The sequence below is a fragment of the Ruditapes philippinarum genome, unplaced genomic scaffold (genome assembly GCF_026571515.1).
Source record: "Ruditapes philippinarum isolate M1 unplaced genomic scaffold, ASM2657151v2 ctg5151_1_1_1_1, whole genome shotgun sequence".
In the NCBI taxonomy this organism is placed as follows: domain Eukaryota; kingdom Metazoa; phylum Mollusca; class Bivalvia; order Venerida; family Veneridae; genus Ruditapes; species Ruditapes philippinarum.
This window is the reverse complement of record NW_026864561.1, coordinates 1-70387: the sequence shown is the minus strand read 5'-3', so window position 1 is coordinate 70387 and position 70387 is coordinate 1. Positions and strand designations below refer to the sequence as shown.

Genomic DNA, 70387 nt, shown 5'->3' with positions numbered 1-70387 from the left:
AAAGATGTTTTTTTAAATTTTGATAAACCCCAAAATTTTTTTGAGTCATCATGTAGGACAACATCGTCCTCCTAATGATAATCGTGCAAATGAATTCTAAATATTCAATATGGTAAGTGTTAACTTATATATACCATTATCCAAAGTAATGAGAAAGATATGTTCAAGCAGGGTGCTTATCTGTGTTTTCTGTCTGGAAAGTTCTTTGATGTCAGTACACTGAGGTATAGTACTTTCTGTCGGCACTGAAGTTATTATACCTAAAACAGAATAATTTCAATTCAGGAATATGAATTGTTTTAACAAGTTTGACTACAGAATCATCAGTCACTTTCATTAAGTAATTACCCATGAAAATAATGGGCATAATGATTCGAAATCCATTTTTTAAGTTTTTCGATATGTATTATATCTTAAACTTAACAAACACAGCAACTTTAAGGCCAGAAAATAGGCATAACTATACCAAATTGAATTTTAAGACTATATGGATACAGGCATTGAAAGAGAACTATTCTGAATAAAAATTTAATATCTTTTTTTTTAAGTAACTTCTCTGATAAATCAACACATGTATATGATTCAAACAGTTTCAAATTTACCATTTTCTTGTTTTGCGATTTGTTTATTAGCAATAAAAAGTTGTGCTTGGTCAATACTTGGAAATAATGCTGCAAATGGATTATTTGCAATATCCTCCTTCTCTGCCATGTCTTTTACACCTGAAATAATAGGTGTAAATAACACGAATAAATTTAATATTTAAGAAATAATATCAGTCTGAGCGGTGTTTATCGGCTATTTCACACCGGTATGGAGTTTTGATGCGTAGAAATTCACTTGTAAGGTAAACAAGAGGGCCATGATGGCCCTGAGGTCGCTCACCTGTATATAGGCCCCCCCAAACCCCCCTCCCCCAACGTTGCAGAGCCAATTTAACCCCAGGGCTTTTATTTGCACAAACTTGGTAGACACCCATAAGAAGATGTTTCATGCTAAACATCTAAGCTCTAGCTCATTGGGCTTTTTAAAAGAAGATTTTTTTTAAGTTTTTACTATACACATATAGTTAAAAGCAATGACACCCCTGGGGCCGGGCCAGTTTTGACCCCAGGGCTTTTATTTGAACAAACTTTGTAGACACTTACTAGAAGATGTTTCATGCTTAATATCTAAACTCTAGCTATTTGGGTTTTTTTCAAAGAAGATTGTAAGTTTTTGCTATACACATATAAAGAAAATGATGACCCCCGGGGCGGGGCCAATTTTGACCCCAGGTCTTTTATTTGAACAAACTTTGTAGACACTCACTAAAACATGTTTGATGCTAAATATCTTAGCCATAGCTCTTTGAGTTCTTTAAAAGAAGATTTTTTAAGTTTTTACTATATGCATATAGGGAAAACCAATAACCCCCGGGGCGGGGCCAATTTTGACCCCAGGGCTTTTATTTGAACAAACTTGGTAGACACTTATTAGAACATGTTTCATGCTAAATATCTTAGCTCTAACTCTTTTGGTTCTTTAAAAAAAGATTTTTTAAGATTTTACTATATGCATATAGGGAAAATCAATGACCCCCTGGGGCGGGGCCAATTTTGACCCCAGGGCTTTTATTTGAACAAACTTGGTAGACACCTATTAGAACATGTTTGATGCTCAATATCTTAGCCATAGCTCTTTGAGTTCTTTAAAAGAAGATTTTTTAAGTTTTTACTATATCAGGCTGTCCAGCACCTTCTGACAAAAAATTAGGGCAAATTTTAGGGCAATTTTTACGAAATTTTAGGGCTAAAATTTAGGAATTTTAGGGTAAATAAAAGAAATTTTAGGGCTCAAATTTGGAATTTTATACAAACTTATGACCTCAAAAGACCATGGTAGGGGCTCATTTATTATTTTGCATATTTGACACAAAAGTAACTCACAAATAATACTCTAGTTCGGTTATAGCAAAGGTGTTACCAGTGTTCCATAGTCACCAGTGAATAAATTGATTCACTGGCCAACTGCCTTTAAAAAGAGCTGAAAAACTACATTAAAACATAACTAGAATGAAAACATTTTCAATGTTATAAGAATCCAGGAACAACCAATATGCAATTAGTTAAGCTATGATTAGCCAATAAAAATGTAACTTCCTTGGAAATTTTTTATCACAATTTTAAACAGGTGACTATTTTGATATAGTCAAAGTGGTACAATTTTCATTGTTCCATTTAAAACAGTTTCTTATATTTTTCTGATAACATCTGACAATTAATCAAGTTAAAATAATTAGTAAAGATATAATAAGCCGATAATATATGGAAGGGGAAGTTATGCTTTAAATTTATTTTAGCTATAAATGCATTTCTTATCAACATTTTAAGGTTGGTACATTTTCAACAAGTCTTGATCTTTCTTAAAAAACAATAAAAATGATATGACCCACTAGAGTCATTCCCAGGCATATTTAAACTTAAATTCAAACAGCAGGATATACACATATGAAGAATTTGTTCAAGATAAATCAGGCTACTAAAATTGTAGAAAATTTCACTGTTCAAGATAAATCAGGCTACTAAAAATTGTAGAAAATTTCACAACCGTGTCAGTTTTTTTAATGATTTTTAACAGTTTTTTTTCCAGATTTTTAAAAAACTTACACTATATGTTATTACATATGTTCAGTACATGTTAATGTGTACAAAAAGGGCAGCTGAAGGTGTCACTTCTTAGTACGCTAATTGGGTAGCAAAATGGTTAAAGCATTCAATCATTACTGCCAGTTTACCTTACCCATTTTATAATTAGCAAATATGGAAACTTGTCTAGATCTGCCAGCTGGTATCACTTACAAAAGATCTGTTCTACAGTCATCACTTGAAAATAACTTGATTACAAATTAAGATTTTATTAATAAGGACCCCTGCATGCAGTCTGATGAAATTTAGTGGTACATCGTGTAAATAGTTGCTTTAAATACACCTAAGACTGAGGTAAATGGTAAAACTCTATAGCCAATAAAAATGTAACTTCCTTGGAAATTTTTTATCACAATTTTAAACAAGTGACTATTTTGATATAGTCAAAGTGGTACAATTTTCATTGTTCCATTTAAAACAAACAGTTTCTTATTATTTTTCTGATAACATCTGACAATTAATCAAGTATGGCATTTCTGCAGGAGTTGAAGTAAATGCAACACGTGACTTATGCAATTTAGTCAGACATGATATCAACTCCACTGACTGTGTTTGAATTTAGGTTGTGATTGAAACATGGTTGTTTCTGGATATGTTTATCACAAAAGATAAAAAAAATAGGAATTTAAGTGAAAAAATAGGGCATTTTTAGGAATTCCCTTTGAATTTTTCATTTTTTTAGGAATTTTAGCCAAACTGAAAAAAATTAGGATTTTTTAGGAATTTTAGGGACGCTGGACAGCCTGCTATATGCATATAGGGAAAATCAATGACCCCCCGGGGCGGGGCCAATTTTGACCCCGGGGCTTTTATTTGAACAAACTTGGTAGACATCCATTAGAACATGTTTCATGCTAAATATCTTAGCTCTAGCTCTTTGGGTTCTTTAAAAGAAGATTTTTTAAGTTTTTACTATATGCATATAGGGAAAATCAATGACCCCCCGGGGCGGGGCCAATTTTGACCCCAGGGCTTTTATTTGAACAAACTTGGTAGACACTCACTAGAAGATGTTTCATGCCAAATATCTAAGCTCTAGCTCTTATGGTTTTTTAAAAGAAGATATTTAAAGTTTTTTCTTTTGGTTGCCATGGCAACCAGAGTTCTGCATGGAATTAAATTCTTTGAACAATTTTTAAAGGTGACCACCAAAGGAACATTCCTGTGAAGTTTGGATGAAATTGGCTTAGTGGTTTATGAGGAGATGTCATTTAAAGTAAAAGTTTACGGACGGACGACGGACGGACGGACGGACGCCGGACGAAAAGCGATCACAAAAGCTCACCCTGTCACTTTGTGACAGGTGAGCTAAAAAAAGGTTTAAAAGAGTGATACAAGATTTAAACTGACAAAAAAGGCGGGTCATGTATGAGACATGTTCAATTTTGCTTATAGCCTTATCTAACATAGACCCAGGCTAGGCAACAACATCTGACAGCAAGAATCATTATTAGTAGTAGTCATCTAGTTTATTATTTGAAAGCATTTACTGATTTAGGGAATAGGGATTTCCAGCTGATCTTGTCACCGGTTTGAGATAGTCTTGGATGAACACACTAAGAACATGGTAACTAATGTAATATATACATGAATAAGATGATAATTTGGTATCTGCCGCAGTCAAACTACATGTATCCTCAGTCGCACACCTCAGAAATAACAATTTTGATACAATCAGGTGTAAAAACAAACCAGTGCTGAAGATTAAAGTAGGAAAAATGATATGAATGCGATGTCCTCACCATGACAGTCATTTCAGTAGACAGGACTTAAGTACAATAAAAACACTGGTATCAAAATGTAACCTTACTGTATCCAACGTTTAAGCAGAAGGAACCGTAAAGTCTGAACAGGGCGGCTCATATTTTACAGTTTAATCTTATGGAAGCAGGTCTGATACTGGTAGAGATACAATAAGTTTAAAGATCATAAGTGTAGGTATTCGGTATCATATGGTGGCTGATTTGTGCCATTCGTGTTTTCGCCCCGCGCTCCCGCCATTTTAATTTGTTAATTCTCGACTTTTCACTTGGCGGGGTCGGGGGACGAAAACAAGCTAATTAACAGGGGTGTGGGGCGAAGTTTTATTTCATTAAACTTCGCCCCGCGCCCCTGCCGTTTTATTTCTTAATTCTTGCTCCGCGCCCTCGTGGGGCGAAGTTTTATTTGTCAAACTTCGCCGCGCACCGCTAATTAGCGTGTTTTCGCTCCGCGACCCCGCAATTTAAACTTGTTAATTCTCGACTTTTTGCTTGGCGGGGTCGGGGGGCGTAAACACAACTGGCACAAATCAGCCACCATAGTTTCACGACCATTTTTTATTATTTTTTATTGATTACTTATTCTGTCTGTTTGATATAAAAAAAACAAGAATTATCAAAGAAAATACCCCAAGAAAACAAACCATGAATCAGTCTGAATTGGTTGTGAAAATTGCATGTAGAAATCTACTGCTCAATTACTGAATTAATTCGATCCGTGGCATTAATATCGGTATGTTCATGACAGCTAACATAATGCATAAGAAACTATCGTAATAATCACTGATAATAGAAAGTCAAATATTTACCTTGTTTCACTTTCAAAAACACGTCACTGATAATTAACTAATTCTAGCGAAACATACAAAACAATTCCAAATGAATTACGGACATTTCGGACCACGGACGTTTCGGACCAGACACTTCGGGCCAGGTCATTTCGGACCAGATTTTGGTAAAATAAATATATTAACGCTTCAAACCCAAAAAATACAAAATTGATACAGAAATTCTTGCCGGAATTTTATAAAATGCCATTTTAGCGTGATTGGAGTTCATAAGATCATTTTAATATTTTTGTCATTAATTTGCCTGAGTACAATGGGCAGCACGAAATACCCAAATATCCACAAATACACCCAAATATACCTAAATATTGCCTTAATATACCCAAATATTGCCTAAATACACCCAAATATTGCCCAATTATACTAAAAATAAATGTTTTATACTAAAAAAGTGCTGTTTTAATATACTCTTTCACTAAGATATAATCAAACATACCCAAATATATACATTTTCCTAGCATTGTGTTTTGAACCAAAATACGTACAGTACTGTATATGTACTCCATTAAATATTATTTTTTTAAATAAAATGGACACTTGTATATGATGTGAAATTTCAACAAAAATTACACCTTAAAAATGTAAGTGTAGACAACAGATATCATATCTTGATTTAAAACTGAAAGTACATTCATAAAGAACCTACTGTATACTGTATATTAGTAGATAAGCAAATGTCACAACTTTATTTTCTTACAACATCTTAACTGCCCATTTCAACGGAATGAATGAAAGTTATTACAGGCTAAGTCATATTATTTTATAAATATTTATTTATTTCTCATTATAAGCTATATTTTATACAAACAAAAATAAATGTTGCTATAATGTTGCTATGGGTGTATTTGGGTATATTTGGGTATTTCGTGTTTAATATCGTAAATAGCGTAAAATAATCTGTAGCAGGGTGCATGGTAATATAGAACTTAAAATGTGGAAAAAAAACAACAGAATTTAACTTGATGGTAAAAGAACGTATGAATCCAGAATTCCTTTAGATCAGGGTCTTTCAAATAGAACCAATTATAACAAACAATACAAAATACTGAAATAAAGCCTTGCAATGGTACCAAAAGATGGACCAATTTTTGGATTAAGTTCAATATTTGGATCAACTGTATCACATGTATATAATATATGTTCAAATCCACTTCGATTAATAATGTAATGTATGTGAATATCAACAGAGAATTTTGTGTTTTGATCCTGGTCATAAGTCTCATGAATACGTGGCCCGATTTTCTGGACTGCCGTCTGCTATTTAAAGTATATATTAAAAGTAAGATGCTTGAAATGTCTGAAAGTTTCAATTCATGACATATGCCACAGGTACATGCAAGTTATATATAAATATTGGTTTGATCTTGATACCATGTCCTGATAAGACCTTGCAGGCATTATATCAAGCAATTTTCACAGTCATTCCACGACACGGTCGTCAGATTTGACCTCAGAACCACAACTGTCACAGGAAAATTTATCGAATATTATAGACAGTAAATTGACTATTTATTTTAGAAATTTAAGAGGGATTTGCTGTCTTAGAATTGGACGTTTGTCAACAAGGATTCCATATGAAGACATGTTTGATGGCGACATAGTTTTTGGCGTGATAAAAGGCCTTGGATATAACCTTATGTTCCGTTCGTCCTAATGAAACTATCTGAAACTCTTCCAATGATAACTTAGCTTGAATGGAATTATGGAACAGAAGGGATTCTAAAATGCCGCAAACATTTTAATCAAAAGATATGCGATGAAGGTCAATTTAAGATATGTGTGAACATTTTTGACAAAGATATGTTACCTGTAACATCTACGCATTTAATTTATTGATAGGTGAATAAAAGTTTCTCTAGAACTCTACATTCAATTATGCACATACAGTGTTTTCTGACTTCTTGGTAGTGATCAGATTCAGTTTAAAGTCAAGTGTGCTATGAAGTTAAGATCTTTCTTGCTTATCAACAGATCCTTATTGACCGAAAATTTGCGATTATGATCAAACTTCAAACCATCTAAAGCAGATGATATAATTGATTGAGAGTATGTTATTATTAAGACTTTAAAATATATATCTACTTTTACATTTTATTTCAAAGTTAATCATCATTTACTAGTCTGGTGGCATTTGTTGTTTTGACGAAGAACTCACAATCAGATCACCACCACACCATTATTATAAATCATTGACAGGTTTTCTTTCACTGTAGATAAATCTTATAGTGGAATTTTGAAAGGGGATCAGCTTTATCCAAGTTTAAAGATATCTATACGTTTTCCTGGCTGTTGTCTTTGTGCTATGAATGCATGATCACAGCTTTTATTCTAATCCGATTTTGTAGTTTTACACGAATGCTATGACTTGTACGTACCTTTACAAACATATTCACTTTCCGTCTCAAACCGCAGTCAGGTCATTTATACTGGGTCACCAATGGGGTTTAACTGCTGGGTGTTAGAGATCATTAATTGAATGTGCTATAGGTTTAGATATTCTATCACAGTGTCAATATTTTTTTCATTTTGAATCATATGTTTAATTGTAAATACATGCATCAACATGAGTTCATATAAAAATGTATTACAACATATAACACTGAAAAATAATTATATTAATTTTTCAATTCGTCTTAATGACTTTATCAAACTTATAAATAATCTATTCACAAATCAAATAACAATTAGCACTTAATAAAATCCAATGTGAACGGCAACCATTGTATTACAATTCTTGTTTACGTTTCGTTTATTTACAGATTAGTTTGCATTTATACAATCACAAGAGTTTCGTCTAAGTGTTTCAAATGATTGTTTTATTAGCGTAGCCAATTTTAGACTAAAACCAAAACAAATGTGATGGAGAATGTTTGATAGCAGTTTGATTTAAATAATTTCAGAAATTAACAATAAAAATTGCGGATTGGTCTTAATTGTGGGTGGTCTTATAAATAGGTAGGGTCTTTTATTAGCTGTAAAATAGCAAACCATTCCTTTGGATTATGGGATTATGTACTATCACCATCAGAGGGATATAGTATTTTGGTAATATCAGACTGTATCAATGCATTTTACCCTCCTGTGGGTCCGTAATTAGAAAAATGCAACAAATTAACCACTTGTGCGTTTTAAACTTGGTTCTTGCATGGTCTATGCCAAAGAAATATTTATTAACATTTAATATTGCTCATTTACAAGCAAAATTACATGTTGAAATATATCTGTTGCTGCTTCTTGTGTACATGTTAATAAATTTTGCAATGTAGTTTGTGAAAGCAAAATTATTTTCTATATAATAAAATTTAAGATAAATGTCGGATCTTTCTGTGTATCATATCAGATCAAGTATCCGCAGATGTTTCTTTATGATAGAATGATCATAAAATACTATCATTATCTGAATCTGCTGCTTAGAAATTTACACAAAACATAACAGTATGTTCAGACTTTAAACAATGATATATGATAAACAAAAATGCCCACATTCTCACTTATCTGAGTCACATTGTCATAAAGCAGAAGCATTATTTGTCGTTATGGCTAGATAGCCTATATGTCAAGAGACCCTGCAACTGTAGAATTAACAGATATCCATATTTTTGAGATATTACTGGAACATGACAAAAAGGACATCGTTTCTCATGAATTTTACAAAATAAACAAATAACAATAATTATAAAACGTCTGTTCATAAACCGCAAAAATATTATGTTTGTGGCACAAATGAATTTAAAGTATCTTTGTAATTATTTTGGCCTTGAACTTGAGTTAATATTTCATGAATTTTGTGAGTCAGTATAATTGTTTCATCGCTAGATACATGAATTTTGATTCATAGATATTTGACTGGTGATTAAGAACAAGCGAGCAAAATAGAGAAAATTTAAATTAAAATACATATATAAATGCATACTTGAGTCAAAAAGTTTCTGTTTTTTACATTATAGAATAATAAATGTATTTACATTTATTCGATCTCTTACTAAAGGCTACTACATGTACTAGGGAAAATTCAATATTCTCATCCTCACCAATTTTTACTTTTGAAAACTCTTTTGTTGGCATTATCTTCAAAAGGCTTACAAGTAAAACAATTGCTTGAAAATCATATGGAATCAAATGGAATTGTCACACAACAAAGTGTTAAGCGTATGATTAAAATCTTTTGCTAGAGTGCTAGATTCTGGCATTTGATATGTTGCAATATGTTGCAAGATAGACAGTACATTTACATATGTATAAATAAATCAACGCAAACTATGGATATACAGTCAGTGAAACATGTGAGGTGATATATTATTTTATTTTTAAAATCTCATTTTTTTTCTCTAAATATTTATTTTTATGTTATGGATATTTCTATTTGAAATCGTAATTAGTAAGCTTTGATAACAGTTATAGGTTCATAGAAATGAACTTGGAACTTACACTTTTGTCATATTATGAACTGAATTAATGCCAAAAGAACCGTTTAGATTATTATAATATAATATATATTTAAAACTGTCACTATTAAATAAATCTTAAATTAATGTTTTCTCTGTCTGCCCACTGACAGGTCTATTTTGTCACGGGTTTTACATGACCGAATCAGGAAAATGCAATAGGTGATTTCAAATTATTTCAATTTGATCTAGTAATAGCTCGTTTCGACCGAATAACTTTAAGGGACAACCTGACAGCATTACATCTATGTGAAGTTGAAGTCTTTGGATACACTAAGTCGACATTTTTAACAGTGAGAATTCATTTGTTTCTTATCAGTAAAATAGATCATAAAGTATTTTCATATAGTATTCTTTATCAACGTCAAAAGTATGTCTCCTATTTTTATCTAAGAGTTGCATTTTAATGTTAAGAATCTTACATCATTCAATGTCGCAGTTTCATCAGGGACGCTTATAAATTATTCATATCGATCACTGGTTTCATACATGACATATACGTTATTGACAAGAAACGACTCACAGTTTTAGACTTGAGTTATTTAGTGATTGAAGCGTATACGTTTCGTTGTAATTGTACGAAAAATTTAATTCATTAAGAGGTCCCAATAATAGATGAATATAAGATAAGATTTACGCGTATTGAAGATCCTGTAACTCTTTTTTATGTTTTTTTTATCATAAATACACGTATTATGCTCAAATGAAGATTTATCAATATTGTAAGTTCCAGAAAAGCATTATTTGAAAAGATATTATCGAATTTACATTTTTATGTTAATAAAGGGAGGTAATTAAAATTTATTTTCTATAAAAGCTTAGTTAAATTTTTCAATAAGAAGTGAATGCATATATTTCAATGATTACATATAATGTGAACAAATATTTGTAATGTGAATTTTATATATTCTTTGATGTTTGAAAATTGCTTTAGAAGCATGATTATATACATATATAAAATTTCACTTAATTAAGCGTGGTAACAACCTAAATTACAGCACGGATTTATATTATATTGTAATATAAATCCGTGATTACAGCATACAGGATCTTCAAAATCTCGCTCTGCAAATAGATCTAATTTACATTGAAACAATAATTTAAACCTTTCTAAATATATATATATATAAGAGACTAAAATGTGCTCATCTATTGCAACATTAAAACATTTACACGGCCCACAATGAAATGTCATTTAAAATCTATCGAATTTCATATAGATCTAGGCCTAATGATGAAATAATTAGATATCAATTTTGATTCCGTTGTTGTACAGAATAATGCACGGTTTGAGTTTGAATACGCATGGATATAATCACGAAGGCCGATAGGCCTGGTGAAAAATTACAAAATGTTTTGCATTATTGGTTTTTAAAAACAATATTTTTTACAAACAAAATTACAATGTATTGATTCATTGCATCCAGGATTGAGTAGAAATTTAGCTTATGCATTATTATATTACAATGTACAAAAAAAGTGAATATCTATTCTTTTCAAGCACGCTAAATTCTATAGAGAATTTAGTCTTACTTTTTAAGTAGAGCGTAAAAGTATTTTTTTGACGTCTTTGGTTACATGACTCATATGACGTGTTAGCATGGCTTTTTATGCCGTGCATATATCATTTAATAATGCCCTCGACTGTTTTGTTTACATATTAAGTTTATTATTAAAGGTGTAACCGCTTATTGTGCTCGATACCCTTATGGACCGTAAAAATGTGAAGGTCGAAATGTCTTGGGTCCGAAATGACTTGAAATCGGAGCTGGGTACCAATGAATACTCTTCTCAAAGGAGAATATATAAGGGCATCAACTTTGAAAACAAATTACTGGAGATGGATCATTTACCCGATTCTGGAAATCCATGGGCTAATCAAGATAAATCTCTAACGGCCTTAAAGAAAGCTCTTCTTCTCGGTGAAAAGACTGGCCATATTGCAAATGTTAGATTAAAATTTTACTTCTTTTGACATTATTTTCTTGACAAATTCAAGAACTGACTTGCTTGAAGTCCAAAAAATTCCACAGACACTTCCCAGCAAACACCTGACGTTGTTTCAACGTTGGATCTAAGTTGGATTTATGTCACGACGTCAAAATCCTAAATACAACGTTGAAACAACGTTGTATTTGCGACGTCGTATCAACGTGTTGGAATAACGTTGATACAACGTCGGATTTGAGTGTAATCCAACATAGTAGTCTTGATTGTGTTACTTCCCTTTGTTCTGATTTATAAACCCGATAGGTGGCTCTAATTTCAGGTCAATATATTAATTATTCGAATTTTGTTATTCATTTTTTTTACATCCATTGTATTTTTTTTTAAAAAATGTTGTTTTACTAGACCATAAAAAGGAACAATATTAGTATTTCAATTAAATAAATTAAAAAAAAATAATGGAAACTTGATGAATTTCAAAACGACGTCAGGTGTTTGCTGGGCTTCAACTAACTGAAGTTTACTGCCAGGTCCATCGACACAGAAGATATAATTCTTCATGATGATGGTCAATTTTAAACTTCAATGTCAATATAAATCTGCACACCTACCGTCAAAATCACCACATATTTTATTCCATTTGCAATATTTTCACATAATCCTTCTTCTTCTTCTTCCAATATACTGGCCACCTTCAACTAACTGAAGTTTACTGCCAGGTCCATCGACACAGAAGATATAATTCTTCATGATGATGGTCAATTTTAAACTTCAATGTCAATATAAACAACGCAACAGGCAAAATAAACATCAAGATTATCGCCGTTTTACTCCATTTACCAAATCTTTCGACAGATTCAAACATGGCTCCCCAACTTTGCCGTATGCAAATGCGCTGTGCTTTGAAGATGAGAACCAGTCAGTCAAGGCGGAGCCATTCAGTAATCTGTTGGTTTCCATAATTCAAAGCAGGGCGTATTTGTATACGGCAAAGCTGGGGAGCCTCGTTTGAATCTGTCGAAAGGTTTTGTAAATGTTGTAAAACGGCGATAATAAATCTTGATGTGTCTTAAAAAGACCCATAGCAAATAGTAAATACAAGTAGTAGTTTGACTTACACACAAAATACTACATGTAATTCATTATAATTATACTTATTGCCAAAAAGCAACAGATGAAAAAGATGGTTCTGATAATTGGCCATTCAGTAACTTTTTGGATACTTAAAAATGCACCAAAAAGTTTTGGAGAAATAAAAAAAACATTTCTTTAAGACATTATGGACCTTAAACAATACACGGAAATATTGAATTAAATGTCTTGTTATTTTCTTTGACAGAGGAGCGAGTATGAAGATGAAAGGTTAGATGAAGAAGCTCATGGTCAGCTCCCTTCAATCAAACTTATACAAGTGTTAAAAAAGATGAGCAAGGCAAAATCAGAGCTTAACAAGGTTAGATTTGGGTTTCAAACTTTTTGGGTGGCCACCTGATTTGTATAATTTCTTTGTTGTCCATTGCTTAGGAAATGGATATCAATTCTAAGTGCATTGTTGTAGAATAATGCAGGGTGTGGAGTTCAAAGCATAGAAATATAATCATGAAGGCCTATAGGCCTGAGTGATTTAAATTACAAAGCATCTGAACGAAATTAGAATGCACATTAGAAATAGGGATGCCTTAAAATTATCTTTTTTATTGCTCTAACAGATGGGGGATAAAACTGCATGCAGTGCTTTTTTTACTCTCATTGCAAATAAGACATTTTGGTCTAAAACTGTTAACTTCAAAGCATTCAAGATATTCTGTTTTTCAGTTACTACTAGACTTTTTAGTGTTTTAATCCTTACCATGCTATAAATCATAAATAGACTTCATGTTCATTTTTTTAGTGAGGACAAAACCATTCATCATTTTGAGAAAAAAATTCAAAATAAGAACATGAACTGACTGAATAGAGAATATTGTACACCAAGATCAGTTTATACAGATGTGCTGGCTGATCTTGGTCTGCACTGGCTGATTTTGGTATGCTGTGACTGTTCTTGGTCTGCACTGATTGATCTTGGTCTGTACTGATTGATCTTGGTTTACAGTGGCTGATCTTGGTTTGCATAGGCTGATCTTGGTTGGTACTGACTGATTGTGGTATGCACTGACTGATATTTGTTTGCACTGGTTGATCTTGGTCTGTACTGACTGATCTTGGTCTGTACTGATTGATCTTGGTCTGCACTGATTGATCTTGGTCTGTACTGATTGATCTTGGTCTTTACTGATTGATCTTGGTCTGCACTGACTGATCTTGGCCTGCACTGACTGATCTTGGTCTGCATAGATAAATCTTGGTCTGCACTCTGTACTGACTGATCTTGGTCTGCACTGATTGATCTTGGTCTGCTCTGATTGATCTTGGTCTTCACTAATTGAACTTGGTCTGTACTGATTGATTTTGGTCTGTACTGATGAATCTTGGTCTGCACTGACTGATCTTGGTCTGCACTGATTGATCTTGGTCTACAGTGGTTGATCTTGGTTTGCACTGATTGATCTTGGTCTGTACTGGCTGATCTTGGCCTGCACTGATTGATCTTGGCCTGCACTGACTGATCTATGTCTGCACTGATTGATCTTGGTCTGTACTGATTGATTTTGGTCGGTACTGATTGATTTTGGTCTGTACTGATGAATTTGGTCTGCACTGATGAATCTTGGTCTGTACTGATTGATTTTGGTCTGTACTGATTGATTTTGGTCTGTACTGACTGATCTTGTTCTGCACTGATTGATCTTGGTTTGTACTGATTGATCTTGGTTTACAGTGGCTGATCTTGGTCTGTACTGGCTGATCTTGGTCTGCTCTGACAGATCTTGGTTTGCACAGGCTAATCTTTGTTGGTACTGTCTGATCTTGGTATGCACTGACTGATCTTTGTTTGCACTGGTTGATCTTGGTCTGAACTGACTGATCTTGGTCTACAGTGTCTGATCTTTGTCTGTACTGATTGATTTTGGTCTGTACTGATGAATCTTGGTCTGTACTGATTGATTTTGGTCTGTACTGATTGATTTTGGTCTGTACTGACTGATCTTGTTCTGCACTGATTGATCTTGGTCTGTACTGATTGATTTTGGTCTGTACTGACTGATCTTGTTCTGCACTGATTGATCTTGGTCTGTACTGATTGATCTTGGTTTACAGTGGCTGATCTTGGTTTGCACTGGCTGATCTTGGTCTGTACTGATGAATCTTGGTCTGCACTGACTGATCTTGGTCTGCACTGACAGATCTTGGTCTGTACTGACAGATCTTGGTTTGCACAGGCTGATCTTTGTCTACAGTGGCTGATCTTGGTTTGCACTGGTTGATCTTGGTCTGTACTGGCTGATCTTGGTCTGCTCTGACAGATCTTGGTTTGCACAGGCTGATCTTTGTTGGTACTGTCTGATCTTGGTATGCACTGACTGATCTTTGTTTGCACTGTTTGGTCTGCACTGACTGATCTTGGTCTACAGTGTCTGATCTTGGTATGCACTGACTGATCTTGGTCTGCACTGACTGATCACTGATCTTGGTCTGCACTGATTGATTTTGGTCTATTCTGATGAATCTTGGTCTGCACGGATTGATCTTCATTCTTGGTCTACAGTGGTTGATCTTGGTTTGCACTGGTTAATCTTGGTCTTGACTGACTGATCTTGGTCTACACTGGTTGATCTTGGTTTGCACTGGCTTATCTTGGTCTGTACTGACTGATCTTGGTCTGCGCTGGTTGATCTTGGTCTACAGTGGCTTATCTTGGTCTGTACTGACTGATCTTGGTCTGCACTGACTGATCACTGATCTTGGTCTGCACTGATTGATTTTGGTCTGTACTGATGAATCTTGGTCTGCACTGATTGATCTTCATTCTTGGTCTACAGTGGTTGATCTTGGTTTGCACTGGTTAATCTTGGTCTTGACTGACTGATCTTGGTCTACGCTGGTTGATCTTGGTTTCAACTGGCTTATCTTGGTCTGTACTGACTGATCTTGGTCTGCACTGGTTGATCTTGGTCTGCATTGGTCTTTTGCTGACAGATGGCTATGGTTATTGTTAAAACTGATAATGTAATAAATTAAGCGTGTATTTTTTTTCCCAGATAAATTTGGAAATTCAGTGTAGAATGCAAGATAAAGAAACTAGAGATATAACTCATCTGGACATTCTTGGTATGTTAAGTTATTTAATATTTATTTATATATACTAAGTAATATGTATTGGTTTTCTCAATAAATGTTATGCAGCTTTTATTTCCTTTATAGCAGTTGCTATAAAGACAACATTCAAGAATGAAGTAAAATAACAAACAAAATTATCTAAATATCTAGTTGGTATTTTTAGGCATTCTTTATTACCTTTTCCTTCAAGTGGGTACTTTACAGTTAATTTTGTAACTGTTTCCTTCAAGTTGGTACTTTTAGGCTTACTTTATAACTGTTCCCTTTAAACAGAGATGTTGTGATATTGAGGCTTGTCCCTGTAAGTGTTGTAAAAAAAAATGCATAGAACGAAACATAGTCTAATTATTTATTTACACAATTTAATGCCTTAAGTTTTGATATTAATTCAATTTAAATGTCATGTACCTTTAATGATATTTCTTATGTTATTTTGATACCAGTTCCTGCACTTCTTATTTTTACATTTCGGCCGTTTCTTCCTCTCATATTTTTGGTCATCACTTCCCCCAGATACGGTGTATGTATGCACTGTAATATGTCACTGTGATCACTAAAAGCTGTGGAGACCAGCGTGACTGGTTGGGTTTTTGTGACAATATCTTTAAAGTGACATTTTGTCACATTTTAGAGGGCTTGTGTAAGAAATCAAAATCTCTGGCACAGAAATCAAAATAAAATGTCATATGCAGATTATTTGATCAATGAGTTAAGTACATTTCGGCCGCTGTTTCATATTCACAAAAAGAAAAAGCTTTTACATATTTTTACCAGATTTTAGCTTTGTGTACCAATGTGAGTGTCAATATGGTCAGTATAAAACCATACATTTTCAGTATATTTTTTTTTCAGAGAAAAGAATAGGAAAAATAAAGAGTTTAAATAGTCATATAGAATCTGTGATAGAGAGTAAAGATCAGCTGATACAGCGTCTTCAGCAGCCATTCCAGGGAGATTACCTGAAGCTGGAGGCACAATATCATAAGTAATGTGATTATAATTTCTCTGTGAAATTATCAACATTTATTACATGCTATGGAGTTGAAAGTGAAATTATATTTGATAATTTACACTGTAGCCAGACTATATTTGAATGTGGATGAAAATAATATTTCATAAATGAATGGAATTCTCAACAGGAATAAATTCCGTTGTATATAAATTTTGCTTCTTTAAAAGAAATTTTACAGAACTAAATTTCAAAATTGGTATCCTCTATATAATTTCACAGTCCACTGAAAAGCATGCTTTAAAGAGAAAGTAATTATGCCCCCCAAAATTTTTGGGAGACATTGTTTTTGCCTTTGCCGTCTGTCCATCCATACAAACCCAGAGGTACGTGAGTGACATGGAGAACAATGGGTTAATTCTTTTTGATCTTATTCATTCTGTTTTTACATGTGTGGCTTTTTTAAGCCATGTGTGACTAAATATGGCAAAAAGATCAAAGGAAAAGTCACATAAGTACCATTTCATAAGTATGTCTGTCCGTCTGTTCAGCACTTTGGAATAGGGCAAGAGGGCCATCTAACTGTAAACAGAACAAAATGGAACAATATAGTTCATTCCATAACAATAGAATAAGAGGCCATTGGCGCTCTATTAAATAAAAGAAAATAACTATAGAAATAGCCCCTTGTTCCAATTCGGCCGGCTGTCCATCTGTCCGCATTAAGCTTGTCCAGCTTACTCAGGTCACATTACTGGTGGGATTTCAATCAACCTTTACAGGAGTGATCAGTACCATCCCTAGTTGTGCACATCACAGGCACGTTTCGCTTCACTGAACAAAATGGTCACCAGAGCTATAAATAGAAAAATCTTGTCCTATCTGACACCAAAGCTAAAAATAATATTTCTCATGAGTGATCATTACCATCCCTAGTTGTACGTATCGCCAGCATTTTCCGCATACACAGTTTTGGGAAACATGTTTTTGAGATAAAAGCCCTTCTAGATTAGACTTGAAATGAGATATTTTTGATTGATTTTTAAAACCATTTTGCTGCCTACAACACCTGTACTTGTCTAGCTGTGCCATCTAGTACAGTTATTCTCATTGATGGGATTTTAAAATAAATAATTATTTTTATATTTTAAATCATTGATTTGCTTTAGAATTTTTATTATAATTTTTGGTTTGAGGTTAGAAAATTTTTTTTGTACCTAATATAATATAAAAGTTTTATATATTTTATATGTGTATAAAGTTATAAAATAACATCTATCTTGTATGTATTTCCTGTAGTTCTTAGAGAAATGTCCTTGTCAAATAAACTGTGGTTATACAATGACAGTTCTTGTGGCAAAGGGATTAAATCAGAAAAAGTTAGTTCACATTTATTATTCAAATACAGAAAGAGATCTATTTAATGAAATGTTTTTTTTCTATTTATAGATTTGCTTGTGAAGTTTTTCCGCAGATAACTCCTCTACTAGCAGACCTCACTACCAACTTGGAGAATATTGTCTGGGCAAAATCACTTTCACTGAAAGATGGAAGACTGGTATGTATACAGCATAGACTTGTCTAATTTTTTTAAAAGGACATTTATTGAAAATCTGATTTAAAAATGTGTAAAGCTTTATCTCTGCTGCCTTCAAGTTACCATTAGTTTAGTTTGAATTTTGAAAAAATAGAGTTGTAAAATGCCTGTATGAAAGAAATATGTTGGTATATTTATGTGTCTTTATAGGTCTTTATGAGCAAATGGTGCATGTTTAAAATAATCTAATTGCATAACAGTTGAAACACTACCTAAAATAGCAGAAGAATATTTTATGCTGTTTACATACAGAATTCATGTGTGTTGAATAATCAATTAATAGATCCCTACTCTGACCTTTCATTTGAATAACAAAAGATTTAAGTATACTCTTTAGTTAACAAACATGTTGTGGTGAAATTCCATATTGTAACCACTAATCTGATAATAGACCTGGACAAGTCAGAGATATATGCTATAGAGAAACATTCTATGTTGCAACTTTTACTAGAATCAACCAGAGAATTATGGAAACAACATAAACATTTTTATATCATGTGGAAATATTTCTTTAGATAAACTTAATACCCTTTAAACCTTTTCTTTTTTTTTTAAATCCGGTCAGGAAATGACTTTTTGTCAGTTTTGTAATGACTTCTCAGCTACAGCTACTTTTGATGAATGTACATGTAATTTCAAAAATTCAGTCTAAAAATTAATTCTTATAAGAGCCCTGCCACAACAGGTAGTGTGAATTAGCAATCTAAGTAGTAAAAATAAATTACTACTGATTGTATATTTATTTGCTTTTAACATATCAATTTCAGGATGCTATGATATCAGAGTTATGTAGTACCCTCAGTGCCATGCAGACCAGCTTTCAGTCTTATTGCCAAATACAACAAAGTATGGGACAGTTACATAATCTTCAGACAGGACACATATAGATACTTAGTGAATCAAAACTTTAATTGAACTATTTATGAACTTAAAATTGTCATCAATTCAAGTATCAGAACAGTGAGCCTTACAATGAAATTTCTTTTCATCATAATGAGGGATGTGTGTTAACAGTTATATTTGGATAATGACAGAGTATGCAGGCTTCACTTTGATGATAGAGAGTTATTATTGTTAATAAAGAGGTATAGTTTGTATAAAAATTGTGTACTTTGTTGATATGGATTAGAACTAAGCTTCAAAGAGGCTTCTATTGGCCATTGGTTTATGTTACAGACCTAAAACAATTTGACCTTAATACACTGAGCTTAAATCTCGCCAGGGATTTTGGATTCTTTCATGTGAAGAAGCTATCCAGCTATCTTTTGGAAAGCCAATGGTTCTACTCATGTACCCACTTGTGCCTGAAATAATACCCAGAAGGACACCTTTGGTCTTTTTCCACCTAGAAAGCTTGAAAGTCACAATATGACTTAAAGTGTATAAAGCTGCAAAAATTATTATTTGCATTTTAAAAGCGAATACTTCCAAAATGCTTGTATGAAATAAACATGGTAGATAATTGCCTTTACCTCATATATACATGAAACAACGCACTTTTGACCCTCCCCCCCCCCCCCCCCCTCCTTTAGGCCTCAAATAGTGAAAAATGTCCTATTTGGGCCCCAAACACATGTTTTCTTTTGAGAAATGTTGCTTAAAAAAGTGAGCACTTTTTCAGTGCCGCCCCCATCCAAAAGTACATCAGGGGGTTGCCAGAAGGGGAATGTGCCCCCTTCTGCTGGGGGGGGGGGGTTTGAAGGGGGGTGGGCAATAGTCCCCCTCATCGCCAAGAAAGTTTTGGACTTGAGAGGCTAAAAATGACCCCAGGTCGATCATAAGGTAAAGTGTAACCAACACTGAAAAGCCTTTGACTCTATCTCAATTCCTTGAGAAGTTGCAGCACTTTAAAATAAATTTTGATGGAAAAAATCATAGCAAAATAGTGATTTTTGGCAATTTTGAGACGTCCCCTCATTGCCATGGTAACAGGAAATTTAAGACTGAGCATGTGGATACAAAGGCAATGGTCCAGTCAACATTTGTGCCAAGTTTGATTAGTATAGATTTTTTTTTTTATAGTTTCAAAATCATAGCAGTTTGAACTTGTAACAGGAGGCTTTTCAATGAAAACGGCCATTTTTCACAATATGCTCATGAGGGAAAGGGTTAAAAGCGAATGATGCATGCACAAAACCATTAGAATAAGATGGATAAAACCCTACTTAAAATAGCAAATAATATTTTATGTTCCGGAACATTTTATTCAGAATTCTATTTTTATTTTGTTTAATACAATGTGTGTTAAATAACAGAGACATTCTATGTTACAACTTTTTCGGGAATCAACCATATAATAATGGGACCAATATTATTTTACTGTTGATAAATTTTATAAGAATATTTCATAAGATATAGATTTATACCCTTTTATAATGTGAATAAATAATAAAAACCACGAAAAATTGAATTAAGATGCTTCAACATATTTGAGCCGTGTCACGACAAAACCAACATAATGCGTTTGCAACCAGCATGGATCCAGACCAGCCTGCGCATCCGCGCAGTCTGATCAGGATCCATGCTGTTCGCTATCAGTTTCTTTACTTGCTATAGGGTTTGTAAGGGAACAGCATGGATCCTGATCAGACTGCGCAGATGCGCAGGCTGGTCTGGATCCATGCTGGTCACAAACCCATTATGTTGGTTTTGTCGTGACACGGCTCATTTTTTAACAGATTGGAAATTTTGTATAAGAGTCTTGATAAAATAATTCCTGAAATTACTAATGGACAGTAGTGGTAGTTTCAAAGCAGAACAAGGTTATAGATAGTTATTTACTCTAAACTCTATTAAACTGTATTAACATATACATGACATTTTGGTTAGTTTTATGTATATTTGTATAAAGTCAATTTTCATGTTGAATAAAAATTTTCAAAATTAAATATTACTTTGTACTTCGTTTTTATTGATTTTTAATTTGCGGAGTTGACTGCCGAAAACAGAAATTTGTGTAGACCGCCCAGAATAAAAATAACAAGAGAAATTACTCTTACAAAATTTTGGAATGGTGTAAAATACAGAGGAATGCAGACAATGTAATGAATCAAAATACAATGCACTGGTTTTCGCAATCAGCCTTCATTTTACATAAATTTTTGGGAGACATATTGTTTTTGCCTTCGCAGTCTGTCCATTTGGTTGTCAGTCAGTCCCGTTTAGTTTTTAACATTATACCTAGACCTTAGGTGTAGCAACCCAATAATTACGCTCTGCACATTGTCTCATTATGGTTATCCCTTGTGCCAAGTTATTTGAATTTTTTTTCAGAGGTTGAAAAGTTATGGAGTGGACACTAAATGTACACTTTTTAACATTTGACCTTTGAGCGTGCATGACCTTGACCTTCGGGGTGGCAACCCAATTAATGCACTAATGCATATTGTCTCATAATGATGATCACTTGTGCCAAAGCAATTCCATTTTTTTTCAGACGTTTACAAGTTATGTTGCGAACATCAAATGTAGAACATTTGACTTTTATGTGTGACCTTGACCTTACATACAGAATGAAGGCTGTTTGGTTATTCCGATTCCATCGGCGGGGGATATTGTTTTGCCGTTGTCCCTCCGTCCGTCCTTCCATCTGGACGAACATCCAATGGTCTATGAGCTTCATTCCGTCCATAATTTTTTCGTTTCCGGACTAGTTCTCTGCAACTACTGGCTAGAATTCAACAAAACTTTATGGGAATCATCAATATCAAGAGGAGATGTGCATATCATCACCTTGTTCCAGTTGGACCCTTTAACTCAGAGTTATGGCCCTTGATTAGCTATGCAGTATGCTATAGAGTAAAAATCATTTCCGCGCTACTTCTCTGCTACTACTGGCTGGAATTCAACAAAACTTTATGGGAACCTTCAATACCAAAAGGAGATGCGCATATTGTCGCCTTTTTCCGGTTAGACAATTTAACTCAGGGTTATGGCCCTTGATTAGTTATGCAGTATGCATATAGAGCAAAAATTGTTTCCGCGCTACTTTTCTGCAACTACTGGCTGGAATTCAACAAAATTTATGGGAACCTTCAATACCAAGAGGAGATGCGCATATTGTTGCCTTGTTCCGGTCAGGCACTTTACCTTACCCTTGATTAGTTATGCAGTATGCAACCAGAGCAATTATCGTTTTTGTGCTACTTCTCTGTAACTACTGGCTGAAATACAACAAAACTTTATGGGAACCTTCAATACCAAGATGAGATATCCTCGCCTTGCTCCGGTCAGACACTTTAACTCAGAGTTATGGCCCTTGATTAGTTATGCAGTATGCATATAGAACAATATTCGTTTCCGCGCTACTTCTCTGCAACTACTGGCTTGAATTCAATGAAACTAAATGGGAACATTCAATACCAAGAGGAGATGCGCATATCGTCGCATTGTTCCGGTCACACTTTAACTCAGAGTTATGGCCCTTGATTAGTTATGCAGTATTCATATAAAACAATATTTGATTCCCCGCTACTTCTTTGCAACTACTGGCTTGAATTCAATGCAACTTTATGAAAACATTAAAAACCAAGAGAAGATTCGCATATCGTCGCCTTGTTCCGGTCAGACACTTTATTTCAGAGTTATGGCCTTCGATTAGTTATGCAGTATGCATATAGAACAATATTCGTTTCCGCACTACTTCTCTGCAACTACTGGCTGCAACAAAACTTTATGGGAATCATCAATATCAAGAGGAGATGCGCATAAAGTTGGCTTGTTCTGGTCAGACACTTTAACTCAGAGTTATGGCCCTTGATTAGTTATGCAGTATGCATACAGAGCGAACTGTATGGGAACCTTCAATACAAAGAGGAGATGGCATATCATTACCTTGTTCCTGTCAGACAATTTAACTCATAGTAATGGCCATTGATTAGTTATGCAGTATGCATATAGAGCAATAATTGTTTTTGCGCGACTTCTCTGCTGGCTGGAATTCAAGGGAACCATTAATACCAAGAGGAGATGTGCATATTGTTGCCTTGTTGAAGTTGTTAAGACCAGACCCTTCAATACAGAGTTATGGCCTTTGATTAGTTATGTAGTATGCATATAGAGCAAAGTTGCTTTTTCTTTGCAACTGCTGTATTGATTTCAACCATGGATACACAAAGGCAATTTACATCTCATTGGCATGTCCAGATACAAATGTATTACTATTTAACACAGATATGGCTCTGTTATTGCCCTGAATATTTTATCAAGTACAAAAAATATTACTATTTATGCCATGATAAATATCTTCGAACATAGTGGATGCATGGTCTGTGAGTAATGTATCAGTATAGTTCTATGCGTCAGTGTGTGACCTGCCCTGTTCGGCAGGGTTTATGTGTCCTGTGTGTCAGGTCAGTGTTTGAGTACTGTCCTGTGTGTCAGTGTGTTGTCCTGTCTGTCAGGTTTCCTGTGTGTCAGTGTATGAGTTGTGTCCTTTTCAGTGCCCTGTGTGTCAGTGTTTTAGTAGTGCCCTGCGTGTCAGTGTTTGAGAAGTATCTTCTTGGTATCAGTGTTTAAGTAGTGCCTTGTGTGTGAGTGTTTTAATAATGTATCAGGGTATCAGGGTATGAGTAGTCTTGTGTTTCAATGTTTGAGAAATGTCCTGTGTATCAGTGTTTTAGCGCTGCATCTCCGTGTCAGTAGTGCTGTGTTACAGTGTTTTAGTAATGTCCTGCGTGTTTGAGTACCTTGTGTTAGTGTTTGAGAAGTGTTCTTTGTTTCAGTGTTTGACCTGTGTGTCTGTAGTGTCCTGTGTGTCAGTGCTGCAGTTGTTTCAGTGTGTCAGTTTGCAGTAGTGTGTTGTAGTAGTTTCCTGTGTATTAGTGTTGCAGTAGTATCAGTGTGTCAGTATTGCAGTAATGTCCTGTGTTAGTGTTGTACTAGTGTCAGTGTGTCAGTTTTGCAGTATTGTCCTGTTTCAGTTTTCTTTGTGTGTTGTATTAGTAGTGTCCTGTGTGTCGTAGTAGTGTTCTGTGTGTCAGTAGTGTGCTGTATGTCAGTTTTGTAGTAGTGTTCTGTGTGACAGTGTTGCATTTGTGTCAGTATTTCAGTAGTGACCTGTGTGTGTCAGTAGTGTCCTGTGTGTCAGTGTTACAGTAGTGTCAGAGGTGTTCTGTGTGTCAGTGTTGCAGTTGTGTCCTGTGTGTCAGTGTGTCTATAGTGTGATGTATGTCAATTTTGCAGTAGTGTTTGTAGTGTCATGTGTGTCAGTGTTGTAGTAGTGTCAGGTGTGTAAGTATTGCAGTAGTGTCAGGTGTGTCCTGTTTGTCAGTGTTGCAGTTGTGTCCTGTGTGTCAGTGTGTCTATAGTGTCCTGTATGTCAATTTTGCAATAGTGTTTGTAGTGTCATGTGTGTCAGTGTTGCAGTAGTGTCAGGTGTGTTAGTATTGCAGTAGTGTCAGGTGTGTCAGTGTGTCCGGTTTGTCAGTGTTGCAGTTGTGTCCTGTGTGTCAGTGTGTCTATAGTGTCCTGTATGTTTTGCAGTAGTGGCTGTAGTGGGTGTAAGTAGTGTACTGTGTGTCAGTAGTGTACTGTGTGTCAGTAGTGTCCTGTGTGTCAGTGTTGCAGTAGTGTCCTGTGTGTCAGTAGTGTCCTGTGTGTCAGTAGTGGCCTGTGTGTCAGTAGTGTCCTGTGTGTCAGTGTTGCAGTAGTGTCATGTGTGTCAGTAGTGTACTGTGTGTCAGTAGTGTCCTGTGTGTCAGTAGTGGACTGTGTGTCAGTAGTGTACTGTGTGTCAGTGTTGCAGTAGTGTCCTGTGTGTCTTTATGTGAGTTGTGTCTTTCGAGTTCGTGTTGTGTGTATAGTGTCATGTGTGTAAACATTTGAGTAGTGTGTGAGTAGTTTTTATTTATTTATATACGAAAGATTGTTAGTATTTTAGCGAAGTAGAAAGATTGTTAGTATTTTAGTGGAGAAGCGGGGGGTCGAACTCGCAACCCCTAGATTTGTAGTCAGACAGTGTTACCACTGCACCACAGCGCCCGCTCTGATTTATAACTATTTTGGAAGTCCCTTTATACATTATCACATAAGTAAACTTGAAATTGAGTAATGCAATTAAATTTTCACACCTAAATAGTTAATATAGCTGTTAGCTTTAAAGTGTTTTACAATGGCTGACATTCGTATCCTTGCTCGAGGGGTTATGATAAAAGACTTTACAAAAACGAGTAGAAAAAAAAATGGTAAGACTATTTACAGGCAATAAAAAAAAACATACCAGAAAAAACATATTTCGTTAAATAGAATCGCAGTTCTAATATTGACAGTAAGTAAGCGAAATAAATACTTGTTGTTAATGATAAATGATGGTTTGAGACAAGTCTTTTTAATCTAATTTTCACATGTTAAAGATAACACTGTTAGTGGAAATTAGGGGAAAAAAGTATGTTAAAGCAGCAAAATTCAGCCTCATACTAATTTTTATGAACTTTATTAATTTAATGTAAATTAAAGGTAAAACATTTTCGAGGGAACAAAGAAACCAATTTACATATTGCAAAGAACACTTTCAATCCACGTAAATTAGCAAATAAATTTCGAAATATGCAAAAAAAAACAACAACAAAAAAACAACAAATATATGACACGTTAGATGAATTCTACCAAATGGTATTACCCCGTACTCTACGTCGACCAAGGCAGACAGTTGGTTATTCGCGTGAATTCTCAGCTACCTACCAGAATGTAGTTGGTAATTCGGATATTGCATGGATATTAACGGTTAACAAATGTTACGGTTATATAACAAGATATGTGTTTCCATAATATGGTAACAACCCTTCACCATACATCGACCAAGGCACACAGTTGATTATTTGCGTGAATCCACAACTACCTATCAGAAGGTAGTTGGCAACTCAAACTTTGCATGTTTAACCATAATAACAGAAAGTGTTTTTCTCCAGAATAAATATGACCTTGGAACTCAATTGGTTATTAGCTTGAATCCCAAACTGCCAACCAGAAGGTAGTTGGTTATTTTAACTTCTGGTAGGTAGTCTCTAAAAAAAGAAAAAAAAAATCACAAAAAGTAACAGATGACAAGATAGATGAATTCTACCAAATGGTATCACCCCGTCTCCCTACGTCGACCAGGGGACCCAGTTGGTTATTTGTGTGAACCGCCAACTACCTACCACAAGGTACATGTACATGTAGTTGGTAATTCGAACTTCTGCTGTAAGATAGTTTGGGATTCGCGCATTAACAACTAGGTTCCCTCCTTTATTCTGTGTTTAAAAATGTATGATGTGTTCTAACATTTCATGCTGGTGATAGTGGATTGAATTGCTAACTACCAGCTGTTGAATAGTTGGGAATTACGAATAACCAACTATCAGCTAGTAGGTAGTTGGTTATTCGAATATCCAACTATACCAACTACCTCCAATTTGACGCTCATTCATTTTTGTATCTTTAAAGGGACTCCACTGAGATTTTTTGACATGATGGCACTGAAAATATTTATTCCAGATAAATGTAGGTTTAGACCAGTAATCTCTGCGCAAAATTTCAGATCATTCGCGCACTTTGTTTTTTTTTTTCGTTTAAGAATAATTATTCAAATTTAAAAAAGGACCCACAATGAAAAGCGTTTAAACACCTTTCACTCAAATCTGTCTTATAGAAAAGCATAAAAACACGATTTTTCAATTTATTTCAAAGTATTTTTCTTAACTATCTTTGAATGATTTATATTTCTGTTTAAAGTGCCCCAGCTCATTTATGTAAGAAATTCAAATGGTATGTTTTAAGGCTTATAAACCTTATTGGAGTCCCTTTAACAACATTACGGTTAGTGGACAGAATAAATTCTATACAGTGATAAGCCATCAGTTTTAAAAATGATTTTTACATTTTATAAAGTTGGAAAGTGTCCGCATAAATACCTAAATTATTTAAGTTTTATTTTTAATGATATGCAGAAATAAACGCAAGATTAAGGTGAAGTTCCTGCCTACCTTTTTGAAATGTATGCTTTGAAATACACGTACGTAACGATTTTATGTTTTAGCGTACGTAACGTTTAACTTTTTATTTCTAATGGGTTTTTAAGTGTTCTCCTTTGAAAATGGCTTTAGGTAGAAGCTATTAGAAACCGGATATCATACGAACATTCTAAAACTAATAAAAATTGCAATTCATATTAAAAAAAAGAAGAAAACAAACTAATAACAAGGGTTAATATTTTATCTAGAATCTGTGAGCAGAATTTATATTGTCAAATGTTTAGCCGGTCACTAAACTGAAAAGATATTTGTTATTATTTTGGGAAATAAATGCCAGTGCGTTATTGAATACAGATGTTCTCTTTACATGTTAGCTTCTTGTTTGACAATATTTATCTTATATTATTTCCACACCGATTATTTGCTTTCGAGATGAACCTCGTTACCGTCCAATATACTTGTATTTTCTGTACTGGACACTATCCAATATGAATTTTTATGTACCATTAAGGATAAAAGCCGATAACAATAAAGTAACCGAATGATGTCTGTACACAGAAAAATCAATTTGGACTCGCCAGGCGACTCGTCCAATATAGGTTTACAAATTACATGTATTCCTGTCCAAATATACACCTTATGATTTTACACCTCATAAAAAATATACTTATGATATACCAAATATATACCTTATGATTTTACATCTCATTAAATACAACCAAAGAACTTTCAGTCTTTGAACCACATGATTTTTCCAAAAGAATTCAATAATGGATCCAATTTTATCAATTTAGCATTGATTCGATTTCCAGAGTCCATATAATCCATATTAAGGCATATCGTACCCCATATAGCCTCGTTTTCATTTTCAAAATCCAAAATATTTATATCAAATGCATATCGTACTTCATCTAGCCTCGCTTTCATTTTCAGAGTCCAAAAAATCATATCAAATCCTTAATTGTACTCGAAGTAAGAGTTCTGTAAAAATAACGGTGGTGTGAAGTAAAGAGGTCATTATACGTGTACATTATTGAGAACAATACTGATTCTTTTGGACTCGTACACAGATGCAAAACCTTTATCAGACTCGGCTGTGTACTCGAGCAATAGAATTCAGTATTACCTTACAATGTAAAAAAAACTCGTATCATTATTAATGTAAGGAAATAGGATGCCTTCTTAATTAGAGTTGATAACCAGAGAACTTTCCTTATATTATTAATGTAATAACCTCTTGTATATACCGTCCGTGGCCAAGTAGTTAAGGACGTTGACTTTAAACCACTTGCCCCTCACCGATGCGGTTTCATATCCCGACAGGGACTTTGGATTCTTTCATGTGAAGAAGTTATCCAGCTAGCTTACGGAACGTAGGTGGTTCTACTAAGGTTCCTGTTCGTGCCTGAAATAATGCACGGAAGGGCAACTGAGGTAAAGCTGGAAGTCGCCATATGACATATACTGTGTCGGTATGACGTAAAACAAAAATTTTCTTTATGATATCTCATATCAATTTGTGTTTTTTACAACACGGAAAATATCAGTAAGATTTTAAAATGATTTTGAAGAAAAAAAAGAACATAAATGCTAGGTACTATGGTTTTATCATGTATAACGTTGTTGTAATGCGTTAAACGTTTTGTACTGTGTTGTCCGTATTCTGTACTGTGTTGTCCGCACTCTGTGCTGTGTTGTCCGCACAATGTTCTGTGTTGTCAGTACTATGTACTGTATTGTCCGTTCTCTGTTCTGCATTGCCCCTACTCTGCTGTGTTGTCCATACTCTGTGATGTGTTGTACGTACTCTTTACTGTGTTCTCCATACTCTGTGCTGTGCTGTCAGTATTTTGTGCTGTGTTATTCGAACTCTTCGCTGTGTTGTCCATACTCTGTGCTGCGTTGTCCGTACTATGTCCTGTCTTGTCCGTACTTTGGCTGTGTTGTCCATACTCTGTGCTGTGCTGTCCATACTCTGTGCTGTGTTGTACGTACTCTGTGCTGTGTTGTCCGCATTATTAGCTGTCCATACTTTGTGGGCGGGACTGATTATGACCCCAGGGCGATAATTTGAACAATCTTGGTCAGGGTCTACCAGACAATGCCTTATGCAAAATATATAAGCTCTAGGCCTTTTGGGTCGTTACAAGAAGGTATTTTAAGTTTTTACTATATGTATATATAGTGAAAATCAATGACCCCCGGGGCGGGGCCGATTTTGACCCCAGGGCTATAATTTGAACAATCTTGGTAGAGGTCTACCAGACAATACCTTATGCAAAATATCTAAGCTCTAGGCCTTTTGGATCTTTACAAGAAGATTTTTTAAATTTATTCTTATATTTCCTTTTGGTTACCATGGCAACCAGATTTCTGCATGGAATGAAATTCTTTGAACAACTTTGGAAGCCCTTCACCTCAGGATCAATCCTGCCAAATTTGGTTGAAATTGGACTAGTGGTTTTTCACAAGAAGATTTTTGAAGTTCACTATATAATCTATAGAACACACGCATGCACGCACGCACGCACACACACACAGAGGTGAAATGCTATATGCCACCGCATCGTAGATGCTGCGGTGGCATAAAAATATACTGTAATAATACATACAGAATGAAGGCTGTGTGGTTTATACAGGATTTATTTCAGTTTGATTGTGTAAGAAGCTTAAAACTAATAGCAAAATCTCAAATCCATTCCTGGAACTAACCAGTACCAGTTTCTTTCTCTAAAAAACAACAGTTCGCTTCTGACGGGGGTTTGAACCCATGCAGACAGCAATCCTTAGACTACTGACATGCTAACCACTTGGCCATACTGCCACACACAATACACATTAATATAAGTTAACAATCTTCCAGCGACATTGTAAAATATACTTGTCAAGTTTGGGAAATGAAAAAAAAAATGTAAGGGGGGAATGTCCTTGGGCAGAATGAGACCTTTGTCAATCGGCTAATAGAGGGAATTAAACTGAAAGAAAGAATTTTTTATATAGTTTTCAAATTTAACAGTTAAGTTAATTCATTCGGAGGTGATTTTCTTTTACTTTCTTCATGAACCAATACAACTTGAAACTTAAATACATGCATGTACGCTGATCTGCTAATTTCAAATTATATTTTGAAAATCGTGAATTAGAATGGTTTCAGGGAACAACTTAATTCATGAAGAGATATGAAAATGTTTTGCCAATCTTACCGGTATGTTTATTAAATAGTTACTTTATTTGTTTTGTTATTTATAATACTTTATTTTTGTCTTGGCCATTTCTACTTAAGCTATTGACATGAAACTTTATAGGATGACAGATCTCATTGAGATGAAGTGCAGTGCACAAAAAATGGTACTCCATGATTTTTGAGTTATTGTCCTTTGTTGATTTTCTTACTTTATTGTTATCCCGGCAATTTCACCTGAAAATATAAAAGCTATGGACTTGAATCTTCATAGATGATATATCTCATTAAGAAGAAGAGAAGTGCGCACAAGAACCGGTACTCTGCACTTCTTAATTTTTGATTTATTGCCCTTTAGTGGTGTTTATAAATAACCAATATAAGTGTCAGTTATACTGTTCACAAGGCCACACATCCGACTCGCGGAGTTCTAATTAGCCAGATTGTAAACTTAGTTTGTAAATTTAGGAAAGAGGATGTGACAAGACTTCAGAGGTAAAACTTCAATACATTTGATAATTTAATTGGTTTCTGTGATATCATCACATTCTTTATGATTAAAATAACATGATAATGTGGAAATTTCATTAAGTAGACTTATTGTGTCGCCTTGAAAAGGCGACATATAGGGGTTACTTTTTTCGGCAGCGTCGGCGTTGGTGTTTGCGTCGGCGTCCCCTAAAGCTTGTCCGGAGCATAACTCAGTCACTATAAGTTGGATTGACTATGCATGTTTTTTCAATGACCCGAAGTGCAGTGCACAAGAATCGTTAATCCGGCTTCTTATTTTTTGGGTTATTGCCCTTTGTTAATTTTCTTACTTTATTTTTGTGCGGGCCATTTCTCTTAAACTATAAAAGTCAAGGACTTGTTGCGGAACCTAGTTGTGTTACAAAATAATAATAATAATAATAATAGTAATAATAATAATAATAATAATAATAATAATAATAATAATTTTATTATTATTATTTTTATTATTTTTATTATTATTATTATTATTTTAAGAATAAATATTAGTTGGGTGTTATTAAAATGTAATTTTGATAGATCAGATCACAGACACTTGGGGTTTGGAGCTCAAAACGCCTTTAAAATCCAAATAAAATGCATATTTGTCAATCCCAGCACATGTTTTGATCATATATATAAAAAAACTTAATATAAGCCGTTTTGACAAAATTTCATAATTCAACATCTGAATTTGATTGTTAATATGAATTATAATAGCACTTTGTGTGATTTCATTATTTAAAAGCATGTTTAGTTTTAATGTAAACTATATTGAATGTCAATGTATTTATTTTTCTGTATCCGAAATCGTTACGTAGGGGTGGTCCGGCATGATTTACATTTTCATTTAAGATAGAAGTTAATTACTGTGAGCAAAGAATTTGGCGTTGTAAGGCAAATATTTGGATTAAAAGGGTACAGATTAACAAGACCCCACATTATTTTGCACAAATCGATCTCTCGTTAATAAAGCACTGTTTCCGTTTCATCTTTAAGCATATTAGGTTGGTACACGTGTTTCTTGCGCTTTTCTGTCACTTGCACAAGAAGAGCACACGATTAACACTTAGTAACATCAATATAACGCTTGTATTGAAGACAACAGTTAGATAACCGTTGTTTTAATAAGTTTGTCTTTCCCATTTATTCGAAATCAAAAACATCTTTAAATGTTTCGCCGACCGCCTTTTCAAATATAATAGATATATTATATATTATATATATAATAGATATCTAAAAAGACATTTCAAATAGGACTCTCAAGGATAAGTAGCAATTGCGATGTTGCGTGCTTGTTCTATACCTTCATTAATTGTTTTTGTTTGTTCTGTTTTTGTTTTTTGTTGTTGGTGATTTCTTTCTTTTTTCTTTTTTGTTTTGGTTTTCTTTGTTAAAATTGTTTTTGTTGTTGTTGTTTTTCGTTAAATTGATAACAATAAAAATAATTGAATACATTATTATGTTATCATTTTTATTTGGAACGTTTTTTACATTAAAAAGCATCTGATAGTAGGTCTTGCAAGACAATTATTGTTGTTTTATATTTGTTTCTTTTACACCACTGCTTTCTTGTTGTCGTTTTCGTCGTTTTTTCTCTGTCAATCTGTAGGAGACAATAATCTAAGTAGATGCACTGGCAATAACGTAAATAACTATACACTTTATATACAATATATATGCAATCTAATCACATAAGAAAAATGATAGTTTCATCACAAACAGTGAAAATGTTTAGCATGAAAACAAAAGCATGCTATGAGTACATTTCGTTTAATACACGAAGAGATTCAAACATAGATAAAAATAGGAGACATACCTAAATATTATATGAAAATAATTTAGGATATTTTTTACTGATAAGAAACAAATGAATTATGACTGTTAAAAAAGTCGACTTACTGCATCCAAAGACTTCAACTTCACATATATGTAATGCTGTCAGCTTGTCCCTTAAAGTTATTCGGACAAAACGAGCTTTCACTGGATCAATTTGAAATGATTTGAAATCACCTATTGCATTTTCCTGATACGCTACCACCGTCCAATTACTACCTTCCTCTGTTGTCACGGAGACCTCAACATTTGAAGCTCTTTCAGCTAAATATAACAATAAATGTTTATTTCATAGTAACAAAAATGATTTGTGAAAGTGTTAACATATTTGTTAAAATTTTGAAAAAGTGTAAAATCGGATAAAAAAAATTTCGACAAATATGGCTAAATTTAAAACCATCGGATCTTCTCAAATTGAAAGTTTTAGTCTTTAAAGAGGTCATACATAAGAGCACTCGTAAAATTTATATGATGTCAATAGTTGTATCAAATTTTAATTAAATACGAACTTCAAACATGTTTAATGACCCAAAAAGGCCAAAAATAATCTGTTTCAAATTTTTAATTCGGAGATCTTAATGAATTCAATAATTTACGATAAACCAGAAAATGTATAATATTTTAGTAATAGTATAGCAAATGTAAAAAAAATAGATACATACAGCAGCAACCTTCCAGTTGGTGATATCAACTCGACTTATGTAATATACATCCTGAAGATCAACTTGCCACCAGGGACTCATGATTTCTCCAGTATGGAAACAATGGTTGTTATCCATATTGGTGTCAGCATTTCCATCATTGCCCATGTCAGCAATCCAAGTTTTGTTTTGTCCATCATAGTTATTTATCTGACTCGCTGGTTTTCCTTCGGAAAGGTTCACGAAATCTGAAGCAAAACAGCCAGTTATTAAGAAACCATAAATTTTTAAAATTACATTTATTTGAAAATACTTTTTTGCATCACCAATTGTTTTTATTGCCTTAGAAGTTCCAATTATCAACAAAATGAAGACATTTCTACCTTATGTAAACGCAACAAGAAAACAGCTATCAGCCTTTAATTAGCCAAGTAGTTGGTAAAAAGGCTGGAGATTGGAAATTTTTTTTACAAGGGTACAGTTTTTGTAAAGGAAAATTTAATCTAGTGAATAAAAATTTAGTGTTTTATCATCTGCACCTCTTCATCGTTTTATACAACTGATTACTGCTCTAAGTTACATTTATTATTGAATTTGAAACTGTTTTTAAACAATAATAATGGAAATAATAAGATAGCTTTTAGTTGATTGCTTTTTAACTGCGTTCGATTCAGTTGTTTTCAGCAGAACAGTCATAAGCAATAGGCATACCTGAAGTATTAGTTATTTGTCATTGAATATGAGCATTTTACAACTTTTGTTGGTTTAATATCTGTTCTATTTCTATAAATTATCATACTATTGGGGGTGATAATAGTATATCAAAATACATATTATAATATAAGTATAGCCTTTAGGGTAAAGTTTATTAGTACGTATTTAATATACGCACCAGTCGTGCGACCAATTAGAGTTTGTAATTACGTACTGATAAATTTTAACCAGCTTAATTAGTGTTTTAAATTATTTTGATAAACAGTCGATTTACTAGACTGATTAAAGCTGCACGCCTCCAGATGAGCCAACATATTTCAAGAAAATCAATATAGAAAAAATATACTACAATTTTAAGAAAGGTAAAGTCATTCAAGAACCAAGATATATTTTTAATGTTATGTGCGGTCTAAGACTGCTTCTGCAGTATTTTATCACCATATTTCTACTGCGTTAACTAACTCAGTAATTTTTGGTAATTTTCTTAGAATGTAAATGCCGATTGCAATATGTACATTACTATTTTTGTTCAGCTGGCAATATTTTACTTTCAAATACATATCTAAAATTTTCATGAAAATTAACATGAATCTGGAGACGTGCTGTTTTAACAGTTTACCTATTTACCAAAGTAAATGTGTTACGATTCATTTGAAATAATGCAATCCTATATGACAAAATAATAATTTCAAACACTTAGAAATATTATTTTAAAATATGAGTGCGTATTCAACACTCAACGTTTTACTCAATGAATATGAAAGGTAATCAGAGATTCTCAAATTTTGAAAAAAAAACAACCAAAAATAATGGGAGTTTTACGCGTATGTAAATGAGAAATGTAAAATGAAATCAATGTTATACCAAGGAAGGGAAAATCAACGTCTTCATGCTTAACAGATTGACAATATTCCCAGCTAGTAGACAAGAGTGAAGTCAAAAAGGTCTATTTTCTTCTGAAATTACAAAACATGTAATTCATTCAACTAACAAAAGTGTAAAATTATTTTTTTTTATGTTTAACTTTTACTAGAGAACACATTCTTTCGCGGGTCGGCGACATATCCATTTAACCAGATTTGACCATTTCTACCCGTACAAGGCCCACCCTAATCAAAAATACCACGTGATACAAAAAAATCAAAATGGGGTGCTTACACCATGTATTTTCTGTCGAGTTACCTTTATATATAGAATTTAAATAATGTTTTCATGTACGAAGCTCGAAACCAGGGAAATATAATTTCAGGTAAAAAAAATGTATACATATTGTACATGAATATCTTAAAATAGTAATATTCAAATCATTTTCAAAAGATAAAATGTTATGAAATAATACAATGTCCTAGCTAAGGCCGCCATGCCTTGGACAAAGAACATAAATGCGATTCATATTCCAAATACAAAACATATCAAAGCCTTAGATTAAAATATGTTTTTTTTTTCATTTTGACCAAACTTTTTAGAACATAGTAACAATGAGTTATACAGAATATGTTTCTTAATATGCAATACCTATCTACTTTGATTTTGGCTTCTAAGGATGACATTGTGGTTAGAATGACATTGTACGAATGTGCCGTTTAATAAGAAAAAAGGAATTCACAATAATTCAATTTCATATTAACGGAAAAGATATTTATTAAAGTATTTCAATGAATTTTACACACCCCCTCTATTGTGACAGATCTATATTTGTCGGATAGACCTGTTTACACAAAAGAAAGTCTATTATGAGGTCTATCTTTTGCACGTGCACAGGTCTGATCTTGTCAGATAGACCCGGTCATGTAAAACACGTGAAAAAATAGATCTGCCAGTGGGCAGACAAAGAAAACATTAATTTAAGATTTATTTAATAGCGACATTTTTAAGTAATAATAATCTAAGCGGTTCTTCTGGCATTAAGTTCACAATATGTCAAAAGTGTACGCTTCAAGTTCATTTCTATGAACCTATAACAGTTATCGTAGCATAAAGATAAATATTAAGAGAGAAAATATAATTTTAAAAATAAAATAATATTTCTACTCACATATTTCACTGTTTCACTGACTGGTCGTCAAAGTTGCATATGCCGATATATCCATAGTTTGCGTTGATATATTTATACATGTACTGTCTTGCAACATATTGCAACATTTCAAAAGCCAGAATCTACTACTCTAGCAAAAGATTTTAATCATACGCTTAACACTTTGTTGTTAACAAAGCTTTATTGAGTTGACAATTCCATTTGAAGATATGATTTTCAGGCAATTGTTTTACTTGTAAGCCATTTGAAGATAACGCCAACAAAAGATTTTTCAAAAGTAAAAATTGGTGAGGATGAGAATATTGAAATTTCCCTAGTAGCCTAAAGTAAGAGATCGAATAAATGTATATATATTTACATTCATTATTCTATAATGTAAAAAATAGAACATTTTTGGCTCAAGGATGCATTCATATATGTATTTTAATTAAAATTTTCTCTATTTCGCTTGCTTGTTTTAATTACCAGTCAAATATATATGAATCAAAATTCATGAATCTTACGACGAGACAATTATACTGACTCATAAAAATCATGCAATGTGAACTCAAGTTCAAGGCCAAAACAATTACAAAGATACTTTTATGCGTGCCACAAATATATTTTTTTGCGTTTTTATGAACATGGTTTTTTTAAAATAATTATCCATATGTTATTGTTATTTGTTTATTTTATAAAATCTATGACAAACGATGTCCATTTTGTCATGTTCCAGTAAAATCTCATAAACATGGATAGCTGTTAATTCTACAGTTGCAGGGCCTCTTGAAATATTGGCTATCTAGCCATAGCAAATGTTGCCTCTGCTTTATGACAATATCAGATAAGTGAGAATGTAGGCTTTCTTGTTTATCATATATCATTGTTTAAAGTATGAATATACTGTACAATGTTTTGTGTAAATTTCTAAGCAGCAGATTCAGATAATGATAGTACTTTATGACCATGCTATCTAGAAAGGGACATCTGCGGAGACTTGATCTGATAGGATACACAGAAAGATGCGATATTTATCTTAAATTTTATTATATAGAAAATAATTTTGCTATGACAAACTACATTGCAAAATTTATTAACATGTACATAAGCAGCAACAGATGAATTTCAACATGTAATTTTGCTTACACAGGCAAAGTTTGCATTTCTTCGTTTTAAATCTTTTATTCATTATTCTGTAATTGTCTTCAAAATGAATGCACTAGGCAGTCACAGGAACAAAAATAAAATGGTGGTTTCCTCATTTGACCCGCGTGGGTCAGGTTAGAGCCTTAGGATTTCACAATAGTTGTCACGGTGAACTCTGAAAACGTTAAGAACATGTCAAATGAATGACTTAGACTTGTTTCAATCATACAATATCCAGAATATAATGCTAGTGCAACTTCCTGGGTTTGTTCAAGTCACGTGACTTGTTTTTTTTATCTACTCGGTGATTCTTAATTTAGTTCAAAATATATAAATATATTTAGGCTTCAAACCCAAATTATATAGAATTTATACAAAAATTCATGCTGGGGCTTTAAAAAATGTCATTTTAGCATGATTTGAGTACATAACATCATTTTAATATTTTTGTCATTTATTTGCCTGAACATCACTCAATGTCCAATAAATGTTAATAAATATTTCTTTGGCATAGACCAAGACCCAAGTTTAAAACGCACATGTGGTTAATTTTGTTACATCATTCTAATTAGGGACCAAACAGGAGGGTAAGATGCATTGTTACAGTCTGATATTACCAAAATACCATATCCCTGTGAGGGTGATAGTACATAATCCCATAATCCCAAGGAATGGTTTCGGCTATTTTACAGCTAGAAAAAGACCCTTCCTATTTATAAGACCACCCACAATTAAGGCCAATCCGCAATTTCTATTATTAATTTCTGAAATTATTTAAATCACACTGCTATCAACCATTCTACATCCCATTTCTTTGTTTTTAGTCTAAAACTGGCTCCGCTAATAAAACAATCAATCATTTGAAACACTTTAGACGAAACTCTTGTGATTGTATAAATGCAAACTGGGCTGTGAATAAACGAAACGTAAACAAGGAATCAATGTAATACAATGGTTGTCGTTCACATTGGATTTTATTAAGTGCCAATTCTTATTTGATTTGTGATTAGATTATTTTATCAGTTTGATAAAGTCATTAAGACAAATTGAGAAATTAATATAATTATTTTTCAGTGTTATGTTGCAATACATTCTTATATGAATTCATGTTAAATGGATGTATTTACAATTAAATATATGTTCAAAATGAAAAATATTGACACTGTGATAGAATATCTAAACCTAAAGGTCTGTAGCACATTCCAATAATGATCTCTAACACCCAGCAGTTAAACCCCATTGGTGACCCAGTAGAAATGAGCTGACTGCGGTTTGAGGCGGAAAATGAATATGTTTGTAGGTACGTACATGTCATTTCATACAGATTTATGTAAAACTACAAAACCTGATCAGAATAAAAGCTGTTATCATGCATTCATAGCACAAAGACAATAGCCAGGAAAATGTATAGATATCTTTACACTTTGATAAAGCATTCAATGGTATATAGAATTGTAGCTATCTGATTATGTACATTGTAAGTTTCTCATCAAAACAACAGCGTATGGGACAAATTTATATTTTGACAGGATTCGAATGAATATGTAATATAAGATTAATATACAGTGAAAGAAAACCTGTCAATGATTTATAATAATGGTGTGGTGGTGATCTGATTGCGAGTTCTTCGTCAAAACAAAAAATGCCACAATCGCAAAATTTCACCTATCAATAAATTAATGCTAGATAATAATTACAGGTAACATATCTTTGTCAAAAATATTCACAAATATCTTAAATTGACCTTCATCGCATAACTTTTGATTAAAATGTTTGTAGGCATGCTAAATATGTAAGCTCTAGCTCTTTGAGTTTTTTTAAATACACACACATGTATAAAGACAAGAACCGGGTGATGCTCCCCGAGAGGTTTTGGACACAGGAAAGTATAAAAAAAATGAACAAAGTCAAAAACTCCAAAATTAGGCAACGCTGAGTTATGTTTTTTTTGCACTGCACTTCTATTCAATGATATATATCTATCTATGAAGTTTCGTGATGATATCTCTTATAAATCCAGCTATGTCCCGGGTAAAATTCAAAGTGTAACAAGAAATGTCGAACGACACATATGCCCCCTTTCTAGCCCTTGACTCACATTATTGGTAATTTTGTTAGAGAAACTTGCCATAAATGGGTACATTGAATTATTCAATTATGGCAAAAAGAAAAATAATGAAGACTTTGCGATAAATAGTTTTCAAGATAATGAGACATTTAAGGCCCCTGTGACCTTGACCTTTAACCTAGTGACCACAAAATCAATAGGGGTCAATAACAAGTTATGACCAATCAATATTAGAAATATGAAGACTTTGTGATGAATAGTTTTCAAGATAATAAGCGAAACTATTCTGACATTTAAGGGGCCCCTGTGGTAGTGATCCCAAAAGCAATACAGATCATCTGTTGTTATGACCAATTACTATGCGAAATATAAAGACTTTGTTGTGATAATTATCTTTCGAGATAATGAGCTGAAATCCTCTACCATTCAAAGACCCTGTGAACCTTGACTTTTTGAACCTGGTGACCTCAAAATCAATAGGGGTCATCTACTAGTTATGAGCAATCAATATGTGAAATATGAAAACTTTGTGTTAAACGGTAACAAAAGGGGTAATTAGCGGAAATCATATTAACATTCAAGGCCTCTGTGAAATTGAACCTTTGGGCCTAGTGACCCCAAAAATCAATAAGGGTCATCTACTAGTTATGACCAATCAATACTTGAAATATGAAGACTTTGTGATGAATTGTAATCAAGATAATGAGTGGAAACCATTCTGACATTTAAAGCCCCTGTGACCTTAACCATTGACCTCAAAATCAATAGGGGTCAATGCCTCTGTGAAACTGACCTTTGGCCTAGTGACCCCAAAATCAATAAGGGTCATTTACTAGTTATGACCAATCAATATGTGAAATATAAAGACTTTGTGATGAATTGTAACCAAGATAATGAGTGGAAACCATTCTGACATTTCAGGCCCCTGTGACTTGACCTTTGACTTAGTGACCCAAAAATCAATAGGGGTCATTAACTAGTTAAGACCAATCACTATGTGAAATATGACGACTTTGTGATCAATACTTATCAAATTAATCAGCAGAAACCTTTCTGACATTTAAAGCCCCTGTGACCTTGACCTTTGACCTAGTGACCCCAAAATTAATAGGGGTCATTAACTAGTTGTGACCAATCACTATGTGAAATATAATGACTTTGTGGTCAATACTTTTCATGATAAATCAGCAGAAACCTTTCAGACATTTAAGGCCCCTGTGACCTTGACCTTTGACCTAGTAACCCTAAAATCAATAGCGGTCATCTACTAGTTATGACCAATCAATATGTTAAATATGAAGACTTTGTGATAAATAGTTACCATGATAATAAGCAAAATCATATTTAATTACTATTCAAGGCCACTGTGACATTGACCTTTGACCTAGTGACCTAAAAATCAATAAGGGTCATCTACTAGTTATGACCAATCAATTTGTGAAATATGAAGATTTTGCGATTAATTGTAACCAAGATAATGAACAGAAACCATTCTGACATTTGAGGTCCCTGTGACCTTGACCTTTAAAATAATGACCCAAGAATCAATAGGGGTCATCTAAAAAAAAAAAAAGGCAATAATTCAAGTGTAAGGCAAAGCAGAGTTATAGTTTTTGTGCACTTCACACCTTCTCAATGAGATCTCTCTACCTACAAAGTTTCATGTTGATACCTCTTATAATTTTAGAGTTATGTCCAGGACAAAGTTTAAAGTATAAAAATAAACAAAGTGCAATAATTCAAAAATTAGGCAAAGAAGAGTTACGGTTCTTGTGCAATGCACACCTACTCAATGAGATCTATCTACCTACAAATTTTCATGTTGATACCTCTTGTTGTTTCTAAGTTATGTCCCGGACAAGAAAAGCGGACGGACGGACGGACTTACGAAATGGTACTTGTGTGACTTTTCCTTTGATCTTTTTAGGCTTTTTTAGTCACACAAGGCTTAAACTAGAGTTGTCAGTAGAACAGCAACGCTTGACTATTCTTAGTGCTTGATAGTAAAAGAGCCTTAATGATGTAAAATTTAACAAAATGTAACAAAAAAAGTTAACAAAATGGCCAAATTTTCCTTTAGATCCATGTTACTGTTATAGGCCTTGAAGAGAGTCCTATTATGCTCTCAAAGAAGTGTATAAAATTTCAACTTATTTCAAAGCCAGATGTCAATAGTGTATGAAAATATCTGAGGTGGAATGCAAACTTTAACATAAATTCTAAGTCAGAAAAGGGGCATAATTCTGTCAAAATGCTTGATACAGTTACCTCCTTATGTCTACAGGTTGTAATCATGATTGTGAACAAGTGTGCAAAGTTTCAAAGCCATATGTCAATCGATTTTGAAAATATTTGAGGTATTACAACAACTTTAACGTGAATTCTAAGTCGAAAAAGGGCCATAATTCTGTCAAAATGCTTGATACAGTTACCTCCTCCTGTCTACAGGTTGGAGTCATGATGGTGAACAAGTGTGCAAAGTTTCAAAGCCATATGTCAATGCACTTTGAAAATATTTGAGGTATTACAAAAACTTTAACACAAGGGGTTACGCCGACGCTCGGGTTTCTACAATAGCTCTACTTATTCTTATCGAATAGTCAAGCTAAAAAAGACACACGCGTAAAAACAGAATGAATAGGATCAAAGAGAATTTACTGTTATCGATTGTTCTTCAAGTCACACAAGTACCTTTGGGTTTGTACGGACAGACAAAGCGCTGACTATATGCTCACCCTTCTGGGAGCATAAAAATCAATGACGCCCTCCCTGACCAATTTTGACCCCGGTGCTTTAATTTGAACAAACTGGCAGACACCCACTAAAACATTGTTTCATGCTTTATATCTAAGCTGTAGCTCCTTGGCGTTTTAAAAGAAGATTTTTTTTAAAATAAAACATTTAAGGAAAATCAATGACCCCCAGGGATGGGCAAATTTTAAACCTAGGGCATTTATTTGAACAAACTTGGTAAACACTCAATAGAAGATGTTGCATGCTTAATATCTTAGTTCTAGCTCCTTGGGTTTTTTAAAAGATTTTTTAAAGTTTTTACTAAATACATATCAGGAAAATCAACGACCCCATGGGGTGGGGCCAATTTTGAGTGCTTTCATTTGAACAAATTTGGTAGACACTCACTACAAGACGTTTCATGCTTATCATCTAAGCTCTAGCTATCTGAATTTTTTAAAACAAGATTTTTTAAGTTTTTTTGTTTGGTTGCGTTCTGCATGCAATTAAATTCTTTGAACTATTTTAAAAGGTGACTACCAGAGGAACATTCCCGTGAAGTATGGATGAAATTGGCTTAGTGGTTTATGAGGAGTTTTGTCGTTTAAAGTTTATGGCCAGACGAATTGTGATCACAAAACAAGAGGGCCATGATGGCCCTAGATCGCTCACCTGACCCATCAAACTCATCCAAACAATTACCTAGACAAGCATTCTGACCAAGTCTCATGACAGGTGAGTCAAAAATGTGACCACTACAGTGTTAACAAGGATTATCCATATTTGAGCATTGTGACCTAGTTTTTTTACCAGGTGACCCATATTCAAACTTGACCTAGAAATCATCAGACCAATTTCCAGGATACTTGGATCAAAACAGTAGCAACTAGTGTTAACAAGATTTTTCTATTTTTAGCTCCGGTGATCTAGTTTCACATGCGATTTCGAACTCATCTGAGCAATTACCTAGACAAGCATCCTGACCAAGTTTGGTGATAATTGAGTCGAAAATGTGACCACTAGAATGTTAACAAGGTTTTTCCATATTTTGGCGGTGTGACCTAGTTTTTCATCAAAGATGTCCCATGTTCGAACTTGACTTAGAAATCATCAAAACAAACTTTCAGACCAATTTACAGGATATTTGGATCACAACAGTAGCCACTAGAGTGTTAACAAGATTTTTCTATTTTTAGATCCTGTGACCTAGTTTTTCATCCGAGATGACCCATGTTCGATGTAATCCCAGCAATGGCCAAGACAAGTTTTCCTGACCAAGTTTTGATGACAATAATTTGAGTCAAAATTGTGACCACTAGAGTGTTAAAACAAGGTTTTTCTATTTTTAGCTCCTGTGACCTAGTTTTTCATCCGAGATGACCCATGTTCAAACTTATCCGAGCTATCACCTAGACAAGCATCCTGACCAAGTTTGATGATGATTGAGGCAAAAATGTGACCGCTAGAGTGTAAACAAGGTTTTTCTATTTTTAGCTCCTGTGACCTAGTTTTTCATCCAGGATTACCCATGTTTGAACTCATCCAAGATATCACCTAGACAAGCATCTTGACCAAGTTTGATGATGATTGATGCAAAAATGTGACCGCTAGAGTGTTAACAAGGTTTTTCTATTTTTAGCTCTGGTGACCTACTTTTTCATCCGATTCGAACTCATCCGAGCTATCACCTAGACAAGCATCCTGACCAAGTTTGATGATGATTGAGACAAAAATGTGACCGCTAGTGTTAACAAGGTTTTTCTATTTTTAGCTCCGGTGACCTAGTTTTTAATCCGAGATGACCCATGTTCGAACTCATCCGAGCTATCACCTAGACAAGCATCCTGACCAAGTTTGATGATGATTGAGGCAAAATTAGCCTCTAGAGTGTTAACAAGGTTTTTCTATTTTTAGCTCTTGTGACCTTGTTTTTCATCCGAGATGACCCATGTTCGAACTCATCCAAGCTATCAACTAGATAAGCATCCTGACTAAGTTTGATGATGACTGAGGCAAAAATGTGACCTCTAGAATGTTAACAAGGTTTTTCTATTTTTAGCTCCGGTGACCTAGTTTTTCATCAGAGATGACCCATGTTCGAACTCATTCGAGCTATCACCTAGACAAACATCCTGACCAAGTTTGATGATAATTGAGGCAAAAATGTGACCTCTAGAGTGTTAACAAGGTTTTTCTATTTTTAGCTCTTGTGACCTAGTTTTTCATCCGAGATGACCCATGTTCGAACTCATTCGAGCTATCACCTAGACAAACATCCTGACCAAGTTTGATGATAATTGAGGCAAAAATGTGACCTCTAGTGTTAACAAGGTTTTTCTATTTTTAGCTCTTGTGACCTAGTTTCTCATCCGAGATGACCCATGTTCAAACTCATCCGAGCTATCAACTAGATAAGCATCCTTACCAAGTTTGATGATGATTGAGGCAAAAATGCGACCGCTAGAGTGTTAACAAACAAATGTGGACGGAGGACGGACGACGGACAATCATCGATCCTAAAAGCTCACCCTGAGCATGCTCAGGTGAGCTAAAAAACCCTCAAAACTAGCCAAAAGGTTTGTATATTGTAAACATACTTATATTACTATATATAGACCACTTAATATTTTTGGAACAATATTTCATGAAGAAATTTATAGGAAAATTTTGATTATCTATGTAATTCAACAGATTGAGAGAATTGACTTCACACAAAGTTTAACACATACAGGTCCTATCCTATAACAAAACAGTTTCAATTTTTTGCACTTTATTTATGTTAATAAGACATGATTTATACATAAATATTAGACAAGTAGAATATATATTTACAATTCTAAATGTGAGACAATTTGATAAAGACAACTACATTTATATATACAAAATTACCAAATGCAAAGTTTACTCAGCTTTAAAAAAAATCATATAATAACATTTCTGCATAAAACAATGAATAGTGAAATTAAAAGAAAGAGAAATATTAGTACATAATAATATGCTTTGATTTAATGTGATTTATGAAGTTACATTTATTCATAAAAGGACATGTTAACTCTTCTTTTTATGCCATTATAATTATATCAAGTATTAAAATCCTGAAAAATCTGATTAACTGAAAAACAAGTAAATGACAAGCCATGGTAAAAATTTTAAATAAGTGTAAATGTCTAAAATACAAGGATGATATTTTACAATATACAAGATCAAATACAAATGGGCATTGAAAATTTCACCAAGACGAAAAGCATGATATATTTTAACGCCAATACAGAACAGAGATGTGAAACACATATTGGATAAGTATTTTGTTATCACAGATGGTAAGATGGCAATTTTCCTGCAAATTCATATTGATCATTTGTTTACAATTTCCATAACATGCAAGTTTGAAATTTTACAATAAAAACAAAGGTTCAAATTACTAACATTACAAATTTTTTAAACTAGAAGGGTTTTTGTCACGAAAACAAAAGTCTTCCAAAACTATGTATGGTCAATCGTGAAGTATTAGTAGCTTGACCTGTGAAAGATGGACAAGATTTTTCTATTTATAGCTCTGATGGCCATTTAGTGCAAGCAGAACTTGCCGGTGATGTGCACAACTAAGGATGGTACTGATTACTCCTGTAAAGTTTGGTTGAAATCCCACCAGTAGTTTGACCTATGAAGGCCGGACATGATTTTTATATTTTTAGCTCTGGCGGCCATTTTCTGCAGCTAAGCAGAACGTGCCAGTGATGTGCACAACCATAGATGGTACTGATCACTCCTGTAAAGTTTGGTTGAAATTCCATCTGTAGTTTGACCTGTGAAGGCCGGACAAGAATTATGTTATTTTTAGCTCTGGCTGCCATTTTGTGCAGTACAATTGAACGTCTATGTGCACAACTAAGGATGGTACTGATCACTCCTGTAAAGTTTGGTTGAAAACCTACCAGTAGTATGACCTGTAAAGGCCGGACAAGATTTTTCTATTTTTAGCTCTGGCGGCCATTTTGTGCAAAGCAGCAGAACGTGCTGGTGACATGCACAACTAAGGATGGTACTGATCACTCCTGTAAAGTTTGGTTGAAACCCAATCAGTAGTTTGACCTGTGAAGGCCGGACAAGCTATTTCTATTTTTAGCTCTGGCGGCCATTTTGGGCAGCAAAGCAGAACATGATGGCGATGTGCACAACTAAGGATGGTACTGATCACTCCTGTGAAGTTTGGTTGAAATCACACCAGTAGTTTAACCTATGAAGGCCGTACAAGATTTATCTATTTTAAGCTCTGGCGGCCATTTTGTGCAGCGAAGCAGAACATGCCAGCGATGTGCACAACTAGGGATGGTACTGATCACTCCTGTGAAGTTTGGTTGAAATCCTACCAGTAAATGATGTGGAAGGCTGGACAAGATTTTTCTATTTTCAGCTTTGGTGGCCATTCTGTGCAACGAAGCAGAACATGCCGGTAATTTGTACAACTAAGGATAGTACTGATCACTCCTGTAAAGTTTACTTGAAATCCCACCAGTAGTTTGACCTGCGAAGGGCGGACAAGCTTAATTGAGGACAAACGGACAGATAAAAATTTAAGGAGACATAATTACTGGCATTAAAAGTCGCTGTAATATTCAACAAAGCCAACTTTCACTTACAGAGAGACATGAATAAATTGTCTATCCTTGACTTGAACACTGAAACAGTTACTTTTTAGTGGAAAAAAAAAACTATTTTTCAAAAATCAAATGGATGAAAAGCATACAATTGCACCAAAAGATTTAAAGTTATAGTAATTGAAATAAAATCAAGGCACAGTTTATAATGTATTTTTTCAGTGCTATACATATTATAACTTTGCTCCATCGCAGTCTTTTTACACCTAACATTATAAACACCGTACTAATTACAACTATGTCATTGAGACACTTTTTTTTTCTAATGTTTACTTTTATTATTCTCATGTCAAAATTTGAATCTTTATGTCTATTGAACACAATTCTTGAAAACAATTTTTGAAGTTTCATCAAAAAAGCACTTATTAAAAATATATATTTGAATATAAAAAGACATGCACATACAATGTCCTGAAATTTTAAAACAAGTCCATAAATACATGATAAGATATATACACAGCTAAAACTTCAACTAGTCACTTATTTATTACCATTTGACTAATTTCTTCTCATGCAGATAAAAAAAATCACAGCCGCCAAATTGTTACCCTAAATATTTTCTATTTCGGCTATGCAGAACAAATGGCAAGTTTGTTAATATTTTTTCGGAAAAGAAAACCTTGTACCATTTGATATCACAACCAACTGTCAAACCATTGATGAATTTAAACATTTCTACTACGGTTACTATATGACTATGTGGCACATTTTATCATTTGTAAGTTCACGATCACATTATGAGGGATGAGGTACACTCGAGTAGAGATATCACAGAGCACTGTGTAAGTTGTGTTGGGCACTGTTGTTATGTATTATCCAATCAAAATCAGCACATCCTGGTAAAATAAATAGTAATGTTTGCATTATTTTAATTTCTAAATGCTCATTCATGATTGAAATAAAAACAACAAGAGCCACCGCCGGGCGGGGGCAACGCTCGACTTTTTACTTTCTCTAAAAGCAAACAAAGAAATGTTTGAACAAAATCTTAACGTTTCCTTTTTATAAAATTAATCGTCTGTCTTGTCACATTAGTTTTGTCTATATATTTTAAATAAAAACACCCAATTCTATAAATAGAAACACCCAATTCTATAAATAGAAACACGCAATTCTATCAATAGAAAATTCTATAAATAGATACACGTGGTGGAGTCACGTGGTGACATGTGGTGGAGTCACGTGGTGGAGTCAAGTGGTGGAGTCATGTCATGTGGTGGAGTCACGTGGTAGTGTCACCTGGTGGTGTCACGTGGTGGAGTCAGTGGTGGTGTCACGTGGTGGTGGAGTCACTTGGTGGTGGAGTCACGTGGTGGAGTCACATGGTGGAGTCACGTGGTAGTGTCACATGGTGGAGTCACGTGGTGGAGTCACATGGTGGTGTCACGTGGTGGTGTCACATGGTGGTGTCACGTGGTGGAGTCACGTGGTGTTGGAGTCACTTGGTGGTGGAGTTATTTGGTGGTGGAGTCACGTGGTGATGTCACATGGTGGAGTCACGTGGTGGTGGAGTCACTTGGTGGTGGAGTCACGTGGTGATGTCACATGGTAGAGTCACGTGGTGGTGTCACATGCTGGAGTCACGTGGTGGTGTCATGTGGTGACAGGTGGTGGTGACACATGTTTTTGTTGTTGTTGATGATGATGATATGTATATACACACACACACACACACACACCAATAAATATATATGGTCATTTAATGCACAAATCTGAGAAAATTCAGTAATTTAACCTTCAAGGTCAAGGTCAATTAAGAGCCCAAGTGTTTGATAAACAACAACGTCTGGTCCTTAAGAATGTTCTGTTATAATATGAAGTTGATCCCTTCGATAATAGCAAAGTTACAGTCAGATACAAAAAATTTCAATAATTTGACCTTCAAAGTCAATGTCATTTATGAGTGAAGGTCAAGGTATGTCGGGTTATTTTTAAGGGTTATCCTTGAAGATTATTATGTTACAGTTTGAAGACAATCCATTCAAAAATAACAAAGTTACAGCCAATAATAGCCAAAAAATTGAAAATTTCAATAATTTGACCTTCAAAGTAAAGGTCATTTATGAGTGAAGGTCAAGGTCTGTCTGGTTATTTTTAAGGGATATCCTTGAAGATTATTATGTTCAAGTTTGAAGACAATCCATTCAAAAATAATAAAGTTACAGCCAATAACAGCATGAACAAGCAAAATTTTGACTTTTAACCTTGAAGGTCAAGGTCATTTATGGATGAAGGTCAAGGTTAGTGTGGTCTACTGAAAGGTCTTGTCCCAAGGGTTGTTGTGGCCAAGTATAAAGACAATACACCAAGAAATAAAAAAGTTATGATCCAGGTACAAGTTTGCGGATGGCAACAGGAACGGCAACGCCGCCGCGACTATAGCAATACCTCTACTTTTTTTTTTCAAAAAAAAAAAGTCGAGCTAAAAATGTAATCTAATGATGTAAAGCAAAATCTAACTTTTAAGACAAATATATATAAAATGACAGAATTACAATATGCATAGAGAAAACAAGAACGTGTTTGTTAAACACAAATGCCCCCGGCGCAGATTCTTGTCAGTAAATCTATTTTTGACATTGGTGACCTTGACCCAAATGACCACTTACTAAAGGAAAAGGAAGAGGACCTCCCTTGGTATGACTATTATAAAAATGATAGACATTAACTTAAAAATAGGCTGTATGAGCAGAAATGTTTAGATTTTTTTTTTTACACAAGTGACCTTGACCTAGAGACGCCTAACACCACAAAAAATTAGAGGACCGTTAAAGGTATCCATCTACCAAATATGAAAGATATCATTAAATAAATTAAGTAATTAGGTGAATTTTTTTATAAATCCAACTTGGCGGAATAGGTTAACCATACAAGGCCCTATTTTCAAAGTGATAAAAAGGGAAATTACTGGGAAAATGGATGGCACATTTATATAACTTGGCAATATCATGTACATTGTATTGATAAGTGTGAAAATTATTAAGCCATTAGTTCAGATAGAACATAAGATATTTCCAACTTGCCGGTTAAGGTTAACCATTATTCATTTTCAAAATGCTGAAAAGGGCCATAACTTGGTGCAAATGGAAGCCATAGTTATGTAACTTGCCCAGATCATATACTTTGTATGGATTAGTAAGTGTGTAAATTATGAAGCCATTGGTACAGGTAGAACTTAAGGAAAATCCAACTTGCCGTTCTAGGTTAACCTCGTACGGACAGACGGTTCAATTACTATATGCCCGGGGGCATAAAAAATACTTTTTACAACGTCATCTATTATATATAACATCATATTAAAATGGATGAATCATATCATAATACTTGCTATAAATAAAACTTGTGTTTCTCTAAAATAACACTTGTAAAAATAAAACTTGTGTTTCTCTAAAATAACACTTGTGTTTCTCTAAAATAAAACTTGTGTTTCTCTAAAATAACACTTGTGTTTCTCTGAAATAAAGCTTGTATTTCTCTAAAACAAAGATAGTAATACTTACAATTTAGCAGTGGACAAAATATCCTCGCACAGTTTCTTGTAGTGCCATGTATCGCCTTTCACCCTTTTTCTACACACGCCAACAAATGACATCTTGGGTATAGCACAAACTTCTAAATCAAAAGCCAGTTTGACGCGCCCCCAATCGTCCATCACAGTACAACGTAAAGTATAGCTGAAATCATAATAATACAAATATATCTATCTAGTGAAGGGAATCACAACAAGCATGTGGCTGTTAAATAAAAAGTGACTTCTATCATTGAACAAGAGAAGTCTAACAATGATGGACATTTTGGTAATGCTTATAAAAAAAACAAAAAAAAACACTAATTTTTTTCCCCAAAGAATAATTAATTCTTTGGTAGCTTGTGGCAATAGTGTGACTTGTTTATGTTTATTGGTTTTAAATCAAACTGAGATGAATAAATTCAGCTAATGATTTTCAAGCTTCACAGGATGTGTCAAAGGACTTCGGGGGAAGTGGTGGCCTAGTGTTTTAAGTGTCTGCCTCTCAACCTGGAGATCATGGGTTTGACCCCTACTCGGGTCAGGACCATGTTTCTTCATATGACACCAGTACTGGTTGGGAATGTAAGTTGCAAGAACTTGTTTCGCAATCGAGCTCAAATAAATATGTTTAAAACCAAAAGGACTTTGGGTGCCCCTGTTAATTATTTCAGAAACCTATACTAATGGCACTTGGATATAACAACCAATCTTTGTTGTGATAGATGCTTCCTTATAGTGTAAAGTCACGTTAATGGTATGATTTTAAACCTTCAGCATTGAGTGGCAAGTGATATACATGTTTATAGGCCATAAAGATATCTCAAAATCATATAATTAACCTATCATAATTAAACAGAATTCATTTTTGCCGGACATACTTTTTTTTATATATTTTTATTTATCATCATACTTACTCGCTCTCTTTAAAAGGTATAAACTTCTTCTTCACAGTAGCCTTCAAACTGGCAAAAGCAGTATCAGCATTTGTTTCATTGGTCCTGAATACATTGTGTACAGCCTAAAAGATAACCAATTTACACACCTGAAAACAGCTGATAGCATGACACAAGTGCCAATAACATGTACTTAATAGGCTGGTATTACTAGAAACATGAAATGTATTTATCAATTCATCTAGTTTCATGTAGGTGTTTCAACCAATAGTGTAATTTTATATTTGGCAGACATTCAAAAAGAAAACCAAACCATCCCATGTGGGATAGCAGCTTTACTCCTGAAGCCATGACCTCATCAATGTATGACACTAACCTTGACTTTCCTGGGACCGTCAGATGAAGATCCTCTTTGTTTCTTTGGTGTAAGCATGTTGAATACCTTCTCCAGACTGCCAAACACGGAACCCTTCCTCGACTTGCTTGGTGTCGTGTCCATGTGAGCTTTGTATAGATCGTCATCAACGGATGAGGCCCTGTTAGATTTAGGAGGCACTTGTCTATAAGTTACATATAGAGAAACACAGAAAAAATTAGCCTTGACCACTGAGCCACTTTTGATCAACGTTTTTTCTGACCTATTCTACATTAACCACTGGATATGTATGTGCTTTACAAGGTATGTGATATATATTTTTCTAGCAAAAGCTAATGCCATTGTGTCTTTGTTATATAAATGCAAAATATCTATTTTCTTTTTTTATCTTGTTCCTCAAACTATTTATATTTTAATTTTTGTAAAATTTATGCAAAAAATGAAAAAGTGGAAATCATAAAAATAAATATTAGTCACAACATTTATTTTCTATCTAATATCTTGTTTAAGCAATATCAATTGACATTCAAAATGTTGAAAAGGAAACTTAATACGGAAGCTTCATGACTTTTTGTCCCTGTTATAACGACCTTTGACCCATTATATTACGGAATGCCGTTAGGGCCATTGCCTATGAATGTGTTGATCTGAAACGCGATAGTCGATAGTACGATGGTGAAAACGCGAAATCACGAAACTACGATGGTGAAAATGCGAAAGCACGATGATTAAAACGCGAAAGTACGATGATGAAAACGCGACAGTACGATACTACGATGATGAAAGCGCGATAAACTATCGTGTTTTCACCATCGTACTGTCGCGTTTTCACCATCGTAGTTTCGTGATTTCGCGTTTTCATCATCGTACTGTCGTGTTTTCATCATCGTACTATCGCGTTTTCACCATCGTACTATCGCGTTTTCACCATCGAACTATCGCGTTTTCATCATCTCGTACTGTCGTGTTTTCATTCATCGTACTATCGCGTTTTCACCATCGTACTGTCGTGATTTCATCATCGTACTATCAAGTTTTCATCATCGTACTATCGCGTTTTCACCATCGTAGTTTATCGTGATTTCGTGTTTTCACCATCGTACTATTGACTATCGCGTATCAGATTAAACACATTCATAGGCGAAATGGCCCTAACGGCATTCCGAATGCCGTTAGGGCCATCGCCTATGAACGGCTTGATCTGAAACGCCGATACTCGACAGTACGATGATGAAAACGCGAAATCACGAAACTTCCATCTTAAAATACAGACAATTCACATGCTCACCTGATTGGATGACCTAGTCTTAATTTCGGGAAGTCTGAATAACATAGTAGATATAGTTACAATTGGAAAACAGTGTCTTTCATTTTTGGCGATTTAAATAACCAATTTTGAAAACAATGAAATAAAATAATAAGATTTTTGAAAGAAGGCATACGATGTTTGTTTTTGGCGAAAATCATTCGTTTAACTTGCGATTGTGGAAAATCCGGACAGTACGATTGTTGAAATACTACGGATAGTTTTATCCGGTTTTTCATTTCATCGGGTAGTATGCGGGTACTTGTCTCGGGATTTCCATCGGTACTAATCCGTTTTCCATCACGGGTGCTTTCGGCGTTTCCCATCGGGTATTTTTCGTGATTTCGCGGTTTTATAACGGTATCAATCGACTATCGCGTTTTAGACCAACACATTCATAGGCGATGGCCCTAACAGCATTCCGTATTATATAGATCTCTTGTGTGTGACAATCTTGACAAGCACCCATGCCAGATAACTTCAAATAGAACATGATAATGCTTCATGTCCGGTGTTAACCTTTAAAGTTTGCTGGTTTGGTGTAAATCAACATATCATTTCATAATATTCAGAATTTTTCTTACAGTATGAGAAATCTATCATATGTAACTAAGAGTTATGGTGAATACAGCAAATCTAGATAGAATGACTAAAGCAGACGGGTCTAGATGCTGTGGCAGAGACTGCATTTTAAGTTCATTTTGATCTGACTTCCTAAATAACATTTAATGTATAAAATATCTAAAACCTTTAAATGTCTTAATGAAGCATTTAATGAGAAATCAAAATGTATATGTGCACAAATTCTGTGTATATATCCTGTAACACAGGAATGTGAAAACAACGCAGCAACTGTGCAATAGTTACACTGCATCTATGCATTACATCGCTGTACTAAGCAATGTAGTAAATGGACCAATGTATTTCATAATTCAACAAATATAAGAGTTGAATAAGCACACAGGGCTGCTAAGACATCATTTTTCAACCAGAATAATAAATATTAAAAGTCACTCAATCAGATTTTGTCTGCTTATTTTAGAATAATACAATATGAGTAGTTAAGAAAATGGTCCGATATACCAAAATGTATCAATTATGTTAACTATTTTGTATTGTCTCCGGGGTAATATCAAATATAATTTAAGTTATGTCATTTTTGTATAAAAAAAAACATTGACAAAACACAAAAGGTTGCCATTCTAATAGTTGCCAGCTTCTTATTCTCATGATCATGAAAAACATACATATTCTGGAAACTTTTTTTAATGAGGTTTAAGATATGTCTGAGCAGCTGTACATGCTAATTCAATTCTTTCAATTTGATTTACCATTAAGATCTATTAGTCTGTTTACTGTATTGCTCATTTTGGCCATATATTGCACATTTCTTGTGTTCTTTTCACATTCCTGATTTACATGGTGATAAATGAAATGACAAAACTGACTAAGTGATCACAGGCTAGCAAACAAAGCTCTACAACATGTATATATCATAAGCAAATATTATAAGAAACTTTCATACAATTTTCTGCAGCTGTACTTAGGAAACATAACAATTTATTTTCATTGTAGATTTACCAAATACAGCACTTGAAAACAAATAATGCCAAAATTAATGAATGATTCTTCAAAGAAATCATGAACACTATTTTTTTATTATTAAAAAAAAAGCAAGCAGATATTCATCAAAATAGCACAGAATTTTTGTAAATTGAATTTAAGAATTTTTGTTTGTGTTAAGTGCATGCTTTCAATTGTAGTTTTCTTGGAATATGTAACACAACATAGGTCAATATTTTTTTCCAAACAGGTGCTAACTTTTTTACTTCAGAACTTAAGGAGCATCACACCTTATCATTTTTCCACTCTTCTTTACAAGACTCAAGTAAATAAATGTGTTCTCAATCTAAAGAAATTCTATTGAATATGTAGAACTTGTTCTAGATATTCTTCTTAAATATATGTGTTAAACTTTAAAGCAAAAGGAGATAAAATATTTTGTTTTGTTCAAGATACAAACAAGGAAAACTTCCAAAATTTAACACTGTAAACAGCATTTAGTTTTAAAAACTTCTTAATTTGCCTTCAAGCAAGAAATTTTGTATTTCTTTTTTTATAATTTCAACTTTTTATGCCAAAAACTGAAAAAAATATACATGTATATAAAAAAATTCACAAAAATGCCAACGGTCTCGTTACCTCCCTTTACTACAAAAAGCAATGCAAACTTATATTGGATTACCAAACAACATCAAAGTATGCTATACACAATAAGTATGAAATATAAATGAGCTGCTTCACAACAAAACCAACATAGTGCGTTTTGTGACCAGCATGGATCCAGACCAGGCTGCGCATCGCGCGCAGTCTGATCAGGATCCATGCTGTTCGCCTTACAAACCCTATAACAAGTAGAGAAACTGATAGGGAACAGCATGGATCCTGATCAGACTATGTTGGTTTTGTCATGACACGGCTCAAATCTTACTTCTTTGATGCGCTGAGGGTGTGTTTCTTTCTGTAGATTATTTAGTTGTGAATCGTACGACCGTGAATGGTGAAAGTGTGCTGTTCAACATGGAACCATTGTGCATCTTCCCTGGTGTGCATACTACGATTCAAAGAAATATAACAAAATTGAAGTTCACATATATGGAATGAAAAGAAAGGAATCAATTACACCTATATATGTTTCATTTGAATTTCTATGAATATATTTCATTTGAATTTCTATTGCTGCTTTTTGCACCTAAATATGTTTCATTTGAATTTCTATGAATATGTTTTATTTGAATTTTCTATTATTATATACATGAATGTTTCATTTGAATTTCAATTACACCTGCTTAAATTTCTGTTTCAACTGAATGTGTTTCATTTGAATTTCTTAACAATTACTTCATAAAACCTTCAGCTTCGTAACTATCCTATAATTTTCGAGTCGCACCAACGCTCAAAGGTCATATGGTGAATGTCCAATTGATGGAGCAAGATATTAGCAGTGTCTATTCTAGGATTTGGAAAAAAGGGGGGGGGGAAATTTTATCAAAAAAATGAGAAATGAGAATTTTTTATCTCCCTTCCTAGAATAGACACTGTATCAGGTGCCCATCTGTACAGGTGTAAGACCTGTAACTGAGTAGGCTAGCATGAAAGAAATCAAAAACACAACTTTAAATTATCCTGTAAAAAATCATATACCTTGCCATGTAATATTTGAGTTTCTTACATTCATCAAATGTTGCACTACTTAATTCATAAAGATATGCAAAAATAAATAGAACTAGAAAAGTGTTCATAGGACACGGGTGCCCCCACCGCACCACTGATCTGTCAATCTTATGACACTAGGTCAAATATTTTTTGAAAACTAAAATTCTTTAACTAAGGAAAGGCAAGAACTTTACAAATACTGAATAAATCCACAAGCAAACCCCAAGGTGCATAAGTACACATGCTGACCAACATTCTTGTAACCTTTCAGGCGTACAATGGAAATATATTTTGAGCTATGCATGAACAAGTTGAAAATTGCAAATTTATACTTCTGTAAGTCAAGGGGAATAACTCTAACAAAACTGAAAAAAATGCACAAGCAAAATCATTATTCCTGTAATTTAGTGATGTTGATCATTATTCCTGTAAAGTTGGTTGATTCTAAGTCAAGCACTCAAGGAACAAATAACAACATAATGAAACGGTTTTTACTAAGTCAAGGGAAATAACTCTACAAATACTAGATAAATCCACAAGAGAAACCCAAGGTGCAAAACTAAAATATGCTGAGCAACCTTCCCATAAGGTTTAATGACTCTAGGTCAAATACTTTTTGAGTTACATGCGACCAAGTTGAAAATTGCAAAATTTTACTAAGTCAAGGGCAATAACTCTAAAAATACTAAAAATATCCAGACAAATACCCAGGTGCACAACTACACATGCTGATCAACATTTCTGTAAAGTTTCATGACTCTAGGTCAAAAACTTTTTGAGTTACATGCAACACAAGTTGAAAATTGCAAAATTTTACTAAGTCAAGGGCAATAACTCTAAAAATACTAAAAATATCCAGACGAAAATACCCAGGTGCACAAAACTACACATGCTGTTCAACATTTCTGTAAAATTTCATGACTCTACGTCAAAATACTTTTTGAGTTACGTGCGACACAAAAGAGAACAGACGGACGGAAGGAAGGACTGACGGACAAGGGTAAATCTAAATGCCCGCCACTAAAGTGGGGGCACAAAAATATAATTGGAATTAAATTGATATTGTACTCTTATGTGCTTCTTAGCTTGTTAACAGCATTTTAAAGCTTTTCTTTTTTTGGTCATTTTTTCACAATAAAAACAATTTTTCTGGAAAAGCAAATGGAGCAAATGTTTGTAATTCCAGCACACTATTATTACAGACCTATATCAAAATGGAAAATATATCTTGAAAAAAAATATATCTAGTCCCATTGTCGGGAAAAAATAAACCCTCAGTGGAGTCTTTTTTAGCCTCTCCCATCAGTATACTTACATGTATCGTCAAGGGCGACTGGTAACTGTTTAGCCATTAACGGTGATCTAGGTTTCCTATTTTCAAAGTTATTCTGTTCTATAAGGTTCTTGTTATTATTATTCCTTGGTCTAGGTGTTTTATTCTTATAACTTGGAGTCTCTGGTATAAGAAAGTTCTCCTTATTTTCTTTATTGCTGTTTTTATTATCAGAGAATGCAAGTCTTTCTCTGGCTTTTCGATTTTGGTCTCTCTGCCCTTGGCGCTGATTTTTCCTGTGTACGACTGCAAACATTTTCCGATTTCTCTACCGGGTTCTACATGAATCAGCACTTTGACTTCTCGGCTGTAATATTAATCAAATATTAATCAGACAGATAGCCGATATGAAATATTTCATTAAAGATTTAATTACCATTTTGTAGACGCAGACTCCTATAGTTTTAGCAAAACATTAAAGATGTGGTGATAAAATTTCATAAACTAAAATTTAAAAAGAATAATTAAAAAAATAATTTTGTTAAAATTCAAAGTCCACACTTTACAGACAGGCAGCATGTGGTCTGTATTAATCATTGTTAACTATTTTGACCTTGAATTTTTTGTTTTCTGTGTACAATTCATTAAAATTGTTGATCAATACCTTAAATTATTTTGCTCAAATCCAATACAAACTACTAATTACAATTCCAATGTCAAATATTGATATCTTTTCCAGATTTATGACACAAAAATTCTTGGTCAAGAATAGAAGTTATTATGAGAAAAAAGATTAAATATCTAATACTAATTGCAATGGTTACACTTAATAATTTTGCTTATTTTGCTAAGTTCATAGAGGATGTTTGCTTGTTTTGACTAAGTATGTTATAAATCACACTGAGAAGTGAGAAAATTGCAGTATTTTCACCAGCCCTGGGTGAAAAATGTAGATATTTTCTCACTTAAATGTGATCTATATAACATATTCAAGGGAATTTGTTTTTTGTTATTGTAAGTTCTATAAGTAAAATAACATTTTTAATGATTTCACTAGTGCGCAGCAAACAGCCACACTAAAAGATCACATCAGAAATTCAAACGCTTTTTTGTTGTCTCTGAATCGTGAAATAATGCAAAAAGATCAAATGAGCCACGTTATGACAAAACCAACATAATGGGTTTGCTACCAGCATGGATCCAGATCAGACTGTGCAGATGCGCAGGCTGGTCTGGGATCCATGCTGGTCGCAAAACCCATTATGTTGGTTTTGTTGTGAACGGCTCAAATGTATTTAAGCATAGTTATTAATATATACACTGGAGCCCCATTAAAAACAAGCCCCGTTATAATGCTAACCTCAGTATAATGCTCATAGGCCTTGGCAGTGTATATGCTAACAAGAAGTAAGTTTTATTGCCCACACTGCGAGTATTATGGATTTTATTTCATGGGTAAAACCCGCATTTCACTTCTTCGCAATAAAAATAGATACATTATATTAAGCATCACCAAATCAATGTTTAGTACAGCAGTAAATTTTTTTATCTCAACTTGGCTTTTCTTGTTACTCAAATATTTACGCAAAAATTAAAACACCCAGGCTAGCCATTTTTGCTACTTATCATGGCTCTTATAAAAAGAAAAGTAGTATACCCTAGGTGTATCTTGCGACTGTTTGTGTTGTTGTTGTATCAACCTTACAGGTCGTCCCTTTAATTTCTTCTCCAGTAATAAAAAGTATGTAGATGTCAGGTAGTCAAACTTCCACTGAAATTAACAGAGGACATTGAATGAAAATAGGTACAATAAGTTTTTCATTTGTCAGAAGTATTTAATAATTTCTTTTTAAAACTTTCAGTTTTGTAACTATCCTATATTTTTTGTTGTTTTTCTAGTCACACCAACAATCAAAGGTCATATGGTGAATGGCCATTTGATTGAGCAAGATCTCTGGTGCCCATCTGTGCAGGCATAAGACCTGGACCAAAACAGTTATTTACAGTAACAAACACTGCTTTTTAAAATGTTTCAGAAACAAGACTGGGGCCTTTCTAGAATATATCATACAAACAAGTATTTGTACCTTACACCATCTAATCATACCTAAATGACAAAGTGAATATATTCACAGTTATACACACCTGTTGAACGTCCGTTTCCATTTCCTGTTTAGACTTCCCATAATGCACTGCAAGTTCTGTAATGCAGTCATCATCAACTTTCCGCTATAAAAACAAATAAGTGTTTAATGGACTCCATATATACATCATAAAGAGTTTTAGACAAATTATCCAAACAGAAGTGAAGGAATAAAAATTCTAGTATATTTTGTTATTCCTTATAACATGTCCAAAAATTCTAAGTTTTTTTTTTTCATTGTGAGATTTTTAAGTACATATGCACATTTGATTTTATATCACCAGAGTTTTTTTTCCATTATTTTACCAGAGTTTTTTTTTCATTCTATAGCAGATGCAATTGAAGGGCTGCTACTCTTCAGCAAAATTATTTCAAATAATGCACCTTTTTTTTTAAAATTCAATTTAGTTTTTCTTCCCCTATTGCAAAAATAATGTGTTACTTTACCCCAAATTTAAGGAGAGGACTCCTTCTCCAGCCTGTGTAAAAAAGCTCTGTCAACAAGCTTACTGTATTTTTCTATGAGGAGAATTTCTAAAACTAAATGAGTGTAAAAACAGCAATGTGTAACACAATTACCCTATATTTACTGTTCCATTCTACAGGTATGTCTACACCTTTCATTAACCAGGGATGCTCCACGAGCTGGTTGATGGTAGCTCGACGTTTTGGGTCCACTTGTAACATAGCCTGTATCAACTCTTTACTCTCACCGGATAACCAGGAAGGTGTGTCGTATTTCCCACTCTGAAGTCATCATTCATTAATTATGTTGTAATTCAAGATGTGGTAATTATTTTTAATGGAAACAAGTATAGATTAACAGATTTTGAGGTTTTTGCATCAACCCCATGCAAATACTAGATTAAAGTTGTGTTTGTCTTAGGAAAAAAATTAACATAGCAAGGTTAAATACGATTAATAATTACTTTGCAAATTCTTCAGGAAATCATGAATACCATAAAATTAAACAAATGACATAATTAAAAAATTTAGATGATCTATTGTGCTTATAATGTCTCCAGCATAAATATATTTCCAATTAAACAAGTGACATATATCTAACTATTTAGATGATCTGTAATGCTTATAATGTCTCCAGCATAAATATATTTCCAATTAAACAAGTGACATATATCTAACTATTTAGATGATCTATAATGCTTATAATGTCTCCAGCATAAATATATTTCCAATTAAACAAGTGACATACATCTAAACAATTTAGATGATCTGTAACGTTTGTTATGTCTTAAGCATAAATATATTTTCCTCTTGCTAAGTTGAAAGTCAAGAGACTCCAAATAATACTGGTGTGGAAATATGAGCCGCGTCACGACAAAACCAACATAGTGCGTTTGCGACCAGCATGGATCCAGACCAGCCTGCGCATCCGCGCAGTCTGATCAGGATCCATGCTGTTCGCTATTAGTTTTTTTACTTGTAATAGGATCTGTAAGCGAACAGCATGGATCCTGATCAGACTGCGCAGAAGCGCAGGCTGGTCTGGATCCATGCTGGTTGCAAACCCATTATGTTGGTTTTGTCGTGACACGGCTCAATTATGGTGAGCATGCGATTTTATACATGACAAGCAAAATTTTGCAATACTTTGGGCCAAGTTGACATCTGTGATTCAGAAGAAGTATTGACTGAGGTCCATTTTAACTAAATATGTTGACTCAACTATCAAATTTTTACAAATGACAATATAATTGTAATTTTGCTACAATATACAAACCTGTATTTTCTTGTAAAGCTGTGGAATATTCTCATCATCAAAAGGGAGATAACCACATAATAATGCATACAACAGGATTCCCATACTCCATATATCAGCCTGTAAGATAATGTACATCACAAGGACATTGTTGGCAAGTCAGATTTTTAATTCTCCTATCAAGCAAAATCATGATATACATATAATAGCTTCGTTAAAGTTTCATACAAGCAACTGTAAAAAGAATACTAACAAACAGAAAAAGTGAAATTAAGAACCGATCATTTCTTACACATTCTTTTGTCATTGCAGCAATGGTATTTTTCAGTTATAAACAAGTTATCAGAGCCTAATTTAAGAGAATGATACGCTCTTTCTCCTTTTGTTTTTGTTCCATTCATATCTAATAATCTAAAATCACAATTCATCAGAATTAAGTTAAATGAAACTATATATACCTCGGCACCCAGATATTCTTTCCCAGAAATGAGTTCAGGAGCTGCATAAGCTGGGCTGCCACAACACGTGTACAAATGATTCTCCATGCCACCCTGTATAAACAATTTCAAATATATTCATATGCTACCTTTTTTGGTTTATTTGATAATTACAGTGCAAGATCAATGAAGCCCATGAAAATCATTTTTATTTCTATAAATCTACATGTGTATTTCTGAGACTTGATTACCTTTTACATTACTTTTATAGTCTTAAAATTTGATTGTTTGATTTTAACGCAAATTTTCATTTTTTTTAATCTTGCTGGTTGGTCCACCTAACTGGCTTTCCTGGATTATTTACCAATAATTACCTATTACTCATAAATTTACCAACTACTGATCCCACATGATTTTTATTTCAGCGGTGAGAGACAAATGATCATAAGATTCAATGTTCAAAAACAATGCTCTCCCTATTTAGCTAAGCCAGCGGACTTTAAAAATTAAATATTGTTAGTAACTACAGAAATCATTTTTTTTTGCATCTTTGAAACATAAAGCAAAAGCCAATGTGACCCAATTACTTACTCTAGGTTTTGCACAGAGACCAAAGTCTATAAGTTTTAAATTTTGTTCCTCATCCAGTAACAAGTTCTCTGGTTTCAGATCTCTATGGGCGTAACCCTGGTTGTGTATGTAAGCCACAGCTGAAACAATCTGACGGAAGAATATTCTAGCCTCCTCCTCACCTAGTCTGTCTTTGGCCACAATGTAATCAAACAGTTCTCCTTCCGGACAATACTGTCAATAAAATCAAATAGAAAATAGCATATTATCATATACAAGTATATACAGAAAGAATGGAATGATTCCATATCCAGTATTATGGGTGCTTATGGCAAGCCAATAATTTATTTATAATGAGAGTTTCTGTATAAACAATTTGACAGGGCTGCCATTAAAATCCAAAATTTGGAAGTCAGAAACTGCAAAATGTCTGACACTGGAGGTCTCATTATATAGGTAAAGAAGGAAATGGGTTATATTTTGGAAGTCACAAGCCAAAATCAGGAGCAAATATCTCTCAAACTTCAACTAGTGGAAGCCCTGAGAGGAGATAGCATACTGGACTATTCAAAAACTGGATGTAGTAAAGAAAATCAAAACTATGGCAATCAACAACAATAAAACAAATATAATATAAAAACTTCAAGTGACATTATGCTCATATTTTTATAGTCAAGTTGAGCTGAATTGACTTTATATTTCAAAAGATTGACTGTTTAAATGATGTTTGACAAACAGATTATATTGGAAAATGTTTAGGATGAACTTTAAAATCTGCCTAAAATATAAAAAGACTGCCCCACTCTTTTTATAAATAGAACGTTACGGGCAAAGTCTAAATGATATTCACTTAAATTTTGTTTGAATCCAGTGGTAATTTATTGTTTATGCAAAGTAAATTATTAAATCAAAAAGGAATGATGGCAAAAATAAAATTTATTTTGACTCTCACCTGTTCACTCACTATATACCTTCAGATGGGCATAATGTCACTTTAAGAAATATATTTCTGTGTCACTACCAAGAAGCACTCAAATGTCCCAACTTTTTCATACAATGCACATGCATGATTAAAGAACCTTACCTCTAGAACCATGTAAAAACGGTCTGTAGTTTCTATCACCTGGTATAATTTACAAATATGCTGATGGCATAAATCCTGCATTGCTGCAATCTCTGTCTTCACTCTAGGAAGATCTTCCTACAATAAAGATCGCAGACTGTCAACTATATCATTACATTTTGGGCACCGGTTTCATCAAAGATCATGCAATCAGCTAATTTGGGCAGAAAACAAGAACATGTTCGGTAAACAAAAATGCCCCCAGCCCAGATTCTTGCCAGACACAAATTTTCAAAAAAGGTTAACAGCCCTGGGATATCAACAAGAGCGATCAGTAATCACATGTGTCGCCTCATGATGGCCAATTTCATGTTGGGACAAATTTTGTGACAGACGGACAGTGCACAACTAGACTTGGTACTGATCATTCCTGTAAAGTTTGGATAAAATTGCACCAGTAGTTTATGAGGAGTAGTCCGGACAAGCTTTTGCGTATCTGGCAACACACAGAAAAAAAACACCTTTTAATCAAAGGGCCATAACTCAGCCAAAAATCATTCAACCGGAAAACCCGTGCAATATGCGCAAGAACTTGAGCTACAGATCAATCCTGTAAAGTTTCATCGAAATTGCATTAGTGGTATAAGAGAAGTAGTCCGGACAAAGTTTAAAAATAAAAATTATTAAAGGGCCATAACTCAGACAAAAATCATTGAACCGGAAAATGCTGACAATATGCACAACTAGACTTGGTACTGATCATTCCTGTAAAGTGTGGATAAAATTGCACCAGTAGTTTATGAGGAGTAGTCCGGACAAGTTTTGTGACGGACGGACGGACGGACGGACAGACGACGGAGAAGTGATCCCTATATGTTGCCACTACTCCGTAGAGGCGACACAAAAATAGCAACAGAAGCAGCCAAATTTTTTATTTTCAAATTCATATTTGTACCTCTTGGACTCTTTTAAGTAAATAATAGTCAATTAACAACCCTGACAATAGGATTACTTAACGTTACATTACCATCTAGAAGCATCGTGTTGAAAAGAAACATGGCATGAAATATCATACTGAATAAATGTGCCTATAATTATACAGATCTGATCCATGGCAGCAACATGAAATGAAAAATATACATGCCATAATAAAATATTGCCATTATTACAATTATTAACATTCTGATAAAACCTAAGCGATGGAACATAAAAATTGATCATTGAAGAAAATTACTGGATACTTCATCTTCAATTACAGCATAAGAAGAATCTTATTTTTTTTCACTCACCCCTAGAGATCTTTTATCCATGATTTTTATTGCAACTTTTTCTCCTGTCAAAGAATGATATGCCAGCTTCACCTTTGCAAAACCACCTGTTGAAGTATTAGACAAATTGTTATAATGACATATAATGAAAAGTAATTCAAATCAGGTTGCAATTTTAAAAATTTCTTCCAGTAATCGTAAAAGAAAAGTCAATAGTCACATAGATACCATGTTTCTCAAATTTTTTTTTACTTCAAGAAAAGCTTACATGAAATTCATCTTAAATCTACATAGTATGATAGATATAATATCTTTTGTTATACAATTTGTTCAATAAAATAAAGCCATGAAGCAAGATTTCTAATTGCTTTTTGTAATCTATGAAGGTTAAATATTCAGGAAATTTTGAAAATACCCTAGCTCTTATAAATTTTCATTTGTGTGCATAATCATTATTTTAATGTTACTTCTTTGCGAAACATGTCCTACAGGCATTCTATAATTTTGCAAAAGTTCACTTTAACAGTTTGTTTTATTTTCAAGTTGTTAGGAATTTGTTTGTGAAATTGGGAAAAAACATTGGGAATGGGAATGGGGCCTTATATCTGATAGTGATAGGGCAAAATGCCCTGACTTAAACCCTGTGTTTAACAGCTTTTAAATAAGCTTATTTATTAAGAAACTTCAAGATTAACTTACCGGACCCGATGGTCTCCCTAAGGTGGTAAAGACCTTTCAACTCTGAGTAACTCATCTCTGCTTTTTTTAAAGCATAGAATCTGTAAAAAAAAATAATAATAATGTCAGCCATAATGAATTAACTTTTAGATATTTAGAAGTAGGTCTATTACATAATTTCTGTCAACAAGTCAGTATGTTCTTAAAGCTGTATGCCTCTGCAAAACTATTTCAAGAAAATCAAACTTGAGAAAAGTCAGTGTTCTAAAATTTTCAGAAAAGTAAAAAGATTCATACTTAGTTATATGTGATAATTGACTGATTTTTCAGTATTAAGCACCACATTATTACTGGTTGACTTAAACACAATGCTTTTTATTGCATATTTTGACATCTTTTTTGGTAAAGTAAATGGCTTGTAAGTGCTGTTTGCAATCTGTAAATTACTTCAAGTTCCTTTGTTCACATCACAATATTTTACTTTATAATAATAATACATTTTCAAAATTAAAAGTTATTTATTATTTATGCGAAGAAAACTATTAAATTGAAAAGTCAGTGGGCAAATTGTCCCAGTCGAGGCAACTTTTTTTTTATTAAGGAAGTAGCCACGATATGCAAGGATAAAGTGTGGCTGTCAAAAACAATGAACATAAATGAATTTTGATGCAACTCTAGTCATGCAAAATTCCGTATGTATCAAACTCAATCTGTTATAGTAAAAATTCCAAACACAGTCGCTGTCTCGGTGCCCTGCAAGGTGAATTATAGTATATAAAAACTTATACAGAAAATACATATATGCCTTATTCTCATCGATTCGTGCCTTCTCATCGATTCGTGACATAAATAATTGTCTGGTATAAATACTTCTCCAAGGACATACACCATCCGAAAACTACACAAGTTTTATTAGACACTCGATTTGACAATTCTATCCAATCAAAATGCGTAATTGAACAGGTGTATTTATGAGCTTACCCTACAATCAGCTGATGACCTAATTACTTTTAAATATTCGATATTGATGTTTTAATTAATCAAACACACTTACAATTAAGCCAACAAATATTCATTATGCTGTAAGAATTACCTTAAGACTTTGAAACATAAATTGATCAGATCGGACTGAAAATAGCCATGCAAACATTTAGTGGTGTGAACACCTATATTTTGATGACGTCACAGGGTGAATCGGATTTCACGAATCGATGGGTAAGCGTCCAGCTGAGCTAGACAGTCATGGTTGACATGTTCAGTTGCTCTAATCTTTGAGCGGTTGTTTTTAGAAGTAATTTAAAGTTTTTGAACTTTTAGATAATGAATTTATTTAACACATGCACTAATTGAACTGTATGTATGTCTGATATTTGTTGTGCAAGTGCAATTTTTCCAAATAAGAGTCACGAATCGACGAGAGAAAAGCATAGATATAAAAATACATACATATATACGTATACTGTACGATTTAGATTGCAAAGATCAGAAAATACCACAGAGCTTGCAGTTAATACGATTTTGTATGTGACTGTGAGAACTGATTTGCTGAGAACTCTATTAGCTATTACAAAGTTACATGTAAATCTTTTTTTCCAGCTTCTACACATGAACTCCTGTTTATAACCATATCAATAAATTTAGTGTTGCCCTAGAATCAATTTTGGTACGCTAATTGATACAAATAGGATTTTTTTAAACATTGAATAAACGTGTATCTTGCATGATTTGATTTTCAGAGAAGAGCAAATTTTGATGTGCGTTTACCTACACTCGTAATAGAACAATAGTTTAATAAAATGATAACCTACAACGTCCTTTAATGACACTGTTTGTGACAGTCAAAAATGCGGATATTATTGATAAAAACACGGCAAACTTCACATAAAATTCCCTTTCAAATGTGCCACTATTTTCAGCCAATCATATTCCGGAAAAGTCTCTGCTTGATTTATATGCTAAAATTATCTCAATTACACGGATAATTTTGGCTAAACGAATTGGGGACACAACAAATTAAATCAAAATTTATTTATTGTCGGTACATATGTATATACATATAATATTTCACAAAACATAAGCTATGTATAGCTTTTTAGCGACAATAGATTAATAAAATGACACAACAAATTGTGAGATTGTTTATTTTTTTGCTTTTACTTTTTCAATAAACTTGCATCTAAATTGGAAAATTGTTTTTGTTGTTCAGTGCAGACTGAGAAAAATTTAGATGGTTGGGTTGTAAAATGTTACTTGCAATTGAAATTGATAATCTTGCTGTACCCAAGATCTTCTTGTAAATATTCCTTTCACCATTTCGATATAGCAGAGACTTTATTACAGAGTCCATGACTGACGGGTGTGGCCACGCACTGGTTATTATTTATTTATTCTTCCAAGCGGAGCCAAACATCCCAGCTATAATGTGTTAACTGAGGTAACTTATGTTAGAAAATAAACTTGTATTATACAATTTAATTTTGATAATCTTTTTTACACTTTCCTACGGAAGAGCATTAGTGCCAGGTGTATGTTTTTTATTAACTCGAAATTTCGACTTACTAACTCGAAATTTCGAGTTACTTATCTCAAAATTTCGAGTTATTAACTCGAAATTTCGACTTACTAACCCGAAATTTCGACTTAGTAACTCGAAATTTCGACTTACTAACTCGAAATTTCGAGTTACTTATCTCGAAATTTCGACTTAGTAACTCGAAATTTCGACTTATTAACATTACAAGAATGGCCAAAGTTATTTTAGATGGTATAAGATATAGTAGGCAGTGCCTTTAAACGATGGAGATGGAGAAACGGGTGCCTGGACAAAAACTATTGAAATTTAACTTAAACTTAGTAATGGCATGTACACACCCGACATAAAAAATACAAGGCTTCCTTTAATTTGTACGTTCAGGCGTTCTTCAGACGTTGTATTGTATCCCATCTGTTCGAACATATCTTTTCACTAATCATATTCTTCTCATCCCTGTTAAAAAAAACGATCCTATACTTTACGTGTGGGACATCTGAGGAAAGTATCGCGGCGTGGCCAAAATAGGGCGTGCTGAGGCCTTAGCCAAAATTGTTGGACTGACTATATTTCTTGTAAAAATCGGATGCTTTTATATTGTTCCCAACATATATATTATAACAAGTATCACTTTTATCAACTTTTATCAACCACAATATGAATCAAAGTATTAGTAAATAATGAATAATGTTACAAAAAACATTATTATTATAAAGAAACGTGACAGACTAACTGGCCTATACACGTCATTTAAAACTTATTTCGTATGATATTGCACAGTTTACAATAGGGTGGGTTTTGGACTTGTTGTTTCTCCATATGATGGTTGTATGTGTGCTTAAGAAAAAGAAACACCCTGTTAACACGGAAATGTGGAAAGTGTGATTTTACACCCCCCCTCCACAAAAAAGCGAAGGATATGTTCAGTATCTGTGGACAATTTGACCCTATAAAATTGTTCTGTTGAATAAATGTTAAAGGTGCTCTGTCTATGTGCAACAACTACACACGAAAGAAAGTATCTTGAATTCAATCCTTGCTTTCACCGGCAACCAATGAAAGTCGTGCAATGTAAGTCGAAATTTCGAGTTACTAAGTCGAAATTTCGAGTTAGTAACTCGAAATTTCGAGATAAGTTACTCGAAATTTCGAGTTAGTAAGTCGAAATTTCGAGTTAGTAAGTCGAAATTTCGAGTTAGTAAGTCGAAATTTCGAGTTAGTAACTCGAAATTTCGAGTTAATAAAACACCTGGCACTAATGCTCTTCCGTACTTTCCTCTTTTATAAAATTTATTTTTTTTATTGTGGGGATCCAGTACTGTTCGGGCATTCTTATTGCTTTGTATGCACGGTCTTTCAATTAAATTGGTGATTTTGTTTGTTTGTTTGTTTCATTTTACGCCTTTTCCCAACAGTATTTCAGTCATATAGGCGGGTAGTTTCCTATCTATCGTTCCTGAAGAGTTACACCAGAACTAGACAACCTTCCTCGATCCGCGCTAAACTACCAAAGCATATCCCGGGGATCGAACCCACGCCAGAGAGGTAACTGGATTAGAAGTCATCGACTCTAACCCCTCGACCACGGAGGCGGTTTAAATTGGTGAATTTTATAATATTTCTTAAAAGGAAGGTAAGTGGTATTTAAATTTACATTATTTAACTAAGTATTTTCTAAATGTAAACATGACATAATTAATTAGCGTTGATTTGATATGAAGCCTCCAGAGGTTCTAAAGACCATCTGTATATTTTGTATCTGTATATATTATATCTGTAATATGGGTACTTAGTTGTTTTAATAGATTTTAATTTGGCACTTGCACCTATCTTTTATCAGTCTTGGATAAATTAAAATTGTAATGCTTTTGTATATATAGAAAATAGATTAAACGAATGAAACAAATTCCTAATTGCACAATAATACAACCCAATGACATAAATTATAAGCGATCAGAATATGAAAGAAGCATATATATAATATATATATTATTTTTAACGCACTTGTTTTACCATGGTTTCAACTGATCTATTATGAGTGTCACGTGGCCAATTTTGATCGGCCCTTTAACATTAATACGTGCAAAACAGTTTGACGTCATCTAAACCAGATAGCTGAAAAGTGAAAATGTGAGTGTGTACGTGCGTCCGTGACTGTGTGTTTTTATTTTTTAAGAACTGTTTGAATTTTATTATCCAAAATTAGTTTTACTTTAAAAACAACTCAGCTTAACTGAGTCTAAAGAAAGAGTGAACACCATGAAAGTTATTGAAAATAGTATTACATCCTTCAACAAGTGTGTCACTACATACATAAGCTAGACATTTATAAAAAAAAAATGTCAGAGACGGGGCGGAAAGTAATAATCGGTAATCCGGGTCATTTTTCACTTAGCAAACAGATTATCGAATTTCGACTCTACTCTGTCGTGTTTTACCATTAATTTGTGTAATACTATGAATTTATTATCTGACTATCTAGCTAAAAAAAAAAGGA

At 33.8% G+C, this 70387-nt stretch overlaps 2 protein-coding genes and 1 long non-coding RNA gene across 3 annotated transcripts; 1 reads left to right on the top strand and 2 right to left on the bottom strand.

Annotated features, from left to right (window-relative positions):
• Positions 1–131: 131 nt before the first annotated feature.
• Positions 132–5363, bottom strand: LOC132726089 (uncharacterized). The gene is made up of 3 exons (XR_009625143.1): positions 5257–5363; positions 603–722; positions 132–260 (listed from the first exon to the last, which is right to left on the bottom strand). It is a non-coding gene; the product is annotated as an uncharacterized LOC132726089 (long non-coding RNA).
• A 6097-nt stretch (positions 5364–11460) lies between these two features.
• LOC132726090 (uncharacterized) lies at positions 11461–19341 on the top strand. The gene is made up of 6 exons (XM_060711358.1): positions 11461–11688; positions 13027–13140; positions 15830–15899; positions 16761–16893; positions 18307–18415; positions 19222–19341. The coding sequence occupies exons 1-6, from the start codon at positions 11476–11478 to the stop codon at positions 19339–19341; spliced, it is 759 nt and encodes a 252-aa protein (XP_060567341.1). The 5' UTR covers positions 11461–11475.
• Positions 19342–45001: 25660 nt separating this feature from the next.
• Positions 45002–67300, bottom strand: LOC132726091 (maternal embryonic leucine zipper kinase-like). Its single transcript, XM_060711359.1, is given in 18 exon segments — positions 45002–47742; positions 50407–50580; positions 51332–51435; positions 51687–51870; positions 55484–55498; positions 55500–55549; positions 55551–55606; positions 57524–57848; positions 59139–59252; positions 59627–59710; positions 60204–60371; positions 61366–61464; positions 61803–61895; positions 62373–62585; positions 63436–63552; positions 64704–64789; positions 65382–65461; positions 67169–67300. Coding segments are annotated over 17 exon segments (1947 nt in total). The 5' UTR covers positions 65437–65461; positions 67169–67300; the 3' UTR covers positions 45002–47732.
• Between the last annotated feature and the right edge of the window lie 3087 nt (positions 67301–70387).

Excerpts from the sequence above, each read along its gene's own strand:
- LOC132726090 (XM_060711358.1), top strand. The coding sequence starts at position 11,476 with ATGTCTTGGGTCCGAAATGACTTGAAATCGGAGCTGGGTACCAATGAA. Across the intron at positions 11,689-13,026 it reads AGACTGGCCATATTGCAAAT|AGGAGCGAGTATGAAGATGA; the intron begins GTTAGATTAAAA and ends TTTCTTTGACAG. Across the intron at positions 15,900-16,760 it reads AACTCATCTGGACATTCTTG|AGAAAAGAATAGGAAAAATA; the intron begins GTATGTTAAGTT and ends TTTTTTTTTCAG.